The sequence below is a fragment of the Chamaea fasciata genome, unplaced genomic scaffold (assembly GCF_029207755.1).
Source record: "Chamaea fasciata isolate MVZ Bird 193981 ecotype frontalis unplaced genomic scaffold, bChaFas1.0.hap1 SCAF_2, whole genome shotgun sequence".
Classification (NCBI taxonomy): Eukaryota; Metazoa; Chordata; class Aves; order Passeriformes; family Sylviidae; genus Chamaea; species Chamaea fasciata.
The window spans coordinates 55,997,361-56,069,449 of NW_027094087.1; the positions used below are offsets into that span (position 1 = coordinate 55,997,361).

General features: G+C 40.6%; 1 protein-coding gene across 1 annotated transcript; it reads right to left on the reverse strand.

The window, feature by feature from the left end:
• Nucleotides 1-7,792: 7,792 nt before the first annotated feature.
• Nucleotides 7,793-30,584, reverse strand: TNFSF11 (TNF superfamily member 11). The gene is made up of 5 exons (XM_066177451.1): nucleotides 30,321-30,584; nucleotides 21,957-22,124; nucleotides 15,433-15,478; nucleotides 15,252-15,350; nucleotides 7,793-10,098 (listed from the first exon to the last, which is right to left on the reverse strand). The coding sequence occupies exons 1-5, from the start codon at nucleotides 30,537-30,539 to the stop codon at nucleotides 9,677-9,679; spliced, it is 954 nt and encodes a 317-aa protein (XP_066033548.1). The 5' UTR covers nucleotides 30,540-30,584; the 3' UTR covers nucleotides 7,793-9,676.
• Between the last annotated feature and the right edge of the window lie 41,505 nt (nucleotides 30,585-72,089).

The following is a 72,089-nucleotide window of genomic DNA, read 5'->3' on the forward strand; positions in this document are numbered from 1 at the left end:
CTCTTATGTGTCAAGCTGGCTTGGTTGATTTTTGGATAGCACTTCATCGCTGGGTCTTTTCCAGGAAATGGTAATTTACTTTTGAAACTCATACTCCCCCTCTTCACTAGTCAGAAAGTACGACCTAGTTTAAGTTACAGCTTGAAAATGTGACCTAGTTTCACAGGTAGCCTGCACCCACTGAACTCAGCATTGTAAAATCGGGGAATCTTTTCTTCATGCAAAGTGAGTTAGATTGTTGCTTTGAAGCATTGCTCCTTTCAATCTGCCCCTGATAACTTAACAATATTGCCCAATTTAGAAATGTCAGGACAAAAGAAAAAATTAGAGGCACTTAATATCTTAGATTTAGCCCCAATGATAAAAAAAGGTCTGAGGGATCTTCTGTGGATCCCTTCAAAGGACGGTTGTCTGAAAGCCAGTTAAAGACCACTTCACCACTGAACTGGGCAGCCTGTGGTTGAGAAGCTTGAGCACAAAGAGTGACTGGCTCTGCTGACATGGAAACAACCTGGGAGAAACGTGGTGTGGTGTGGGAAGGGCACAGATGCCAATTTTTTTCTTCTCACACAAACAATGTGTAATGAGGGAGAAAAAAGTTCCCTTGCTTTTCTGGTCTCTCTACTCCATGGCTGAAAATTTCAGCACCTCTAAACATTGAGCAAATACATTGTTTTATAAAGAGCCTGGACTTATTTGTGGCTTGATGTTAGCGCAGCAGTTGGCCTAATACCTCTGAGGCAGAGAGCACTGGCATGCTTTCTCTTTACATCTCTACCTGGATTAGGAGGAGTTGCTCAGATGAGGGCAGTTCTAACCATGTCCAAAACAGAGAAATAGGCACCCTTGAAAGCAAAGACAGATGGTAGAGTGGGTCTTCTACCTGGAAATGGTCTGGCAGCTTTTCTAAAAGCAGTATTTCTCTCAAATGCTGTGATTCTAGCAGAGCACATCACAGCTCTAGCAAAGGCATCAAAACCTTCCTGAGATTGTCCTAACCCCTGACAATCATTTGAAGAGATGTCCACGTGGTTTCCCATTATTTTTCCAAAATTTTCACTGTGTTAAATAAGGTTCTGCCTAAAACACTCTAAATACCTAAGAGGAGTGCTCATTGTCAAATCCAAACAGATGAACAAGAGGAATACTACCAGAGAGAAAAGTTTGTATTGTTTAACCAAGGGAGCACTGCTGTAATTAAAAAGATGGTTCCTCTACGTTGAAAGCTACACCTGATCACATCCATCATACCAGTGGCTTTGGAGTGATGAGCCAGACATCCAACAAACATCTCACTTCCATAGCAGAAGAAACACTGAAATATGCAGCACTGAGATTTAGGAGTGATGGAGAATTTGAGCCTTCAGAGGCATGTACTGAGTTAATTTTCCTGTTAAGAAAACTTTATGCCCTACAAACATGAGTATGGGGGAGCCATAGGGATGATTATGTGTCATCTCCTTTCCACATAAGTAGGAATGAGGCGAAAATGGTGTTGCAAGGGTTACTTGCATCACCTAAATCTAGGTCACATCATGAAATTCAAAGAAAACTTCTGAGTTTACCAATTCATTTTTAGCAACTACCACATTTCTGAGTACGCAGGAGTTGATAATATGAGAAATACCAGTATTTCCTTTAGGCTGGTCTTTTCTCACTTCAGCATCAGTACTGTGATGAACTTTTGGATAAAGGTTATATAATGTGAAACGAACACGTAGGAAGGGCTTTGGTCTAGCCCAAACTCGCCTGCCTGTTTGCATGGCTGAAGCAGCATGACACTCCCTGTCACCTTCAGTCCTATTTTATTCTCTGTGAGAAGACAACCAGCGTGTGCTGGTCTTGATGTTGAACCCAAACTACTGACTCCAAACAAAAGCCCACGATGAAAGACAGTCCATCGGTAACCATTGGCCAACATCAACTATAATTACTTTGAGAGGAGGAGCTGGTATTAAACCCATGGTACATTCTTGGTGTTGGTCCTTATTTTAGTGGCTCTTATAGTCTGTTATTTTTTCCTCCCTCTAATGGCCAAGAGGGAGAGGAGATCCTGCCCTGGCAGCGGGAACTTGCTCCAGCAGACTCTTTGGTAACCGGCCCATTCCCATTGTTGATTCAGACTGTCTCATGTTGGGAACAAACCCACATTCGTATACTTTTTCTTTTTCTGTAAGAACTTAAATTACTTTTCATTGAATGTGTCTCCAGCCCATAACGGTCATACAGGCCATCTGCGCTCCCGGGCATTTGGCTCGCAAGAGGAGCAGTGGATGCTGACTGGAGCCTCCTCTGCTGGCCTACTCTGAGTTTTGTCAGTATCATCAATACCTGGCAACACAAGTAGAACTGAAAAAAAGCCTCCTTACCACTAAGGCAGAACTTCTTCCTGGGTCTTATTTTACACAATGCAAGCGCCTTAGATTTGGAAGTGTGAAAATCTCTGGCAAGTCAGGTGTGTCATATTACCTCTCCCTCACTAGATTATAGCCTCAAAACTTGGCATGGAGCAACTAGAAGCCCTTGTGCCTATTCCTGGCCTGTTTCTGGCTGGGATGCTGACAAAAGATGATTGGTCATTCTGGACATTTGGTGAGCAAAGACATTTACACCACCTATTCATTTGTTGTAGATTTTGTCGGAGACATTTGGTATCATCCTTTCAACACAGGCACAAAAATGCCCAAACAAGTTAATAATCTTTATTCATGACAGACCTCACAAAAGGTACAAAAAGAAGGTATGCCACCAATGAGCAATTATTCTCAGGGCTGTGTTATCCTCAGTTACACGTGGGCTGTAGATGCTATATTTGAAATAGATGTAACAGAAGAAGTATTATTTGCATTGTTGCTTTGTATTAGTATTTACTGCACAGTGGCAAATATTAAATACATATGTAGATCATATATTAAAATAGTGACCATCTAGAAAAGGCTTAAAAAGAAACTGTCTCATATAAAACTATTTATGATAATAAATTGTTATTGATGTCAGCATGAAAACATCCACTGATTTAAAAGTGGGAAGCTCATCCCTTTCACTCCAGTGCAATATTAACCAGGATTAATAAAACTGAATGAATTGTAACAAGCAATTTATGTATTTTGGAGGAATTTTTCACATTCAGCAAGTCTCACAGCACAGCTGGGCCAATAGAGTTCTCAATTATCTTTTTTATGCGAGCTGCTTTGTTTCACAATCTCACACATCAGCAAAATTCTGCAAGTGTGCAGATGGCATATACCATAGGACAAGAGTGAAATTGAGGAAATTGGTGCAGATATTTTCAAATAAATCATGGAGCATTTCTACTTGGCTCATATTTTGGGGAAAAAAATGGTTTTTTAAATGTAATTTTAAGCCAAACTGAAAAAAAAAAAATAGCCAGATAACAAAGCATACATAGAATGAAGTGCTACAGGAAGCAGAATGCTGGACTGCAGTCCAACACATTTATGAGAGAAAAATAGTAATCATAATATTACTTTTTATATACACAATAAGACTAATGAGGTTTAAACAAAATTATCTCTTTTTACATCGTGGCATGATAGGTCTGTTAGATTTCAGAGAAAATGCAGATCCACATAAATAGTAATTCAATTATGTATTTACAAGTGACAGGTAAATTTACCTGTAGGTAATAGGTGATAAATTCAACAGCTGCTTTCAGGAAATGTTTACTATTTCCTGAAAGTTTATTATTAAAAATTCTTTGTGCTACCAGAGTATTCTCTAATTTTTTTATTCTCTATTGACAGTGATAGTTTAAAAAAAAAAAAAAAAAGGCAGGGGCTCAGTCCTGGACTTTTGCTGCTCACATGGGTTTATGTTAGCTCTCATGTTTGACCTGCTTGGGGGAGCCCTCTCTGACGAGCCCTGGGCCATGCAGCACATATGCTCAGTTTCATGTGATAAAAACAAAACTTAGTGGGTTGTAACTCGGTAGGATCTTCTGCTTAAGAGGGAAGCTGGCCTAAGCTGCAAGGCTGTCTGCCACTCAGTGCCTCGTAACTCCAGCCCTCTTCCAGTTAGCAGGACAGAAATAACTTAACTATCCATTTCCAGAACTGCAGATGTTTCCCCAGAGCAAAGATCTGGAGCCATGATGAGTGATAAAACATTACACCAGATGGACCTTGTTTTGTTTTAGATGTGTCACTGCATGTGATCCTGCACTGCAGAACAAGACCAAGACATTTAGTGACACTAACATTGCAAAAAGTTACAGGTCGAGAAGGGAACTGGTCAAACTTCTATCTAACACAGAAAACTTTGTATCTGCGAGATTTTACACAGAAAAAGAGTAGTCAATGTGCAAATGGTTGCTAACAAAAGCAGTGTCATTAGTTATTAGTTCCCAGAGGGCAGAATAAGCCCGTAGAGGTTACAATATTTGCTGTACATTGGTTCCCTGGGACACAAGCAGGGTGGAGAGCCCATGCTGGGGTCAGAGCATGCACAGCAGTAAACTGTGGACAAGCAAGGAAGGTCTGCTCCACTCTGCACTCATAGCCAACATCTCTGGTGAACTGATTTTATCTATGATGTCCATGGAAAGTTGTGATTGTGCCATCTGGTGTTCTTTTGTGACACAGTGAGGAAAAAAATTCCAAACACTACATTAACATCCCAATTAACAGTGAAGAGTAGGTTAAAATCCTTCAAATTGGTGGGATATGAAGAGAATTATGTACAAGAGAGTATCTGAAGTTCCCAAAAAGTTACCTGCCATGTGACCATGTTTCAGTGCCTCCAAAATCCATCACCTGTGGTGGAAGGGATAGGGGGAGGAGATCCTATTTGTAAATCTTCCCCTTTTAAGGAGCTGGGGTCCCCAAAGCCACCTATCAGGCATCCTTATTCACATCTGATAATACAGACAGGGACTGAGGGAGTTTGGAACGTACAGTATGAGAAAGCAGCTATTTCATGAAGATATAGCAGTACCTCGGTAGTCAAAGGAGGATTCTGGCATCCTCTACTAAAAGAACAACCAGGGATTTCTTGTGCAGTGAATGAATCAAGATCCAGAAGGCTGGGAAAATGAATCTATCATTTTGTGACTTGCAGCATGGAGGGAGCTGAAAGCAATTGGAGTTCCTGCTTGTCTTCTGTCACAGCCCACCATAAACTGATTGGCATTTGGTGACGTGCAGTCTGCGGAAAAGCAGTGTGGCACAAGAGAGCCGGCAGTAACAGCACATTGCTCAAGCACCAAACATATGGAAGGAAAATATGCCCTCCCTAAACTTCATAAAATGGATTGTGAACAGACAGCACTAAATCAAAGATACCCAAGCCCTCACCTCCACCCCAACACAAGTATTTCCTTGGAAACACAGCTAGAAACCCCAGCATATCTAGACTTAAGGCTAAAAAAAAGCAGAAAAAAAAATATTTAAAGTTGCCAAGAAGTTTTTGAAATCTGATTCAAACAACCTCAAGCTGACACAGGTTTCTCAGCTTTTCATGACTGAGCTTTGCTTTGGAGCTGGTCACAAATGGAGATGTTAGGCAAAGGTATGGGATCTACAGGATCAGACCCCGGTAAGCTAAAAAAAAAAAAATAAACAGTTGGCAAAGTCTGCAGGTTGTGAACCCAAATACAGCAACCATTGGACAAGACACCAATACAGAGTGGGAGAAAGAACAAGAAGTTGCCTGTGTATTTGTGCAAGAGCATGTTCTGGTTTAAGTGTGATTTTTTCCTGATCACCACAGTAAAATGCAACACACACACATCTATATTAAGTTCTGCTGCAGACTAATTTTTTAACAGCAGAATACAAACAGGGTTATTGTCTGGAGCCCTTCAAAGCTGGTACATCAAATCAAAGCGCAGCACAGACTGTTTAGTCTCGAACCTGCTGGTTCCTTATTCCCCAACTACTTCTGTTACTTTCCAGCTCAGTCCTTGCAGCGATGGCTAAAAAATCTTTTTGATAAGCAAAATTCTTGTTCTTTTCCATGCAAAGGCACAGCAAAGCTACCTGACAGTGGGCCAAAAAAGGGGAGAATATACCTAGATCTGACCCAAGGCTGTTGCTACCACCAGGAAAAGGAGCTGTAAGAGTGGGGTGAGCAGAACACACTGGCAGCTGGAAGGAGCCAGAGAAAAGGAAGTGGGATAGACAGAAAAAGAAACAGCCACTGGCTGGAGTGAGTTTGGGAAGGCGGGGGGAGGAGTACCCAGGTGCCAAAATATGCAATCATAACCCCATGTATAAAAATTAACTTAGCAAGAACATGGTAAGAATATACAGATGTTTACACGCACACAAATACCCTGAATCGCAAGTGAACTATTTCCAAGTAAGATTTTTTAAACTTCAATTTTCAGAAAATAATCACCCTCTATCCACAGACCAAAATTACTTTTTGAAGATTATAAAGTAAGAGTCACAGGTACTTTTCTTTGCCGAGAGCACACCCCCTTCTTCTCAAGGTAACTCTCTCCATTAATTGATTAGTCTGCTCTTTTCATTAATTGTGTTCTGATGAAACAATCAAATAAATGAAGCAGACACAAAGAAACAGACACTTCTGGAAAAGACTTGGTTTTAGGGAGGTCAGTGGTAGTGCAGGCAGGTTTTATCATCTTGGAATACGTGCCCAGGTTGCCTCATATGACACCACTGAAGCTTTTCAATCTGTGGCTGCTCTGATATAAAAAGCAAAGCCAAACTGTACCTGGACCCCTACATGAAGCTGCCTGCTTCCTTTCAAATGCGTAAAGGCTAAGAAGGGACCAAGGCCTGAGAGGTAGAATAACGAGATCTCTTAAGTGATTTCTATTTTGTAGAGGGCAGAGTGAAGGGCTTGGCTTCTAATTGTTACTCTGAGAGTAGCCTATAAAGCCCCATGAGGACACTATCACAACCCTCCCACCTAGTTCATCACACAACTGGATGACTTGCAGCCAAAAGAAGCTAAGGAAGAAAAAAACACAAAAACTACCCCAACTCTCAAACCATTTAGGCTTCAAAGTTGTCGCACAAGGGAAATTTAAAGCCTCCTATTGTGAAATGTAGATGTTTACAGCCCTCCTATTGAGAACATGCATGCTAAGCTGAGCCTCAGGAGCCCTCTTAGCTTTTGTGGCTTCGGACGCACAACCAGCCAACAAATCTGTGCTCAGGGGCTCAGCACATGCTACAGCTTCCTGTGACCTTCTCTAGAACACACTCACAGCCCACAGCCACTGTCATTCAGATGACCTTCAATGCTGGTGGCTTCCCTCATTCATATCATGCCATCTGTGGGCATCTGCTAAGGTCAGCTAAGTCTAACTTTACTTTCAAATCACTTGAACCCCCATGTCTAACACCCCAGAAGTTGGCTGAAACCCCCAGATCAGACACAGAATAGACATTTTTCTCCCAGCCTGCCACTGCACATCTTTATAGCAGAAAAAATTATTGTGACCTGTAGCTCCTGAAAATAAGAAAACCAAGAGCACCAGATTCCTCAGTCATTTCTAGGTTTGAACTGACAACTGTTTGATGTGAAACATAAATGGGAAGTCTTCATTCTCAGCTGAATTTCCAACACCTGAAGATCTAACCAGACTTGAAAGTCATGTATGTAGATCCAAAGTCAAATCAAAACTCCATAAAATTCATTGTAATTTTCTCAAAGTAGTTGATTTATGCCTCAGTTTCTTTCATGAGTTATACCATACCCAGCCTGCGCATTCTGAAATCTGAATAAAATTATCAAAGCTGCACAAGATATATGGGTACACAGGAAAATAAAGAAATCACAAAGTTGCTTTTTTTCTTAGAAATGTATTTTGTAAGAAAACAATATTAACATTAAAAAGAAATGTTTATTATACAGTATAAAATAATTGCTTGGATTCAACTCAGTTCCTTCAAATAAAAAAAAATTAAAAAGCCTGAGGATTTGTATGAAGCCCCAATTCCCACAGATTTGATTCCTACTGCAATAGTGGGCTTTCCCCACATCATCCATAGAGCACAAAAACTTCAAACCTCCCTCACCCCCTTACCCAACAAGCTGCTGTCCCCTGTCCAGATGTGCTCTAAATATCACCTCCCTGGCCCCTGTATCCACTCTCAGATTCCATCCACCCACCTCTCTTGGCCAAGCACTATACAAGCAACAACTCACGCTGCAGGAGTCTCCCCAGTTAATCCCTTGCCTAAAACGAACAGTGGCCAGCCACTGACAAATAATGTATAAATGGCTGAGTTGTTCTCAGCTGTCTGCCCTCATAAAACCTGCAAGAATATCTCTTAACTCTGCCATTCATTTGCCAAAGCTGGCAGAAGGGTGCAGAGTTTTAAAAGCTACAGTGGGAGACAAGAACAGGCAATGCAATAAGCTTCACTTTTTCAGGAAACGAAGCTAAAAAAGTTACTGTTCAATTGCAGAATTTAACACTGGCAGATTTTGTTGTAGGAAAATATGCCTGCTCAGTAACTATAAATACCCCTAAAACATATCTGGGGCTTACTATGTATTTTTTTTTATTTCATTTTTACATAATTCCAGTTTAATTACCCTCCAGGTTTGAAAGGCACCCAGTGACCAGCATTCTGGTGTAATTACTCATGGCATTGGTGTGATTTTGCCTCCCTTAATACTGACAATTTTAGAAGAAATTTATTAAGTTAAGAAGAACAAAGATATATATTACATTTGCTAATTGCAAACAACCTCTTATAGCTGCATTTTTTCCCATTGGGATTAAAAAGTGCACCAGTTTAACATGTCTGTACATAAAAACAGTTTAAAACATTAAATACACAAACAGAAAGAGATTTTAAATATTTTGTATCAAATACTATAGGACAATATAATTTACATTTTTTTTTACACAAAACATTACACCTGAAATATAACTTTACATATTACAGAATATAAAAATACATACTTTTGTTTAAAAAATGTCTTTGCAGGTTCTGGCACAATGTAATACTTAAAGGCACACCATAGTTTGGCAATCTACATTTGCAATTAACTGTGCAACAATAATAACATGACCTGTAATTAACTTTTTAGAACTGAAAGGCGAGATGATCTCCCTTTTTCCTGGAACGGCCCTTTTACTCAGGTAAAAGTTAGGTTGAACTGTTTAGCTGTTCTCCAACCCATGTCTACTATGGTCTGAGCTCTCCAACCCTAATCCAGCAAAGCAGAATCAGCCCCAACTCAACATATGAAATGCCACATCAAATGCAATGGGATTAGTCACACTTTCATAATCTTTGCTGTCTCAGGGTCAGAACACTCAACTCCAAGCAAAATGGAGCTTTAAATGCAAGCTGGGAGCCAAGTTCTGTCCTGCCCTATGTTTGCACCAAAACGAGTAAGGGTAATCAGGGCAGAACTTGGAAACAGAAGCTCAACAACATTAATTGAGCTATTTCAACTATACCAATGCAAAAGGCACAATGACTCTAGTGAGGCCAGTGGAGACAACTGAAGTAAAACTGCTTTAACACTAAATCAGGAGAACATTCGCCCTCATTCTGCCCTTCAATGTATTTGCAGGACTCCCGCTGGAGTCTGCATGGGACAAAACCGTGTCTTTAGAGATATTTGGCTTCTACAGATGTAATTGGGTTGCAGAAGATTTTCAGTTCTTCAAGTTGTTTTTGGACAACTAAAAACTCAAACAATATTCAGCACACTAAAGAAAGGTTCAATCTAAATCCCTAACTTTAAATGCTCCAAAATAAGTTGCTTCTTGTGAAGAATCCAGTAACAATGGGTTTGATACCTGTATACTTATCATTTCACCGGATTTTAATTTAAAAAAACCCCCTACATTTACAGAATAAAAATGAAATTCTGAATTCCCGGACCAGTATTTGGTGCTTCCTCCCTTCATCAACACATCAAAGCGCCTTATTTTAAGGTTTGTCTTAACCACATACACCATCAACTGAAGCCCTCTTTTAGTCAAGTTTCCTGAAGTTTCATGATGTCTAAAACAAATATTGGCATAAAGGTAGTAAAATCCATCTTGATTAACAACTAGTTTTCCATCATGGAACGTCATATTTGATAAGTTTGCCTGGCCTTTGTCATGATGCCAGGATGTGAGGTTCACTTTGCGAGTTCCTGGGGATAAAAAAAAAAAAAAAAAATTATTTATAAACATTTGACAAGCCCCAACATTTAGAAAGCAACCTCTAAGTTTTTAGAATCAATAGCAGCTAGAGTTCAATAAGTTAAAGTGAATATGAAACAATTATGATAAAAATTCCTAAGAAATTTCCTCTTTTCATCACACACTCCCATATTTTTCTTAGTATTTCTAACTGTGCCCTCGCAACAGAACACCTGCTGGACTATGGTAGAAAACAGTTGCTTGGCCTGTAGTTTGATTATGCTAAGAACCATGCAACAAGCTTTGCATAGACATTTCATTCCACCTAAAACCTTATTCAAGTAACAAACAGTTGAGAGTAACTTGAAAAACTTGTTAGAGGTAAAAACATGTAAATGTTGACAAGGAATAACTAAAATTCTAGAAAAAAAAAAAGCTGAATTGGTAATTCCCAAAAGAGAAACTTTCCATACTTTATGTTTGTGTGACTGCAGTGGTAGAAAGGTAAACATATTTTCATTTGACAACATCAAAAATGGGGAAAAGTCAGTACAAGTGCGCATCTTTAATACTACACACTAAGCTGTCTAGACTTTACGCAGCACTCCAAGTATTTATGACATAAACTTCCTGATAGGCACAAGCCACTAACATTCTATTATACAGGGTAATACCCAGGGCATAACACAAGAGATGGGAGGTGGCCAACTTGTCCTTCTAACCACTAGTAATTTTCAGCACACAAGACTGACTCCACTTGTTCCCTCCCACAGCAGTGGGCTCACCAGAGGACTTCACACCTCAGCATCTAAATGACTACCTGAAATACTCAGTACCTTATTCTCCCAACGTCAAACCAAAACAGTCCATCCTTAGCAAACTTTCCATGGCACACAGCAAGGCACAGTGCCCTCTCCTCCAAGCCCGTACAGAGGTGTGCCCCAGGACCCTGCCAGGTCTGTGCAGAAAGGAAGGGGAAGCAGGAACAAGGGAACTTGAGAGAGATGAGTCTTCCCTAACTGCCAAGGACAAGCAACTTCTCCATGTGAGAGGAACACATTAACAGCATCCCACAACAAAAGCCTTCTGTTGTTCTTCCACAAAGACTTAAGCAAAAGCACTGTCAAAGGCAGAACACAAGTAGCTGCTCCCCTCTGGGTCTAGTGCAACCAGGCAGGAATCATGAAAGCAAAACCAGACAGAGAAGCCATCTCCACTGCAGTGCCTCAAAAAAACCCATCGATTAACTGGAAGAGACACCAAGATCTTAAGTCCCTTAGCCTGCAATTATTCACCTGCAAAATACGCTGAGTTAGAAGTACCAGAGTGCACCTCTGAAGCACCGGGAATAGCTGAAGGAGTTGTAGAACTTTGTGTGCACAGCATTAAGTGTGGGAGAAATACTGCACCATGGAGACTAACTGCAAGATGGGCTAACTTCATGGGCTAACTTCAAGATTAGGAGCACAGGCAAGAAATCACTGCCTGGATTGAGCAGAGGCAGACTAGATACAGGACAGGAATGCAGCCCTAAAATGGAACAGAAAGGCATGCTGTGGTTGCCCAGTGGCACACTGGGTAGTTGCTAGGCAGATTTTATTTACCTGACAAGTCAACTTTTTAGTTACCAGTCAAGCTGCAATTTTGAAGAAATCCTTAGTGGGAAGATTTTCTGCTGAAGAACATAAAAGAGAGCAAATAAATGCCACAGTCACTTGTAATTGAGAGAGGGGCTCCGGATGAATTTTGATTACACTACTTGGATGTTCAGGGGAACAGGCCAAGAGATGATGGAAGATGACCCTCTCTGCTTTGAGCAAAGGATTGGTACAGGTAACTTCTGGAAGTCCCTTCCAAGCTAGATTATAATGCTATGATCACGTGTGCTGAGGTGGACAGGCATTTTGCCACAATTTAGAGCTCCAGAAGAGGCAAGCCACAGGCAGCAGCACAGCACAAAGATGCTCTGGTAGGAGCTATGCCATGCAACCTGTAATGGAAGGAGCAAGCAGGTTCTCAGCACTTCTGGTGGTAACACACCCAGATTTGAAGACATCAAAACAATCAGTACCCTGAAACACAGGAAGTGCAGGAAACTGGAGCATGTAAGTGCCAGATCTGCTGTCCAAGAATGTTATGTATCAGAAACTCTGACACATAACCCAAGCCATGGGATGGTCAAAAGTGCTGCAATTCAGTATTTTCTGTGAAAAAGTTTACTTTGGAACCATGAAAAAAACAGCACAAGGTAAGTCCTTTTGACAGAGAAGGAAGTGGCTGGGGGATAATGAGCATAATAATTGCCTTCCAGACAGGACAAAAAGCATTATTTAAGAATTCAAGATAATGCATGCTCTTTCTCAAAACTGAAGATAAACAAAAAAAAATGTCTTGGTTTTTTTGTGAGCTTGAACCAAGACTAATACAAATGAGTTAAATAAAATTAATTAGCAAGAAGGAAGATGATGCGAGGGGAACAGAGGAGAAAGGAGCTCTGTTCTGATAATTTGTTTGCATCCTAGTAGCTTTCAGGTATAAATAAAGCCTGAAAAAAGGACCAAAGTACTGTTTGCTCTGAAAAGTCTTTTGGAGGCAAAGGGCAGCTAAGTTGAACCTGCAGCTGTAAATAGCTCAGAATACTACAGCATTTCCTTAGACAGCTAAAGATATCAATTCACACCCCAAATGATATATTTAACGTTTATATTTATTTCTGTTTGTGATTTTCCCCTTTAAACTGTGACTAATTTCTGTAATCAACTTACAAACCAAAATTCACTGTTTTTATTTAAAACCTAGGTAGCATTTATAGTGAGCTCTGGTAAAAACCAAGCAGCAAGCATCCAGCTCTAACCTACGGCAGCAAACTTAAAAAATACACACAGCAAGCCAAACCACTACAGCTTCTGTGCCAAATGGTGGGTGGGGACACCAAGATCTGGGAAGGGTTATTTTCCCCCCTCCCTTGCACTATCCCCCCAGCTGCAAAAGTCCACTTGAGGCGTGACATTATTGCGAACCAGGTCAAAGCAAAATGTTCTCTCACAGACATTGCTCAGTGCCAGTTCATGAAGGGTGTTTAGTAGAAAACTGCTTAAAATCCTGCTTGACAGTGATGAAGACTTTTTTTCCTGGCACTGTTTATTCTGGATGAGTGTGATGATAATAAAGGATCTTAAAATACTAAGAACAGATCTGTCCATTCAGGGATGGCAGGAAAAAATGTAGATGGATTTCAGACATGCAGGGTAAAGAAGCAGGGGCAAAAAACAGCAATTGCCATTTGCAGTCAGAGAAAACAAGATGGAAAAGGAAAAACTCCTGGTGAGCCCTCAGGCAAATTTTTTCTTTCTTTATGCCTGTCACTAATCTCTATGCTACCCAGCCAAGTGGATACTGCATCATACCACTGAGCATGATATTAAAGTGCTCCACAACCAGCAGGTTCAGGGTTCCCACTATCCCTAAGGATGCAGCCCCTCACTGCTGCAATGCCCACAAGGGCTGCAGAAGCTGTGCTCATGATTAACTCCTGGCAATGCTCTTTCAAAAGAGGCAAAAGCCAGATCAGGAGGGAGTATATGCACAGCTCATCACATTGGTAAGGAGGTGATATGCAGCAAAAAAACCCCAATGTCTCACTGGCCATTACCCATAGATGTGCTCTGCCACACCCTTGAAGGTTAATGCAGCAATGCACAACTGTAAAAATTATCAGCTGCTGTAAATTACAGTTGTAAAATTATAGTTTACAGCAAAACATCCAGGTAAGCGGCAAATAAATTCTACACAGAAAAAGGTGGATTTCACAGACTGTGGGACTGACACACACACTCCACTTCTGCAGATAAGTGACCTGTTTCTATGACTAGCAAATTAACTGAAACCTTCCAAAGATATGCTGATATTCCAAAACTGCTAAGGCAAGTTTACTGATACTGAATCCTCTGTTATTGACCTATTGTAAAAGTAGGTCAAAGCCAAAATCTGACTAAAATAGAAGCTTGTCAGGAGGCATTTGAGCTAACAAGAAAGCTTGTGGAAGTTCTGCCATCCGACAAGCTGTTTAAGCTCTCTGCTATAAAGCTCTAGATTGTGGCAATGCCAAACACTTGAAAGAATCCTATCCCTCCAGGCAAGAAGCTGTACTGAAGTGCTTTGTCTTTAAATAGAGCAAGAGCAAGGTATTACTATGCAAGCTGCTAAAATCTCAGATTTCAAGTCTCAACACACCATTTCCCCTTTGGTTTGGTTATATAAAACAGAAAAGCAATGTGCATAGCTCAATTAACAATGAGTTCAGCCCTGCAGAATGTATAAATCTTCAGAGAAAGAAGACAGTGGTGATCAATACACCCCTTCTTAAGATCCTCTACCTAATAGCTTCTGAAAAAAAACTCTGGTTTACTTCTACCACACCAACTGTTGAGAGTACAGCATTGAGGATACAGTGAAAAATCTCAACTGACAGTGCCCCGGGGCAAAAACTAAAACTGTTCTAACATTATCTTAAAATTGTAGGAATGAATCTTTTCCTCTGGAAAGTGTTCCAAGGCAGACTCAATTCTTGTTCCCTGATATTGTACTAGCAAGAATACTCCCAAAGCCATCTGAATACTTGTGTGTAGAAAATAAGAGCTCTGGCAAGATAAAAGAACACCATCCTCTTACCACAGGGGCAGATAAAAGCCACAAGAACATTTTTTCCCCCTACTCAGTATCTCAGGCAATGTTTGTGCTGGTACATGCTTGTATGTATGCACGCATCTTCATGGCTGGTGTCCAGTGGGAGTGAAAAAGTCCTGATGGGCCCTACAGGCCAAAGGAAAATGGGAAACTTCAGAGGAGAGGGTTCAACGTAGATCTTCCTGCCTCACCTGAAGACAGCACAAAGGGGCAGGCCATGCCCCTCAAGAGGTTGATCATGAAATGTGGCAACTTGAAATGGAGGTCGTTCAGCACAAGGCTGATACAAAGGGAAGCCATCCACCTTTTAGCACTACCCCTGCTGCCTCTGAGATCCTTTAATGCATCCTATTTATTCTCACTATCAAAAGCCATTTCTGAAGTCCCAGTCTGTTGCTATTTTACTTATCTTCATATACTTCACAGTTTGATACATTTATACTGGTATTGGAAGTATTCACTAAAAAATTGAACTTACCAGATGGAATATTCTTATCATCAATAATGAGATGGGCAAATGGCTGCTTCTCAGGTTTGTTCCTCTTGTACAGCTCAAGTCCTAATGCCTCCATTGCAGCTAGAGATAAAAGAATTGCATTATCCCTAAAAGGCAAGTTTAGTGGAACTAAAATATTTCTTATTCATAAACCAATACCTACCTTTTTCTGGTCTTGGTGGCACTCTTCCCATAGCACGCTGGACTTCCTAAAATGAGAAGGAGATTTTGCTTTGATGTTTTCTTGGTTTTTTAACAATGTTTAGTTTGCACACTTACAATACTCTGTGCGTGTACCTGGGGACACTGTTCCACCTGCAGCACATTCAGATGTCTGGGATTTGAATCATGTAAATATGATAATATATATATAACAGGCACACACAATCAAATTACTTCTAGTAATTTGATAATTCTAATAAAGGTGGATAGAAATGATAGTATCTATGATTACTGAATTATTTACTGAAGTAGTGGTGACAGTAGTGACAGTAGTGGTGACATATTTAAAACCTTTTCTACTTACTGTCCTTGGAATATTTCCCTAAATATAATAGAACAATGATTGATAAGAAGGCATCACATCAAACAATGGAATTTATGAACTGATTTAATTACTTGAAGTCTAATGGCAAAGAAAGATGCATTTCTATACAGGAATTAGTGTGCAATCACTCTAACTAAACTAAGGACATCTAACCTGAATTTTGTTAGTGATGAGGTGAATGAAAACCTCCACACCTCACACTTGGCCACCAACAGGGAAAGCTACAAGGCTTTACAATCTAGGCTTACTTCTAACAAGGTATGCAGGAACTGAAGAATTAAGTATCATCCACACTGGACCAAAGGGACTGGGTGCCAGACCTGGAAAGTACGTCATTCTTCAAAGCTGCAGGTAAATTTTAGCATGAATGGAAAGTATGCTACCCAAACCCAGAAACAGCACAGAATGCAGGCATCAGGCACCACAAGAAGCTTTGCTTTTAATCATTCACACCTGTACTCCTCCCTGAGAAAAAGATATAACCAGCAGACTTCAAAAATCTAAGCAGCCTGCTCCTGTTACAAGCCTAGACTGAGTCTTAGTATTAAGCTCAGCCCTCAGCTCTGTCTCCCTTTTCCCCATAACTCTCCCATCTGTTTTCTAAAAAAACAGGAGTAATATGTTTGTTATTCTGAATACCTCATGCCATGGAGCTGTCAAGAAGATGTTTAGTAAAAGGAAATATTTTGCTGAAGATAGCAAGGCATGTCCTCTTTGAAACCTAAGAGTGGTGGTCCTTTGTTTCATCTTTATGCCACACTCACTGCTGTTCGCCTGATTCAATCCACGTATACAAAATACGTCTCAAATTTGGCCAGATCAGCAAAGTCTCACTGTGCTCTCAATCACTGGGGTGTTTCAGAATTTGAAATCCTGCTCTGAAAACACCTGAAGTCCTGCTTTTATGTAGTTTTGCAACCACAGTGAAATATGTGAAATATGACTTGGCTGGTGCATTTATTACTCTCACTTTCCCCTTTCAGTAGGTGCTTAAATGTTAAGCCAAAATGAAAAGCCACAGCAGTATGGAAGTTGTAGTATGACTATCAAAACACAGTACTTCAGCTGAGATATGCTGATTTCATAGATAAGAATCATGAAGATGCTTTTTGCTGTAGAGACGGGAAGAAACGCAGAAGAATCACAACTTCAAAAGCAGCAAAACTCACATTCAGTTCCCGCATTTACATTCACTTTGCCTCTCTGATCTTCCTACTTCAATCTCAGTTCTAGGAACATGAAAACTAAGTTCAATTCTAGGAGCTGCATGTCAGCATCAGCCACTAGTCACACTTGTGTAGGAAATAGGAAGATGAAAAGAGAATGCAAGTACCAGGTACTGCGAAAAACGGCACAAGCTTCTGAAGAGAACAGGATGTAAGGCAAGAAGAGCCTGGGAGATGGACCACACTCTCAGAGATTATTGCAGCACACCTATCCCAACCCTTTTTCTCTTGAAGGAGAGACATGTTTGTTTTCTTGCTTCCTTAGTGGAAACTTCTCAGATGTGGAGTTCGTTTTAATACCCTTTCCTCCAGGACGATGTGATAATGTCCTTGCCTGGAAAGCCTACTGAGCAGATCCAAAAAGAATCATGTACATTTCAATCTCCTATTATCTAGATTTGGTACTTAAAAAAAAAAAAAAAAATCTCATGGTTGATAATTGCTCTGCCCTTCAAAGCCCTGAAGTGGTTAACTGCTATTTTACTTTGAACTTAATATTTTTCTTAGGAGCATTCAGTTCTGCTTGTGCACATTTCCAAACATGCTCTAGCTTAAGCAGCTGAACACCTCACTTCCCAAGACCCAGCAGCCTGACTCAGCTCAACTTCCACACAGAATGGCTCTGGTCCTCATCAGATCAGTCTGATCTGCTCTCCTTGTAACTGGTGGTGGTGCTGTTCATCTGCAGCTTCTCCCTCAGTAAGCAGGACAGCTACCCAGGAAGACTGGGTCCACAATTCTCCTTGTATGGAGTCTATGACTAGCTCAGCTGGTTAGATCATGGCACTAATAACACCAGGGCTGGGGGTTTGAACCAATGTTTCATTGACTCTTCTCTGAGCTTATCATTAGATCAGAAGTGGCTAGATTGTGGCCAGAAAACAAAATCCTCCAGCAGTTCTTTAAGCTCTGGACTAGTGTCAAGCTCTTTACTTGATTCTGACCAGCCTCATGAAAGTTTGTAATTCTTTCTGTAATGTTGCCCCAGCTTCCAAAACGGAGATGAAGCACATTAACTAGTCCCTAGGAAACAAATAGAGAGTTGTAGGTTTCCTCATAATGAATAAGCAGTTAAAGGCCTCTTGATTTTTTTACTTGGTGTTCATACACTTCCACGGTGCTGATACACAACCTACCTTAGAAAAGCATTTAACTATGTATTTGCTTCTGACCCTGAAGGACATTTTTCAGTGGATGTTTGAAGGTAGTCTCTTAATGGGATTATAAAATCCGTGGTATTCTTACTTCAAGGAACTAAGAGCTGTGATTTCTCAAATCACCAAAGTATCAACTGTGCTTTTTAGCTCCCGAAATGTTCTTAGGTGTCTCACACTTACTCACAATGTAGAGGCTCATTAAGGAGGCAGAAATAGCTCAAGAGAACCCGTGACTAAGACACTGCTATAATGGCATGAAAACTGCTGACAAAACATTACCAGCAACTTTTTAAGACTGCCATCCACAGGACCGTGTGTGATACCAAGCTGTTCAGTTATTTTTAGCAGAACTGTACACAAAAAACACCCCACTCTTAATCTTATGACAGGCTGTACTTGGACACCTTTGTCATTTGCTCACTGCCCACCAAGTCAACTCTGCTGGCCTGCTTCCCACATTCCAACCTCTTCCATACACTCACTGTTTGAACAACAGACAAGGAGTTAGGCACAAAAATGAAAAACATGTCTTCCCTTCATCCAAAAAAATTAAGAGGCCACTAAGAAGTTCCAAAATTTTCTTATTTTAAAGCTAAAAGTCATGTTTCAAGTGCCTGGAAAGTTGGGAACTGCTCTCTACCTCATCCACAGCAGGTTGCAAAAATAACTGTTGCTCTTTATGTCCAATGCTGAGGATGCAGAGACAAGGCTACACCTGAAGACGTGACATTGGTGAAAGATTTTTGGTCTCCTTTAGTTTTTATCTAAATATCTCAGTATCTACTTTGAGCAGCTCTAATAGCCTTTTGAGACCAATGAGAACTCCTGAGCAGCCACTAGATGCTTCAGATGTGGTCTTAAAGCTTTTTCATGCACTTGATTCTTTTACTACCAAGTGCTTTAAGTACAGCTGATACCAGGAAGAAGAATCTGATTCTCTTGCCGGAAATTCAGCAAATTGAAGAATGCTAATCAGGAAGGAAGTGAAACAGAAAGTATATGAACCTATATTCATCAGACTGTGGTTTAGAGACCAGCAATAAAACCTCTGTCCAAATGAGTAGTCTACTGCTTGCAGGGGGAAAAAAAGGCACATAAAATTGTAGGATGGAAAGCTACAAAATTGTAGGTGAAATTTTAACAACTTACAGCAATCACTTGTGAAACCTTTACTTGGTCCATAACTATGTGCTCTTTAAATGTCTGCTAAGTATATAGATCTCCTGAAAAATGCTGCCCTAGGGGTCTAGCAAAGCACTCTGTTGCCATGTGGGAGAACAGCTTAGGCCTAGACTCCACAAGCAGCTCGAAGCTGGGAGCATTGCCAAGCAACGTTACTTATGGATTGACCCAAGATATGTTTGTAGTCCTTTCTACTTCAGGCTCATAACAGACTTCATAAGGACTGTGGTTAGAGCATCTGGACTGCCAAAAGCTTTTTAGAGTTACATGGAAAAAAAATTAAGCAAACAGACTGGCTAGGAAAGTATATTATTTGTCTGCTTGAAAGTTTATTTCCAATATTGAAAATACGCTCTCTACTTACTGAGCTGCTTCTTAAGCAGAATTTTTATAGCAGAATATGTTAAGGAATCAATCATTAGATTCTGATTAAAAGAAAAAAACTTTATTACTTTTTCAGGAGACAAGTACTTCTAGACTGGACCTTGCAGCCCTACTACACTCATTTTCATATGAGCACTTTCATTTTCAACATCAATCCCTGCTTTACATTTAAGCACACTGCCTACAGGTGCGCAAAGAAAACCGATGAGAACTGGCACAGGAAGCTGTAACCATAAACCTGAGCAAAAGAAATTTGTCTATTTTCATTTCCTGAACAGCTTGAATTGCAAAAGACAATATATTGAAAAATCAAAAAACATAAATGGTATTTTGAAGTGTTCCATTTTAGTCACTTAGCATGCTGCCAGTTTAAATAAGGATACTGGCTCTTAAAACACACGTAAGTTAGATTCTTTAGATTCTCCTTAAGGAAAGTGAAAAAAGCACATTCAACAGGAAACCTCCTTTAAGTCACATTAGCTGGATCCACACACAAGGGAGTTGCACAGCTGCAAGTTACAGCTGCATCTCCACTCTGCAGGGTGACTGAAAGGCAAAATTCACAGATGATGATAAAGTATAATTCTGCCTTGACACTGTTACTTTCACTTCTCTGATGTACCAAAAAGATGCAAAAAGTCTAAGGTCACCACCTTCCTATCTAATTTTTTCTCTGTCATTGATACAAGATGACAAAGCATCCAGACCACTACTGCAGCTGCTAAATAAACACCATTGCATTCAAAGGAAATTCAGAGTCTAATTACTTTGGCAAGGGGAATTTTATTGTTCTCAAACTGATGGTGATCAGCCAAAAAAGTTATCCCTACTCACTACTTATCCTGGCCACGGACATTGCAGCATTTAACCTCCATCCAGACTGGCAGGATATAAAGCTTCGGCTAAAGCCAGTGCCTTTGTTGAGTAACCAGTAGCAAATGCCCAGAACACAGGGCCCCCCATTGACTTACTGTAACAAGCTCCTTACTCTGTGATGAGTAAATGAACAGCCCAGCACACAGCACACATGTAGGCTGCAGCATGAGAGGCTCTATAAAATGCAGGACATAACTAATCCTACAGACATAACCCTTTGTTTCCCCCTTAAGCTCTTGAAGGATGTGGCTAGCAAAAGGGACAAGACATGGACTCCTATGTCTCTGTGTTTTGTTCACAAAAAGATCTGTCACTCAAGAGTTCTCTGTCAAAAGCCAACATCACATCAGCACAATTCAAATGCTGTAAATTTAATTCAAGTACAGTTCATGCTAAAGCATATGTGAGTTTAGCTCAAATCTAACATAGTACCCTTAATGAAAAACTATGCCAGTCCTGAGGCAGTAAAGTTGTAATAGGCCTGATAAGCCAGGAAAACCAAATACCATAGCAGACATTCATCTGTTACACAGCCCATAATTAGCACTAAACACTATCATGAACACAAGAAGATCAAAGGCAGTGACTGTAGTAAAAGGGGATTGTGGCATATTTCCAGCTTGCCTAGGTTTCTTCATTAGGGCTGACTTCTTTTGTCATTTGTGTTTGGGAACAAGCTGTCATTCTCAACTCCAGGGCAAAGACCACCCAGTTATCACGCTATGGCAAAGCAGGTCTTCTGCCAGTGTGAGAATGGTCTGCACAGAACACAGAACTGGCAAAGTGAGCCAAATTCAAAGCAGGAACTGATGCTCATTTTGAACTTCAGACAGAGTAGGAAACAAGAGCAAATGCTATCTCCTTTTCCTTCAGGCACTATTTTGCTTGCTGATGATCCTGACTTACGAGAATCTTGTCTGGAAGATTCCTTCGAAAAGAATGTAGAACTGATGCTTGTTATGAGCATCCAAAGTGTTGGAAAACCTATACAAATATTAGCATAAATAACTACTGTTCAGGCCCATCTAAATGTCAGAATGGCTAATCACCTAACTTCAATCAGTTTTCTTAGTACAACTTCAAATCTTCCTTTCTTAAAAAAAAATAAAATAAATAAAATGTGCTTGAATACAGAATTGGTTAGCCACTACCAGATTCATCAGCAAATACAATACCATTCTGGATAAAACTTCAGGTGTTATTCAAACACCAGGAAATAATTTATAGAACTTACCTCTGAATACAGATTTAGGAAAAATTGCTTTAATTTCAATAAGACCATGAAATAAACAAACACACTGTGTGTGCCACTTACCCTCTGCACAGCCCTTTGGAGAGCCTGTTTCACACCTCTACAGGATTCAGGCATTAACTTGGCTTCTTGACTTTCAAAGGAGGCATCATGCAAATCGGTACTTTCTTGGTGTCCAAAAAGTGTTCTAACACAGTGTGCATGTTCTTTTGAAATTCTAGTAGGGTCCATCTGAAACAAAAACATAAGCACAACCACAGTTCTAAGTGTTAGAGGCACTTTTCAAACATCTGAAAGTTTGGCCCCTGGCTAAGTTTGTTCATTATAAACAGTGTAGAGAGAAAAAGTTCCCAACATCAGGTTTATTTCATTGAACAAACATGTGAAATAGGAGAATGAATTATCTTCTGGTACTGCCTATTTCATTAGCTTAGACTAGATATGTGACTTTCAAAAGTTAAAGATAAATCCCATTCTTATTGTAAAGTCAGGAATTTTGAATTCTATATTTCAACCACTCAGGGCAATATTGCAGTTATTTTAGCAGGAAACATACACAGTTATCCTACCTCCAAAGCTGTTTTTTGTAAGATGACACATGAATGTCAAGTACAGAAACTTGGGGAAAGTATGTATGTGTGTGTGCAGCACATCATTTTCAAGAGGAAAAACAGAAGTTATCTCTGAAACCATTTTATCACTGAAATTGTATCACTGAAGCTGTCAGTTGGCTATCACTGAAACTGTGATATGTATGGATGTGCTCATTGTGATAGAGTTTATTTTCTTTATAGTAGCTGATACAGAGCTGTGTTTTGGATTTGCGACCAACACAGCATTCCCAACACAGGGATGTGTTTGTTAAACTGAGCAGGGCTGACACTGAGTCAGGGCCCTTTCTCTGTCTCACCCCACTGCACCAGAGAGGGCTGGGGGTGTACAAGGAGCTGAGAGGGGACACAGCCTGGACAGCTGACCAGAACTGGCCAAAGGGATATCCCAGACCATATGGCATCATTCTCAGCATATAAATCTGGGGGAAGAAGGAGGAAAGGGGAGACATTCGGAATGATGGCATTTGTCCTCCCAAGTCACTTTATATGTGGTGGAGTCCTGCTGTCCTACAGACAGCTGAACATCTGCCTTCATATTCTGCTTCATTTGTGTGTGCAGCTTTTTCTTTACCTTTTAAACTTTCTTTATCTCAACCCACAAGTTCTCACTTTTACTCTTCCAATTCCCTCCATAATCCCATCAGGGAGTGAGCAGCTGTCTGAGACTTGGTTGCCAGCTGGGATTAAGCCATGACAGTGGCAAGAGATACTGCTGTGTGGAACAGTCACCAAGACAGCAAAAGTCAAAGACCAAAAGATTATTAAACTGCACCACAAGACACCTCTGCATTATTGGACAAGGAAGGTAAGTTTAGACAATCTGCAAGACATTTTTAGCAATCAGTCTTTGGAACTGAATCAAGTATATTTTTAAATCCTGCATCTTATCACTTAGACAAACTGGAAGATAATCTAAGGATTAGGACTGTACCTTGACAGAATTTTATTGCACAAAACCTATTTAAACCATTTCACCTCTATTTTTTTTTTTTAATACTCCAAATCCTTTACACTGAAGACATTTAAAACTATCTTTTGGAGATGGCCTAAGACTCTCAGAAATTGTTCTCAACTTGCATTTATTCTGCTTTACTCCAGGCTTGAATAAGGGTTCATGCATCCAAACTCTTGCCTAGGTTCTCTAACTGTAGTAGCTGGCCTATTAAAGAACATTTACTTCTATCTTTCTTTAGTTGGAAGAAACACTTTTACCTGAGAATTACTAAAGGTTATTTGCAATTGCAATGCAGGAATACCAAGACATTATGGACAGTGCCTAGTGTTCAGGTTCCTTTAACACGAAGCTGAACAAAACGGCATATCAAAAGGAAGTTTTTCACAATACAAAACAGCCGGAGTGAATCAAATATATCATTTGTTCATAGCAACATAAACTCCCTAACCCCCAAAAAAGAAATTAGTTAACTTAAAATCGTAAGATTAGGATTACAGAGCTGAATTAAAATCTACACCACCCAGGCAGCCACCCAATAGTAACACACAGCAGAGAAACATTTGTTGCATAGACAGCAGTACCAAATGCTGCCTCCTCCATCATCATCCTTCTGCTCAAGTCCCCAGATGGAAAGCTCTTTGCCCAATTCATTCAGACCAGTGTCAGATCCTGTAGCCTGGTTTAGCTGTCTCAGTCATCCCTGCAGATTTGGAATTAAATAAGTCATAGAAGGCCCACCCAAAGATCATAAGATGCCACAGCTTTGAGCAGAGGGGTAGTGATGAATTACAGAATGGCTTGGAGGCAGTAATATCTTCCTGTAATGACCTGACACAGTTGAACCCCAAAGAAAATCTATGTATAGCCATTGCAGCTCTACGAATTAAGTGCTAAAAACCTACACTAATGCCTTCTGAAGTCAGCTAGTGCAGCACCGCTTCATTAACTGCGTAAGGAGATCTAAACCAGCACCCCACTGCTCTCACTCCCTTCACCATGGAATTGAATTCCTGGATTTCAGTCCCCTCTTCTAAATCAGTAACAAGGGAGGAACTTTTGCTGGCCTAATTTCCTTTAAAATTAGTTCCCCCAAACCAAGTCACTCCAGATATCAGCATCAGAGACAGCATAAGGACAGGCATAAGAACAAAATATCAGGAAGGCAGCTCTAGCTTTAACTGACTGTAAACCTGCACTCTTAAGGCATCTCTCACACCATGTTCCACTTGTATTCAGAACTTAGAAAATCAACTGTAAATTAAAATAATAATAATAAAAAAGAAGCACAAAGCAGCTGTTCACCAACAGCTGCTAAAAGGCCATTAATGCAAAATGATGTGGGTTGGAAGGTACCTTTGGACATTTCTAGTCCAGCCCCCCACTTGAAGCAGGGCCAACTTGTAACTAAGGTCTTTTCGTGACAAGCTTTGGGGAATGTCCATCAATGAAGACTTTCAGCTTCTCTAGGCAAACTGTCCTAAAACTTCACTACTTCCAGTGTGTAAAAAAAACCTTGGTTTTTATATCCAGCTACAGCTCCCCTTGCTGCAATTTATGACTGTGCCTCTTGTTTTTGCTGCATGCTACTGAAGAGCCTGACTGTCTTTAGATAGCTAAAAACAGGATTAGCTTCCCTCACCTTAGTCTGTTCTTTGTCAAAGAATCCAGTTCTCCTTTCTTTTATACATTTTGATACCTACCTGTCACAGTGGTTTTCTGCTGGACACCTTCCAGTTTGTTGATACACTTCTGCCAGTAAGGGACCCAATATAGGACCCATTACTTCAAATGTAGCCTCTCATGCTGGGATTGTTAGACCTGATGGAACTGATGTCTCTAACAGGATCTGAATATCTGAGTCTTCTCCCCTCTACTCAAATCACAGGATAGAACATAGAAAGCTACAGGAAATAACTGCTAATAAGTACTAATTTTTATCAGTAATTCTATTAGACAGAGACTACTATCCCAGTTTTAGAATAATTAAAACACATCTTCTGAAAAACAAGCAAGAAAACCAGGTTTTACAACATAAAGATCACGAAATTTGTAAAGGCCTGAGTGTCCAGCATGACAAATCATGCCAGCATAGACTCACTGCTATCAGCAATCATTCAAATGTTTCACACAATACTGTATCACAGCAGGAAGAGCAGCTTGCACAGAATCACTTGCTCAGATTACAGTTTATCTGCACAAGGCTTAAGACAGCAAACCAGCATCTATGTACCTACAGGTAAAAGGCTGAAGGCTTAATGGAAACACTGCAGCTGATGGTTTCAGCAACTTGGAGCTGCACAGCCCACCCTGACAAAACCTGCAAGTCTCCAGAGTTACTGTTTGATAAGGTGAAACTGATTTTGGGACTGGCTAACCCACCTGATTTCCCTCACCTTTTTCAAAGAATACCTTTAAGAATAGTCTTCACCACAGTGAGCTGTGAAAATCAGCTCACTTGCCTGAAAAGGCATTCTCAGAAATCCTGCACCTCACATCTTCACAAAGAACAAGCACTGAACTGCCATGGCTGTAAACAAGTACTACCAAGCACTGAGATCAAAACTGGGGAAGTAGTGATACACAGAAAAACTTCCAAGGACATGTTTTGAGAAGAACTTCTAAAGAATGAGAAAATTATGATGAAATACCAGAAGCAGCTTGATAGCTTGCAGGGCAGGGCACCCTCAGAAAAAAGTCCTAAAGATTTAGTATTTGTAAGAAACACCAAGATACGAACAAAAATAAAGGAGAAAGCTTTATAAAGTGTGAAGTAACCTAAATATCCCAGAGGAATTAAAATAAAGAGAGGAGTGTATAACTTAATTTTTAATATCCGTTTTGCCAGACCTTGCAATCAGATCAGACTGTTCAGTGCCCCCTGGTTTTCAGCATCTCTCATCATTCTAGCTGTGTTTCAGGACTCCATTCACCTATTTCAGGGCAGCCAAAATGAACTCCAGCATCATGGGTGAGACTAAATGAGCTTACAGAATTAAGAACCAATTTTCTGATGTAAAAAAGACTCAGTTTAGTTTTAAAAGACACAATACATTCTACCCACCTTTACTATTAAATTTTGCATCAATTATGCACTGATACAATATTGCATTAAATACTTACTTGTTACAATACATGTTTAACATCTACACTTGTACTTATTTTCAAACTCAAACCACTTTCCAGACTATCAAATATCACTCAGCACTCCATGACCTTTCTTACACACCAAGAAGGGGCTCTTCCAGGCTTCTGAAAGATGCTAATGACCCTCAGCAAGCTGTTTTTTCTGTTAGCCACAATGCTCACAAAACTTCAGATGAAGTCTGAAAGGTAATCATTTGAAAACATACCACAATGAAAGTCAGAATTCCACATCAGCATGAAATGACAATAAAAACTGGGCTTCCAAGTCACCATTTATCCAAGTGTGAACTCTTCAGTCTGGGAGAATACTTAAGATTTGTACAGACTTTTTTTTTTTAAGGGGAAAAGTGCACACTCTTGGAGATCTAGCCTAAACTGTGGGCATGAGACACCCAGCCACCACATTTCAATTTGAGCACTTTCTATTTGCTTCACTGCCCTCCAGCTCAGTCAGTGTTAAATCAGATTCCTACTCTTTAGAGATCTAAGGGCACTAAGGAAATGGGCCAGAAAGAAAAGATTAAAAGCTAAGCTTTTGGAGACGACACCTCCACATTTATCCATCATAGTTAAAGAAAATATTCTCTCACCTTGTGCTGTGCATTAGTCTCTATTGAGTGATGATCACCAGCTGTTCTGAGTACCTTAACTAAATTTTCATGGCATTTTTACAGATAATGAGAAAATATTCCTCAAAGTACAGGCAAAATAAATGCTTAAGTACCAATACATTTTTTATTGTTTTATTTTGTGGATTCAGTACACTGCACAGGATGGACCAAAAAGCAAGGATAAAACATGCTAGTGTCTTTACATTTCAGTACCCCGTTATGAGAATACTGATAAAATTCAAACTTACTGCTTTTTTTTCCTTTCTTTTTCGACATACTAGCTCATTGTCTCACTTGCATGGCACTGCATTATTTCTTGGCCACAAACGTGTTTACCCGTGAAAACCTAGTGTCAGTCTTCGTTATGTGTCTTGTGAAATTCCAAATGCTCAAGCCACAAAATAAACAAAATAAGGAAAAACCAAAACCTCAACTATTGTCTCAGCTTATAGTGTGCCATGATCCAGCCCAAATGATTTTATGCGAATACAGACAAAATGTAAGTGGTAAAACTGAGTCAGAGTTTACTCAGACTCACAGATAAGGTTTTAAAGAGCTTCTAAGATATAATTTAATATCAGCCTATACAGTCAAGTCTTTCTAATTCACATTTGCTTGGTTTACCAAGCAAACAATTCAAATCTTTTCATGCACAGCTTCTACTACTAACATTCATTTTTTAACAAAATTAATTAAAAATAATTAAGTTCTGTTATTAAAGTACAAACTTAGCTGAAATTTACACTGAAAAGGCCACATTGAAATAGCTTAATAAAATCAAATTTCACAGAAATCTTTTCAAAAGAAAGAGGTCTCATCATGACCCATTTAAATAACATAAACCTCTAAGAGTGTGAAATAAGAATTAACTGCTGCAGGACCTATTATGTTTTTCCATCTATCTTATTTCACAATTAGAGATGGTCAAGAAATATGAATTATCATATCTTCACTATAAGAACTATCACTTCTTATAGTGAATTATGTACTTAGTTCAAGAGTACACTTGTTTTTCTATTTTCCATTGATTACATTTTCTTCATTAAAATTCTTACAGGCAATGACTTCAGTCAAGCCTACATTGAGTTATATCACCTCTTCCAGATGTTTTGGAAATTCAAATTTACAAAAGGCTCCATTCAATAGCACTACTCCAAATCTACAGGAACAAGAAACTAGGAAGAGGATTAAGCTGTCAAATCCAGTTACACCTGAACCATGCCATTTTTTAAATCAAGGGAGCAGAAGAAAAATAGCCATTTTAGCTCTTTTTACCCTAGGTTGGGCACATAAGAAACCCTGACATGTACCTATCAGAAGGAGTCTTTAATAAGGGGGTATACTTTGATTAGTTGCTTTGATTGCAACAGCTCTCAGCCCCCCCAATGAATGTATAGCTGTGTATCTCTGAGCTGTGTTTTGACAAGAATGTCTTTTCAGGGTCATGAACATCTGGAGTGAAAAACATTCCCCTGTCACAAGTTGAAGTAGGCATTCATTTATTTCACTGTCAAGCAAACTAGTAGCTTTAAGCTACCTTACAATGAGTCCCAGAAATTAGATGTCACTCTTCTGAAATATACAAGTTATGATTAACTAAGTGCTGTATTGCTGTTACATTTTGTTTTAGGAAAAATGGAAAACACAAAGGCATTGTCAGTAAGAAAATACGAAATAGTCTGCATAATAAATTATCAGCAGTGCTACTGTATATTTGACAGCCATTCACTTGATTAAGTGGGTATACACTTGTGCAACACCTGTTTTCAGAGTGCACTTTGTTAACAAATCCAGCCTGCTACCTCAAGATCAAGTGCCTCTACCTAGAAAGTAAACCAAAAGAAACAAGTTTCCAGACTCTAACGACTTCAAACGAAAAGTACACACAACAGAAGTACCACTTCCAGGACGGCAGTCAGAGCCACATTAATAGAACTAACTAGCATCCGACAGTAAAGCCAAGCAGAAATCTAACACCTAGCCCTGAGAACCAAGTAGCTGGCAGCTCCCCACTTCCTCCGAGAGGGCTCAGCCTTGCAGAGCAAGAGATGCAGCAGCGAGGGAATCCAGGCAGCCGAGCCATTTCCAAGAAGCAGGCTCCTCTTCTCTCTGAAAGCCCAACCGCTCATCGCCTTATCTGCCCTCGCAGCGACACCTCCCCGCGCTCCTCTCGGCACGCACCGCTGCCTCTTCTGAGCCAGCCCGCACACTTGAGGCCTGGCAGGTGAGGGGAGGCTCTCTCCCAGAAATCCCCAGAATCCCAAAGAAAACTCCTGAGCTGCAGCAGGCACCTCTGGCCGATGTCCATGAGCACACAGACCCCGCTCCTCTGCAGTGCCCCTGCGCAGCCTGAGTGACAAACCATCACCAGTGGGGCTGCATGATGACCTTTCCTGTCCTTAAAGCCATTTTCTCCTGCTCGTGAAACATTTATGGCACCCAAAGACCTCAGCCACGTCACAGAATCACAGATTATACGGAGATGGAAGGGACCCTCAAGGATCATCGAGTCCGACTCTTGACCCCACCCAGCACCAACTCCAAAATCAAGCCATGTGCCTGAGAGTACTGTCCAAACAGTTCTAGGACTCTGTCAGGCTTGATGCTGTGACCACTTCCCTGGGAAATCTGCCTCCAAGCACCCTCTGGGTGAAGAACCCTTCCCTAACAGCCAACTGCACACTTCTCCCCAGTGGAAAACTGAAAGCCGATCATTAAAAACCCAAGCCCTGCACGACTTCAGGTGAAGGATCACGACTAACCTGTTTCCCGAGTCCGGGAACCTCTCCCGTCCGAGCCCGCCGCGATGCCCTGTATCCCAAAAAGCACCCGATGCCCGGAGCGCTACCTGGAACGCCTCGTACTGAGCAGGTCCAGTGAACAGGGGACAGCATAAGTTGAGCAGGGCACTGGGAGCCCCTTGGCCCGGCCCTCTCAGAACTGGATGAGCTTCAGAGACAGAGAAGTGTGTTCTAAAACTTTTTAGTTCGTTCTTTTTCTTTAATGAATCGCCTCGATCGCACCTACAGGAGGGCCTCTTCCGCAGGGTGCGAGGCGGCCGCACTTGCCACAGCGGGAAGCGCCCGCGCCAGACCCCGCTTACCTGAGCTCGGAAGTAGAGGAAGAGGGCGACGCTGCAGACCACCTGCCCCAGCCCCAGGAGGACGAGGGCGGCCAGGAGGGAGCGGGATGCGGCCGGCGGGTGCGGGTGCGCGGGCGGCGGGGGCGGCGGCGGTGCCGGGGCGCTCTCGTGGGCGGCGCCGCTGCCCAGCTCCTCGGAGCCGCGCAAGTACTTGGTGTAGTCTCGGCTGGCGCGACGCATCGCAGCTCCGCTCCGCTCCGACGGCTCCACACGCGGCTCCGCCGAGCTCCCCAACGGCGACAAACAACCCCGCCGCTCCGGCCGAGCACTTCTTATAAACGGGGCGGCCAATCAGCCCCGGGCGGCGCGCCCCTGCCGCCCTCCTCCTCCTCCTCCTCCTGCCTCCCGCCCGCCGCCGCCGCCACACACATCACCGCCGCCCCCTCCTCGCCTCGCCTCCCCGAGCACAGACCGGCCCCCGCCAGCCCGGGCCGGGCCGGGTCGGATCGGGCCCGCCCCTGCCCCCGGTGCCCCGGCCCCCGCCGCCGGGCAGGTCGCCTGGGGCTGGCGGTCGGCGCTGCTCCGCCCCGCGCAGCGGAGCGCTGCGCTTCCGCGCCACCGGGGGCGAGCACCGCGGGGGCAGCCCTGCTGTTCTGCCGCCTCCTGCCCCATCCTCACCCTTGCCCCACTCAGGTTTGTGCTCTACCCAGGCGGCCCCGTCAGCCGAGGTTCCCTGAGCCCCTGGTTGCATCTGCAGCCCCTTTCTCCTAAGTTCCCGGTACACATCCCCTGGCCCCTTTGGTGGGTCCAAGCCGTCAGGGGGCCAAGGGCCCGTCAACCCCTCCCTGTCTCACTCGCTCCTCACTCAAGCCAGGCTAAAATGAGCACAAATGCTGTTTACTTGCACTGTCCAAAGAAGCAACACAGTTCACAATCGTGTTAAGGTAATGGGTTAAAAACATGACAGGGGTGTGCTGATACCTGGCTGCCTGTGAAACCAGCTCAGAGCCTCCTCAGCCCCCACATGCAGCCAGCCTGCTACCTTCACATTTCTGAACCCTTGGTTAGGAGCATCTTCTGGTCTTCCCCATGTCTCAGTTTACATTCAATACCAAAACCTTTTCCTCATAAAGTCATGCTGCAGTTTGTAGGCATTTTCTTTCTCGTGGTCCTCTCAGAGTCCTATTTAGGCCAGATATTAAAGTGAGTTGAAGTCCTGCTGAGGCTTTGAGGAACTTGGGAGAATGACACAGAAAAACCATCTTGTAGATCATTTTGTCTGTAGAAAAAAGTCTGCATTTCAACTCAAATACACAATATCCTGTTTAGGTCTCACTAATCTAAGAAACTGAGAAAATGTTATCTTCTGGAGAGGTTGACAGAACCAGAGCTCCATAACCATGAGCTCCAACGAAGTAAAGGAAACAGGAACTCACCAAACCACCATGCAACAAATCTCTATCAAAAGAAACTGATGTTTAGCACTGAACCCAAATAGTGCCATGGCAATTCCTTCACCAACTAGACAACACCTGAGAAATGATGACGAGAGGACCTGCTTCTCAACATCACCCACCACAAAGTCATTGGGAGGTATGCCCCAACCTTGAATATCTACCACTATTTCTTCTTTCTAAATGCTTACTTTTATTCTCGGAAACGTTGGGAGCATTGTGGTTTGTAGTCCAGTTGGAGGGAGTGTTCCTGTAAACGTGTCTCAACTTTTCTAGAACAAAAGAAAAAAGACAAAATAGCCAGTAAATCATCTGTAAAATAACCATTAAAATAATCTCAGAGTGAGCTGCACCCTCCTAAATCAATTTTACATTGGTCTACAAAAACAATTCTTTCAGAAAGATTTTTTTTTAAACGTATGAATGGGGTTTTTTAAGGGTCTACGTAGTTTTTAAAATCCAGTCACCAATTAGTTAAAGGAGAAGTTAGGATAGTACCAGTGATGGTAGCACATGATTTTTTATGTTTTCCTGTGAGAAGGAACTCAAGAAAGACCTCTGCTTTTTTCACCCTAGAGTTCAAATTTCTTCCTAATGAAGATGGGAAAAAAATCGTGTCAGATCTTGCCACCTTAAGGTTCTCTTCTAAATTCTTGCAGAAGGAAATGGAAGGAGACTTTCAGTGAAGAGCTATGAGGATCTGCAGACACCATCTTTAAATACTTTGTCACCTATGGAAACAACTTTCTCCGGACAAACATGCTTCCACCAAGATCACTGCTTCATTAACTATCTTTTCTACTGGCACCATCTTTAGTATTGCCATTGTATGCTACACCAGGGAACCATTACCACTGATCCTTTTGCCTAGGTGTCTTATATGTGCCAGTCTCTTGACATTGAATAATGAAGCCCATCTGTTTCATGTTCATCCACAACCGTTTCACCCTCACAAAATCTCAGATGCAACTACAAGCACCCATGTGCTTGTATCCAAGGGCCAGGACATCAGGCTCGTCAGGAATTGCCCCCCATAAAACACGAACCTTCCCACCAAACCAACCTGGGTTCCCTAGGGTAGGCTAGGGGTACATAAATGACATCTGTACTGAAAACTTAGATTCCCTCATTGATTTCTACCACAAATTCAGCAACCAGAGTTGCCCATCAAACTCTTTGGAAAACTTACATCAGCATCAACTTTCTAGACACCAAGGTCAACATAAAAAATAGCAACCGTCAAAATACCATATGCAGAAAATCCACAGACCAACACACCTCCTTCCACAAACCATCAGCTATCCAAAACACACTAGAAAAACTGATATAGCCCACAGACATCACCTCATTTGCTCTGAGGAAAGCACTCATGACACGCCCTCACAAAGCTACAGATGATGCTCATCCAACACTGACACTCCACTAGGGTCGCATATTTGAAGAAGCCACCTAAGCCTTTTCCAAACTTACTACAATACAGAGAGGAAATCCCCTACTGGGTATCATATACCACAATATGCAAGAAATGTATACTGGAAAATGTTAACGAGTTTTAGCTTATATTGGAAGAAAATCATACCTTGAAATTATTTTTCCTAGAAACACCCATCCTTCCCTTCAAACCACACTCATTATCATTAGCTCCATCACTGAAAGCAAATTTTGGCAGACCAGTGTGTGCTGGCTAGAGCCAGAAAGCTCAGGAAAATCATACCCAAATATCGCCACAGCCCTCATGATAAACACCTGATCCAGCAGAACCACCGAAAGATACAGATCCTACACATGAGCATTCTGAAGTGCCATAAGCAGGACAAAATGTATTCACTGCTCTTAGGGAGCTCTGTGGGTGAAACCAAACATCCACCACAGGACATCTAATTAAGAAAGAACAGCGACACCCACTTACCATTTGGAAAATTACATTCCCAGAACAACTACTCCATCTCTAACCTTGCAGTCCTGACACTACAAGACCAGAGATGGGCCAGGGAATCAAAATGTGCAAGTCTATCAGATATCAGATTTCATAGCAGATGAATTTGACAAAGACTTCTGAGTTTCCCTATTTCTCAAGTCTTGCTGATCTTTGATTACTGTTTGCTCTGATCATTCTGTTTCTGTCACCACTTTTACTCTTATTTGGTTCAGGATCACCCTCTGCTTCCAAAAGAGAAAACACTTTTCTCTCAGTGTCTGGCTGATTAAGATAATCAAATGGAATTCAAAGCAACGAGCTACAATTGCTTTCATATTTCTCTATACTTTGGACTCAAAGAGTAGTTCATCTGCATGAAAATTAATCTGCTTTATCTAGTATCTCATTTACACAATTGTCCCTGTGGGCCTAATAAAAGTACTTTCTTCTTAAAACATGTGATTCTTTGGGTTGTGTGAGGACTAATGACATACACAAAAAGTCCTGGCTCTGTAATATGACCTCTTGGCCCCTGAGCAGACACAGCTCTTTGCTATTGTCTACAAAATACTTGTGTTGCAAGAGACGATCACAAATATAGTACCTGTTGTGATAAGACTGCGTAGCTGCTAGGATTTTTTTTCATCATTTTGCTTTGAAGCAAAACAGGAAATTGTGTTTACATAAAAAGGCTGTGTTGAAAGTAGTTCTCATTGCAAGGCCGATTCTCATTGCAAAGTTGAAAGTTTTGAAAAATCTGAAAATGTCAAAGAGCAACAAGCCTGCAGGTCAAAGTAAAACGTTATGGGGGGAAATTTAGGCTTTTTAATTTTAGTTTGTTCTCTTTCAAAACACAGAGAATCACAAAAAGTTCTTGTCCTGACCCACACTTCAAACAATACAGTGTTTTCTACATCAAGAGAAATTATGCAGCTAAAATATTCCATTTTGGTAAAGCAGTTAAACAAGTATTATATTCTTACACTGGAAAGATTTTTTTTTTTCCTGTGTACATATGTTTGTAACTAAAGTTCTTGGTATTACTGTTGGATGGAATTTTGTCAGTCAGTGGCAGTGAAATTATTTCATTAGACAAAGGTTGTTTTTGACCTGACACAAATGTTTAATTGAGCTTTATCAATTTTGAGCATGTTTTGGACAGTAAGGGTTCCAAGGAACAGCACAGACCCTTTAGGGGATGTAAAGACAATCCTGTACTGAAAGTCTGAGCTACTCAGTGTGCATAGGGATGTTTTGGTGAAAGTACTGAGAATAGGAAGAAATTCCGTGTATGTTGGGAGGGAACTTCTACAACTTCCAAAATTGTAATGAAATGAACTTTACCTTTTTCTTTTACACTTCTCAACATGCTATACAGTGGTTAATATAAGTAAATATGTAAGTGTAAAGAGAAGGATGGTAAAATATGACCAATAACAAAGAATGCCCTAGTGAAAATTTAGGCTTTTATTTAAAATACTATTCTAGAAAAGTCTGGGAAACAGCATTTGAAACACTGGATATAATTACTATATTTTAAAAGAATGGAAAAATGCATTAAGATGTCATTTAAGTTTTCCAGCAAATTGCCATTCTGCTTCTTTCTGGTCTAGGGGGTATGACAAAGGTCAAAACAATGAAACTGATTTTGAAATATCAACAGAAATAATTAGTATGTTAGTCTTTTATATTTATGTAAAAACACTTAAATTAAGATAATAGAAGTAACTTCATCCCTGCTCAAGAAAAATTAACTGAAAGGAAATTGTAGGAACATTCTTATGCTTTTTTAGAGCTGGAGACAGCAACAGGGTATAGGGAAAAATAGTGGGAGAAGAGTTCATATCTCTCTAGGTTTGGTAAAACCAAAATAATCCATGCTCTTGTCAGTAGTTAAAGTCCTCAGAGTCATCAAAAAGCTCGGAGAAATTGGTGAATATATTTTTCGGGACTTCAATATGTTTTGGATCAGGTTTCTCCAGTAAGAATGCTTGAGGCCACCTTATATGGATTTGCACAATTTATTTTGTTTTGTATTGGTTTAACACATTAGGATTGCAGCAGCTCAAGACCTCTTTTGCAGAAGAGATACTTTCTGGATATTTTTAAAGCCAGATATGCTGAAGCATTTTTTAATATAGAAGATTTCTTAAGTGTCACTTGACTGTCATGGCACATTTCTTTGTGGTGTCTCAGTGTCAAGTATCCCAGTCCATGTCCAAGTTACAGGTGACATGCAGACCTGTAAATCTCCTGAGATGGAGTCAAAAGTCCGGTGAGAATACATCCCAGTGATTATAATCCATGCAAGACGCATAGGCAGTGAAGCCCTTTGGTCAGAAGAGTTTGATATTAGACAAGGTCACTCAGGTCAAACTATACATTAGAAGTGCTTCAATTTTATTTTCCAGATAAAACAAATCAAAATATCATACAATACAATAAGCTGAATGTATTAAAGTATTTCAGAAACAGTATTTTTCATTAAGTGATGCTGTCAGAATTAGATAAACACTTTCTATTTTATTTCACTGAGCTGCCTTTCCTTCTCCATGGTTTTATGTTGAAATACACACAGCCCTTAATTTTTATTAAGACCAGCTGCCTGAATTTAAATATTTCAGTTTACATTGCAGCTAGGAACTGTATAACTTTATAACTGTATAACTTTACCTCCTTCTGGCTGTCTTCCAGGCTGCTACTACACATCTACTGCTTTCAGTACTACCTAGCAATGGTGGAATTGCTCAAATTCTTATTGCCGCTAGTACTGAGCAGATTGAGTTAGGGCATATTCAGTTGAAAACAAATCATTTGTTGACAGCAGCTGTGCCGCAGGACAGCTTTCTCACACAGGGGGATAAGAGCAGGACTGAGTCAGATGGAGATTCATCTACTCACACTGGCCTGTGTGGGTGGCAGCTGCTGTAGAGTAGGAGTAGCCATGTCCAGCTGTGGAAAGCAGTGTGGCTAGCCCAAGCCCTGCTCTTTGGAAACCAGACTGCAGTTGCCTGGAGCCTGTGCTTCACAGGGACGGTTTTGTTAATCAAGTGGAGTCTGGAGCTCCAGCCACCACGCTGGAATTTCTGGATCTGAGACTCTTGAATTGGCTGGTTCAGGCAAAAAAAAAAAAAAAAAAGAAAAAAAAAAAAAAAGAAAAGAAAAAAAAAAAAAAAAAAAAAAAAAAACACACAAAAAACAAAACACCTCCCAACCCAGGATTATGCACTAGGACCAGCAGTTCTGCATCCACAGTGACAGGGAGCAGAACAGTTTAACAGTTTCATGCTTATTCAATACCCAGACGCTTGCTGCCCAAGAAACCCAAAATCAGTAGTGAGTAAACCCAGCTAAGACAAGAGAATAATGTTCTGATTTCAGAAGGAGGAGTGGCCAACAGTTTATGCCCAGGAAAGAAATAAAAGAATAAGGCAAGCATATAATTAGACTTCCCAGTACACTCCAGCAGCTTGTGGCTCAGAGCTGCCTTAAGTCAGTGGTGGTATTTTTTTGTGTTTAAGTTTGTGCCTGAAGCTTCTGATGGTGTGTGGACACGTGATGGAGCCTTGGTGGGAGCTGAGTCTTGGATGGGGCAGGCTCAAGAAGATGTGACACAAAAAGAGAAGGCATAACACAGTAGTGATCACAACAAGGAATATGAGTCAGGAACTGTCAGACATGCCCAGAGTGCTTGTGGCTCACGAGAGGGGACAGAGAGTACCAGATGATGTAGCCAAGATCCTTTAGAGGGGATATTGAACAAAGGAGACCTGGAAACATGAAGTACTGGATGAAGACCCATGGGAAAAGAGCAAGATTAAACACTTGGAGGTCAACACAAATAAAACCTCCTTAAAATTTAACTTATCATAGAAAGGCTTGGGTTGGAAAGGCCCTTTAAGATCATCTAGTACTAAGTACAAAGTGATATTGGAAAGGAAGTTGATTGAGATACGTTAAGTGTCCACTTGATATAGACAAATCTTCCTCTTACAAAAGGGATATGCCATTCCAGGCTATATGGGAGGACAAAAGAGGATCTCCTTTTGGAAGAGGAAAGGCAATGCCTCTACCCTTCCCATTAAAGTTTTGACAGTGCTCTCATCAAATCCCATCAAATTTCACCAACTACTTTATTCCACTCGTCTTGTTGGCAGTGGTCATGTCTGTAGGTGCTCTCTGGGCTTGGCACAGAGCAGCCGTTGAGGAGGAGATGCTGGGCCCTCCCACAGTCACTCCACAGGATGTGGGAGACTTGCCTTCACATTTCTTTTTTTCCAGTGGGAGTCAAGCCCACAAATATTCCAGGATCCCTAGGAGGAAATCCTAACCACATATCTGTGTGCTGGCTGAAGAATTCACTCTCCCAATTTGCACAGTTATAGGGATTTTGAAGAGGAAGGAAATGGGAAAAAGAATAATGTGGCGGAGGGAGGTGGTGTATAGGTGTGTTCCCATGGAAAACAATGTTTGCCATAGAGATAATATCTATCTATCTGGAACATCTGTCTTCATCTCACACTTCCTCTTTTCTCCACGTATTTCAGTGGTTAAAGCATGGGGCAAGAGCATCTGGTTTCAATTCTGCCTCCATGAAGGCATAGAAGCATGTCCCACATCCCCAAAAAGAAGTAGAATCATCCGTTCTTCTGATGCCGTAGCAAATGCATTTGCGTAAGCCCACCTGCCAGAACTGTTCTACATTGCTTGGAATGATTAGAAGGAAAACAAATAGGGATTTTCCTACTTAGTAGGATGCTCAATGCAGAAAGGAGATGGCGTGAATTGGGGAAAGATTTCATGTAAATTATGATGTCATGTTGACTGTATATCCTGAAAGCAGGGGTGCAGGTCTGAGGAGTTTTGCACTCAGCACTGGGTCTTGTGAGTTTCATTCCAAGTACCTGCTATGGAGGACTGACTGCAGACCCAGCTCAGGACGGTGTCCCAATGCTTTGGTAAGGACAGCATGAAGTCTGGTGTCACAGTGGCCAACATGCCAGCCCCAGAGTGCTGCAGATGATCAAAGCCTGCACGGTAGCTGAAGTAACCTGCTGAAACACACATTCACTAATTTTTTCCTCCTTTATCACCTCATTTGATCCTGCAGCCAGTACCACTTAACAATTCAAATAAAGACTGTGGTAGAAGCTGCCCAGGAGCATTATAAAGCAGAGGCAGGTTTCAGTCTGAGGCCACCTAACATAGTATAGCCTCTGTAGCATAGTCAATTGCAAAGAAATGCACTTATACTTGCTGTCTTTTTTTTTGTATTGTTCAGTTACCAGTAGGGTTGTAGTGCTAAAACTTGTATAAAGCCTTCAACAAATGCATCAGAACTGCACAGAATCAGCAGTGATTTCTGGAAATATTCAAGTAGAAAGCAGCGACTCCCTCAGCATCGCTTGGAGCCTGAAGAAATAGAGTAGTTTCTTCATGAATAACGACCTACAGACAATTACAACATATTCTACTTCATCATACAAAAGCACAATAAAAGAATGAACTGAAACAGGGAACAATGCTGTTTATTCTGCCACATTTTTGAAGATCTCAGTCCTAATTACATATCATAAAATACTTTGATGCCTCATATAAAAGCAAAGTGTTAAAATAATACTTTGCTTGTTGAGAACTTCCTACTAATTATAGTTTGAAATGTTTGCATTTGCTTTATTTCCTCAAAGGCAATTATCAGCAAGCTCGTGAAGTTGGGTGAGACTCCAAATACAGTGCTCTTGTTCCAGATCTATTTACACAAGGGGATAGGACTAAGCCCTGGTGAAAGCCCACAATCTGTCCCAATGTGGTACCCACACTGAAGAAAAATTTCGAACAGGAAGCAGGACAAAGAAGTGCTATCAGAATATCAGAGGAGTGAAAAGCCTTCAGTCAAGGCTAAAGGGGTATAACTGCTTGTCACAAAAACATTAGATATATGAAAGTAGAAAAGGGTCTTATTTAAGGCAAAGGTCTACAGACAAACAAATCAATATAAATTGTCAATGATTATTAAACAGGATTCAGAGGAAGGCTTTCACAGAATCATAGAATACTTCAGGTTTGAAGAGACCATTAAGATCATCGTGTCCAACCATTAACGTAACACTGCCAATTCCACCACTAAGCCTTGTCCCTAAGCACTACACATACTTGTCTTTTAATCCCTGCAGGATTGGTGATTGCAGTACTTTCCTGAGCAGCTTGTTCCAATACTTGACAATCCTTTTATTGAAGAAATTTTTCCTAATATCTAACCTAAACCTCTCATCTTGCAGCAATTGGAGTCCATTTCCTCTTGTCCTATTGCTGGTTGGTTGAGAGAAGAGGCCATCTCCCACCTCACTACACTCTCAGGCAGTTGTAGAGAGTGATAAGGTCCCCCTGAGGCCCCTTTTCTCCAGAGTAAACTCCAGCTCCCTCAGCTGCTCCTCATAAGACTTGTGCTCCAGACCCTTCACCAGATTCATAGCTCCTTTTTTACTCATGTAAGAAGTAGTGTTCTGGAATTAAACTATCAGTTAGAGTAAATGGAGCAAGGAGTTTCTCCAGAAACCTCACTAGACAGACTTTACTTTATCTGTGAAAGGAGTTATTTAAGTGTTTTATAACTCTTGCAATAGCAGTTATCTATCTTGAAAAGTCTTTTCTAGTCCTCCTCCTGTGGTGACTTCTGCTTCTGGAAATCAAGAACTTTTGAATACAGAGAAGATAATCCTATGCTTGTGCAAGATGCGTGTGAAGCACAGAGGAATTGAGCCTTGAAGCACAGAGGAATTAAGTGGTTTCCACCTTAGATCTATAAAATGAGGCTATTTCTCATGCAGTTTTAAAATCATAATAGTGAATAGTTTTATGGGAGAAAGGCTCAGTATCTAGGTATTGTTATCAACATGAATAGAGAGGTATAGACAATGAAACTGGAATATAAGATTTCAATTTTAAGCTCTGTGCAGCTTTCTTCTCTTGGAGACCGGTACCTATTGCGCCTGTAATTAGCAGGAAACTGAATCCCACAAAGCAAAGGGAAAGTTTCAAACTCTTGCAATAAAATACATGCCACTGTAGAAAAACCTCCATGCTAGCAATTTTACAAATTGGGAAGTGAATCTGGAAAGGAGCATATGTTCTGCTCCATATTAATGCTCTGGCATTGCAGCCAACATGCACTGCAAGTCCTTGAACTGTTTAGGCAGGTGATGGTTTTATCTTCCTGTTTTATGGAGCAATGCCTTTCCCAGGCAACAAGTCAATGGATTTTTCTTATTTTTGCTCTCCAGACATCTTGTAATTAAAAAAAAAAAAAAAAAAAAAAAAAAAAAAAAAAAAAAACCACCACCAAAACAACACTTGCCCCAAGGTTCATTTCTAGCTACAAGACTCATCATTAATTAAATGGCAGTTTTTCTATCCCATCCACACACTTTTGGACAGCAGAGTTCAAAAAGTTCATGAACTGGTTCCCCACAGTTATCTTGAACATGAACTCACTGTTTAGTCAATGGCTTAGAAAAACAAGGCTGGACAGCTGGTCTCTGTGCTACTTACCACAGTCTCAGGGCAGGGACAGAGGAAATTTAAAGAATATCTCCAAATACAGTCTGCCAGATTATTCAAATCTACAATGCATCCACATAGACGTTAAGTATTATTTGCTCTGGAATTTAATGTACACTGTAATATGCTCCCTGTTTTATGGAGTGTGAAGGCTGACATTTGAAATTAGTGCTGTTTCATAGTCTGGTATCTGGTTGCTACATCTGGCTGTGTCATGTAGTCTGGGGAAGTGCTCTACCACAAGGACTTGAGCCACAGAAGATGGTGAGACAGATGAAGCTAGATAATCTTTTTTATGTCCTTGAGGGTCAGTGTTTCAACACCAAGAAGAACTAAGACAAATAAACAGAAACAGGACTCACTATAATTAATGGCTCCAGAACACAATAAATCCAAACAGCTTCTTATTTTCGATCTGTAGTCACTTCAGACTAATACGAAAATTCAGAAGGTAAAGAAGATCTTTAACTGTTGAATTGAAACTCTTAACTGTTGAATTGGAACTTTCTTACAGAACCGCTTTCAAACTAAATATGCACACAAACAGAACACTCCCCCCACCTAAGGTCTCTGGATGTATGCATGTCTGTGCCAGTATGTCATTTGAGAGGCTTCTTCCTTTCCCAGTGTTTCCTAATCCTAAAAAAACACCATGTCCTCACGTTGTAACTGTGCAAGAGCATTTAAAAAATGTTGCCGCGTGGACATAGGTATCAAATACAATTTGTTCCTCTCAGTTTTTCATGTATTCTCTGGTGATCCACATCAATTTTCACTTTAAAGTCCTTAAATATTAGGCTTGAAGCAGTGATGGCTGCAAAGATTATTTTCAGCACAGATTACCAGGTTCACACACACTTCACCGTTGCTGTGTAATATAACAAGTTTTGCCTTATGGAAACTAAAGATTCCTAAACATGATCTATTAGTACTATCCCTGGCCCAAATACATGCACACACACACACACACACACACACACACACACACACACACACACAGAGACATATATAAAAACTGCAGTCTGGACTCAGCAATCACTTTCATCTTCACACTGAAGTCAATGAAATATTTCCATTTGGAGTCAGAGACTTCCTCCTTCTCTTTTATACCCCACCTCCAGCACCCCAAGGCATCATCTGTCCTCCTCTTTGGCTTTGGCACTGGAGAAAGAAAGGAGGAAAAGCGGGGAAGGGGTAGGAGGGACAAAGTGAAATTCTTAAGAAAGGCTGTGTTTCTTGTGCAAGCTTCATGTTCTGATGCCTGTTCAAATGAAGTCTGCAATTCTGCACATTACTAAACATATACTGCATGATTTGAAGAAAAACCTCTGGTTAAACATCATTCCTTGAGGGTGGTTCTTCACCAATGTCTTCTTTACAGCTGATTTTGAAGCAGTTGATCTCATTTTATTATAGACATTCAGGCAGTATCTCTTTATGAGATGTGCTAAATCCACACACACACAAGTTTTGGGGTTTTTTAAATTTATTTTGAATAGCTGCACTCATGTGGACTGTCAGTGTGCCAGCCCTTGTTGCAAATAGCATGCTGTCCTTCTGTGCCCTGGGCCTCCTGGTTGGTCTGGGAAATGCAGTGTGCTAGGAGTTTCTGGCCTCCTTTGGGGTTAGGTATGATGGTCTCCATTGTGCGTAAGCAAGTGGTTTCAATCCTTAATTGCAATGGGGAAGTGGTCAGACAACATACAGTCGTGGCAGGATAATGTCAAAATGTCTTGGAAGAAGACCAGAAAATAGCAAATACGTTGCATATGAAGTGAATATGTATTTCTAACATAACATGGAAAATGTGTAACATATAGGAAAGCAAAATGCAAATATGTTTTTGATGGTTTTTCTTTGAAACTGGTGTATTATGTCATGCTATTCCCTTATTCCTCTTTCCAGAAATTAAAGAAGTGGTCTAAACATTTTTTTCTTACATCACAAATCCAAAAGCTTATTATGAAAAAATGGATGTGTGTTTTGACTATAATTATGAAATGAAAGTGAGCTGTTGGTCATCAGTAGTGAAGCATGAAATTGTAGGATTTTGCTTTGTTTTATCTAGGAGAGCGATTGCTTCATCACAGATGAACACTAATACCTCACACTAAATAGCTCACCTCTTCCAAAGAGACAGGAAATCTTTCACAATATCATTTTGGTAACTTACTGCATCATTCTGAGATATGTTTTACTTTACTCACTTTACAGAGGATTAAACAGAGACATGGAAAACTTAGCAGCTCTGAGTCTCTCTATAATTCAACATGACAGCAGGGAATTACTTCCAGGAATTGTGTTTCCAGTGCTTTCTTACAATCACTTTAGTGCTAGCCAGGATGAAAAGCCATCTGATGCTCCCAGTCTTGTCTGTGAAGCTGATTATCTGAATAAACACCAATTATCATGTACATCCCTGAAGGGAAAAAAAAAAAAGCAGCCAACCCAACCAAAATCAAAACAAAACCAAAAACCAAACCCAAACAACAAATAAGGAACAACCCCTCATCTGAGATTTTCAAAGTGAGCTATTTGGCCTTCCAGCTCTACTGCTACTTTCAGACAAATCTGCACATCACTTACGTTCAGACACTCCTGTGCTTTACCCAGGTGTTTTAACAGGTGTGGATGCATTCTCCCACCTGCTGACCCTACTTTGTATCCATGGTCTGTTTGCATCACAGACATGAAGGTGGCAGGACATTGTGTATATAAGGTAGGAGTCTTCTTACACCTGCTTTTCTGCTCTTCACAAAGTGAAGCTCATACACATACATGAAAATGTACGTGAAAATCAGACCTTCATGAACAGCACCTCTGGTTTTAGGTCGTAGACTTTCCTCTCTGTGTAACAAACCTTCCCTCTTGTTCATTAAAGGTAGAAGCCTATGTCTGATTTTATATGAGAACCACAGAAATAAAAGTGACACCTACTTGGTCCCAGTCCAAAATAAAATATCACTTGAAAAATATTAATTTAAGACTCCTTTTGACAGTAGAAATTACTCCTTTATTTTCTTAGTATATATGCACAAAAAACCAGTGTAAAGGTTGTAGCTTAATTCAGCAAGAAATGTTTTAACTTAGATCACCTCAGAGGTAGTGATGATAATTCTTACAGAGCAGGTCATGGTCTCATCTTAAATATTAACTATCTTCAGAAATAGGAGAGTTGGCACCAGATGCTCATGGCACTGTGGATTCATCTTGCTGTACCAGAAGAGAAGCATGTAAACATTCAGCTTGTCCAGGGCATGTTTTGCTGTAAATCCACCTTGATTCTAGGGGATGTGTGTGGATATTTACAGCAAGAAGTATTTATAGCACCCTGTGTTGCTACCTGTTGCCCACTCAGCTATGACAACATGAACAGCATATCTTGATATACCCAGCATTATTCCAGGTACCCCAAGAGAAGCTAAAACCTGAAAATGACCTTTTTGTAGTCAGTCTGGTTGTGGGTAGAACATTCTTCCACACAAGGCAACACCCCAAGACACTATAAAACCTGGCATGTGTGTAAATGTCTACTCCAGGGCTGGCTTGGATCTATTTCCCAGTTTCTATATGCACCTAAAGTTTATAGTTCACGTGAAGTTCACGGGCTTGTTTGAAGCTCAGTCACCATCATGTGGGGAGAAGGGAAATGTCCATTTAATTTGGCCCTTTGTCTGCCAGTCCAAATGCCTTTGCTGATATTGAGGAGGTTGCACTCAGAGGCTCTGTTCAGTCTGACCAGAGAATGGCAAGTGGATGAATTGGAACTGCAACTGCTGTTTTGTCTACATAAAGAAAAAAAAAAAAAAAAAAGAGAGAAGAGAAGAGAAGAGAAGAGAAGAGAAGAGAAGAGAAGAGAAGAGAAGAGAAGAGAAGAGAAGAGAAGAGAAGAGAAGAGAAGAGAAGAGAAGAGAAGAGAAGAGAAGAGAAGAGGAAGGGGTTTATTACTTCAGTTATATTTCTGAATTAAAAACACAGTACTTTTAATGCAGTATTTTTAATATTTAAAAATCATTCTTCTAGAAAAAAAATCCAAAACAACATGTGTATATTGTGGGGGGAGGAAAGAACTGTTCTACTGAGGACACACTTTTCATTGTTTATAACACTTCTCACCTAGGATTGACCAAATATCGCACATAAAAATATCTTGGGGAAATATCACTGCCATTTTTCAATATATTGAATGGTTTCAGATGGCTAGAGAAAACTGCTAAGATGTTTTCAACCCAAGATGACATTCAGAACTCTGAAGCATAAGTGAAAAGTGAAAATTGGTTTGTGCAGTTTCCATTTGCTCTTTTCACTTTCTTGCAATACACTGTTTTCAGCATTAGACCTCAATACCTGGGGAGTTATTATCACAAAACAAGCACAGGTCTCCATTCTCGTAAGAGTGTTGCTCACTCTAAAACTGTGAAAACTGTGTTAAATTTAAGTTTCGGGTGTGGTTTTTAGAAGTTGCGTTGTACAGTCTGTATGGTAGTCATTATTGTTTGAATTCGGGGGAGTAAAAGGTGGATTAAGCTTAAAATTAACCTGAAAGTAGTTCTGCCACATACAGTCAACACACTACCAAAAAATAAAAAAAAAAAAAAGAAACCAACCACCAACAAACAAGATGGAGTGGGCCATTCATTTCCTCTGATACATTTAAAATTAGCGCCATTTATCATAGAAATTAACTAAATCAGTTTTTTACTAGCATAGAATATCTACCTGCCAATATGAAGAATATCCATCTGCCAAAATGAGGAAATATTACTTTCCCAAACCCCAAGTAGTAACCAAATTTAAAATGCTGAAAAGAAACCCAGAAGGAACCAAGTAAAGACAGCAGCGCCGCTGCTTCATTTTTGTCGTTCTCTGTAACTCAGTTTCCTCTTCTGTAATAAATTGCTAAACCTCTTACAAGATGAAGCTTATTTTCATCATTAACCTTGTCCAGTAAAAGCGAAAGCAAATTGGCAGATGCAGGTTAGTCTGTTCCCACAGTAACAGGTAATCTACTTAGGAGGTGAATTTGCATAGTATCGATGAGCCTGCGGGCCAGCACGTCTCTCAGTACAGCTGCAGGAGTCAGCTTAAAGACAACTGAAAGCAGGGGGGAATTGAGTGGAGGAAAATTCCCATTCTCCAAGCACAAGGCAGAAGGCAAGGAAGGGGCGGTGGGAAGACAGCTGATTACCTAAAATGCCCAAACATAGCTTTCTTTCTAGATATCACCCTAAGTTTGCTGGTTTAAAAAGCTGCATGAGAAATCAGCTTTGTCTACAGCACCATAGAGATATAAATATTTGAAGTCTAGGCTGCAATTTTCTGGCTCTCAGTGTGAAGTCAATGCCAAGGCAGGTACCTGCAGTAGGAGTCTGGGTGTTGTTAACACCTTTCTCTTTCTTGAATATGAGGTCATAGTTTGGCCATCTTGGGTAACAGCCTAAATCATACCTCTTGAGCTCATAACCTATGGTCACTGCTTCTGCCTTGGTATGGGCAGCTATACTAAGAAATCTGAATGTGAGCCAGACTCACCAACATCAGCTTTGTAATCCAGTTTTAGATATGTTGCAATGATTATCAAAGAATTCAAGAGAACAGAAGAGAGAGAGGTCAAGAGAGAAAAAGTAAACAGGATCATTGAGATTCTTGCACAAAACAGCATCCTTGTGACTTAATACCAAATTTTGGAGTGCATTTGGGCTTGTTTCCTCACCTAGGGAGATGCCGAAGGTGGTTCCGCCTATCTCTAGTCTCACTCAATGCTCTTTGTTATAACACTCACATCTAATTTAAGTTTTTATCAGTCAGTAGATATTTATCATTGTCCAGGTTGAAACTGTTGATGTTGGATATGACAAGGATAAGTTTAAAAAAAAAATCAAAACCATTTATTTTGGACATGGTTAGTGAGCTATCAGCTGACAGACTGATTTTGCACTACAGATGTTTCAGTATCTGGCTTTAAAGGGTTTTTCCCTGCAATTATCTTACACTACCCACAAAAGCAGTTTTTTCCTTAGTTCAAATGGCAGAAGCCCATGTACTAGATTGAAATGTTCCAGTCCTTCAAATTCGCATTGCACAATGATGCTGAGCACTGGGACTTCTATCCTTTCATTTTCTGTCTTTAAAGATCTAGGAGGGAGACACACAAATCTGTTAAGAACACAAAAAAGATAGCAAAGGAATTTAGGAAATGTGGTGGGCATATATACACTATAGTGTGTTTTGTATATGTCAGAATCATACACAAATTTCATCTCTAGAGTATTTTGTTGTTATTTATTTTCTGGCAAGCCTTTTTTGGAGATATAAATATTTTTGGGCAAGGCATCAAAAGACACAGTGTTGTACAGAACTAGCCAAACTCTCTCTCTAGAGTCTCAAACAATTCCAGACCAGTTCTCACAATGAAAATGTGTTGTGTGACCCCATGGAAGTGGGCAGAAATGTACCTCCACAATTTTTTTTCAGTCCTCTCGGTCTCAAATGTGCACCCAGCCTATTTCAGAGTGAGAGGGGAGATCTCTGAATATCTCCTAGCTATGGCTCCTAGAGGTCCTTTCCCTTTCCCTTTCCCTTTCCTTTTCCCTTTCCCTTTCCCTTTCCCTTTCCCTTTCCCTTTCCCTTTCCCTTTCCCTTTCCCTTTCCCTTTCCCTTTCCCTTTCCTTGCCTTCTCTTGCCACTCATTCTTTTAATGTTTTTTCTACTACATTTTGCCAAAACCAAAGAGAAAGATAGGCTATTTTCCTAAACTGCAATTTTTGTCTTGGTATATATTGTCCCCAAATGTTTTAAGATCTCAGGGAAAGAGATTAATGGCAAAGGAGAATATGTGTTCCCGTGGCTGGAGGGATAGGGTAAAAGATAGAGCAGGGAAAGGAAGACAAGGTTGAGAATGAGAAACAGTGATGACATTTGTTTTCTCAGATGGAAAACCGTTGTCCTTTGAGAATACATAGCATATTTATCTTTTAAGGGAGGAAAAAGAATTCCCACTAGATGGACTGGAAATTTGACAAAGGTCTGAGAAATAGGATCTTCTCAGAAGATCTTTGTCTGTAGGTGGGTAAAGTCATAATAGCTCTGTTTTTCTTGGTTTTCTTTACATGAGAAAAACTGAGTAAGAATGCCTTACTATGCATAATTGTAAGGATATTCATTTCTTGGAGTTCTTTTTACATTGCATCTCTGTCAATTGAAAGGTCAATTTGGTTATTTTTCCCTCTCTCACGTCCTATACTGAGGACAAAAAAAACAACACCAAAACATGTAGACAGGTCTTTCAGATTTCAATGAAAATAACAGCTGTTACCCATAAAAGCAGCTTCCACCCAGAGCAAGGATGACATTGCCACGGTGACTGAGATTTTCCTCCTAACAGGCAGAGCTTTATCTCAGGCAGGGCCAGGCACTGCTTTGCTTAGCAGAAGCAACTGTTGTGATTTCATTATTGAACAGCCTTTGCTTTGGGACTGAAAGGAAACCTTTGATCTGATTGCATCTGCCAAGTTATCATGTAGATGATGGAGCATATTGACTGCAAAAATTTCTAGGCTCAGCATTTGTTTGTTTGTTTGGCGTGGCACATGCAGAAACTTTGGTTTCATATTGTTTTGGTCAGATGTAGGTTTTACATTCCCTTCTTATTGCCTGATCAGTGCACTGGGAAGACCACCAATCTTTTGGGTGGGCTCTACAACAGTCTCTTATTTCCCAATTTATTTAAATTCAGGGTATGAAATCATTGCAACAAAACCACAAAAGCCATGGAGTTTACAGACAAACTAAAGCCTCTTCTCCAGTGACTTAGATGCAATTATAGTATAATACTAAGCAAGCAAATATTGTTTAGCAAGGAGTCAGTTTCTCTCCTAAATCAGTGAATAGCTAGGAGGACAGTTACTTCATATGTGTTCCTAACAGCAGGCCAAGCATGGAGGCAGTACAACAGTGAGTGAAATTCAGCAGATAAGCTGGATAAAATCATGGTTAGTTAGTCCATTAATGTGTGTCCCATAGACCAGATGTGAAGGCCATAAAATGCTGTGGGGTGGAGAAGCTGACAATGTGCTCATCCATAGCATGGGACTGTGAGATAGGTGGGACTCAGTTGTGCGTTCATGGGGCCTGGAGTACTTTTGACAGCTCTAGCACCCCTTACACTAAGCCATTCCTGCTGGAAAATATATTTGATAAGAACATTTCAGCTGGAGGTTGGAAAGGACACGTGCTGTATTTCCCAATGACACTCAGTAAAAGAGTCTGTAGGTTGAGAGTAGTGAATTGCATAAGAGCCATAAGAGGTACAGAGTTTTAATAACTAACTGGGGGTAGACCTCTCTATAAAAAAAATCTAGCTCTAGATGGAGATGCCTGACATGCTTGAAACTGTGTTCAAGGTTGTTAGAACCAAAGTATTGCTACATCAAGGTGGCAACAGACAACCCAAGTGCAGTCATGAGTAAGGACATTTATCTGTGTAAAAAGGCAGCAACACCTTTGAATTTTTCTCCAGCTGCTGGCTTTCAGGCGGCCTTCAGCAGTGTCCCAGCCTGACAGTGCACATTTGGGTCCTGGGTTGCACAGTGCTGTTACTTCTGTTTGCAGGCAGGGCATCTCCCAGCAGAATAGCATTTCAGTTCCTGAACAGCTTTCACTAATTGAGCTCTGCACATTAAGTGTGTGGTATTAAGGGATAATGTTGTGGCTTTTTACATTGTCTGCAAGTATGCAGAGTGCAGTGCATTACCAGGGCTTCTCAAGAGACCTGTTAACTACTTTTTAATATTTCAACCTCTGACATGGGTGTTAATGTGGTGTTATAATTGGAAAAGTCTCTCTCCCTTACTCAGCAGTTTCACTCCATGTGTGTGTTCCAAGACTTTCTTGCTGACTTTATTGACACACATAATAAGTTTATTGCTTCTCCTCTTGCTCTATACTGTTATTGCCAAGTCCCAGGCATGCAATCTTCAGTCTTGATGGAAATACATAAACTAGAAAAGCATAAAGTCTGACTTCTTTTATCCAGACCTGGGGTTGCAAAGTTGTTAGGTAGAAAAATGAGAGGAGAGGGGGGGAGTGCATAATTTCAATACCAAAAAGAGTGGATCCAGCCCAGAACTCCTGTCAATACAGTTGGACAGAGTACTGTTTCTTGGTCTATCTCTGGCCATGGAGACTATTTGTTTCCCAGCAGTATAATATCAGGCTATCTCTTAGTTATTTAAAATTAGATTTGCCTGGTATTTTATTTTTTCCAGGTTTGTCCACAAAAGCCTGAACCAGAGTTCATAGAAACAGAATCACAAAATATTTTGAGTTAGAAGGCACCCCTAAGGATCAACAAGCCCAACTCCCTGCTGGTAGTTAGGACTACCTAAAACTAAACCATACGGCTCAGACCATCATCCAGACACTTTCTGACCTCTGAAAGGCTCCGTGTTGAGACCACTTCCCTGGAGAGCCTGTTACAGGGACTGAACATCCTCTCAGTGAAGAGTTATTCCTTGCAATTTGTCCATACTGATTTCTGCTGAAGCATGGCCAAAAGTAGCAAGTTGGGCATTTGGTGATGATGCTCTGAACATTTAGGTTTAGGAGGAGCAGCGTTGCCGTGAATAAATTGACTTTTTAAGAAGGGAAAGAATGGAAGAGTAGCTGTGAATAGTTAGGATCAGTGGGAGAAGTGGAGATTTCCTACCACCGTACAGAGAACAGTAACTTGAAAAGGATGGGTTCAGTAAAAAGAAGCTCATTTGATATAAAATGTTAGCACATCCCTAGACAAGGAACTTGCTACTGAATCACATTTCCCTGCATTCATTAAGATCTTCTTTATTTTCCTCTTTTTATGCTCCTTTTTAGGATTCCCACAGACTGACTTCAACATCAGCTATAGTCTTTCAGCAGAGTCGGGAAAATTGAGTCTGGGCATTTGGAAGTTGATAGTAAAGCTAAACCTAGGTCAGTGTCATGACAGTTCAGCCACCCCAAGGTAAAGAAGGACTGGTACAGAAGGGGCAGAGGAAGGGGAAGTCTTGCAAAGCCATGTTTGTGGTTTGTGCTACTGCTTAGAAGAAACAAGCCATAAAATAATGACTTGTAGGGAGTTTCTTACCAGCAGAAGTTGCCACACAACCATTCCAGGTCCGCATATAGTTACATCAGCTTCCTGAACTGACATGCCACTGTTCACACTCAGTGGTACCAGCACTGGAAATGGGTGGGAAAGGACATTCAAGGGCAGGGGAAGGGAAGGTGGACCACATCATCTTCATCTCACGTGAGCTTCAGCTTTAACACAACCACAGTGTAAGAGCTGTGGCTGTGGGAGAGGGCTTATGGCGAGGCACCACATCACCATCTCCAAGTGCATCATCTGGCCATGAATCGAGTCTGATGACTGTCATACCTGAATAGCCACTCCTGGGGCAAGGTGCAATTTTTAAACAATTAATTTTGTGCCACACTTACCTGCAATGGTAAGAACCACAAATTACTCTCTAGGTTTCGTTTCCTCTGTGTGGCCATGGATTTTCCAGACAAGCTCAGCACTTTTCCGAGCAGCCCAATCAAGCAGTACTAAAGCCCCACAACAGGGACTGACATTGTGCACTCCTTCAAATTCAGCTTCCGTTTATCCCAGCAGTGATTTGTTGTTTCTATACAGTGAGTGGGTCCTCAGGTTCACTTTGTCCATGCAAAAATGAGCCTCATAATCCCTCCATATGAGCAGACCAGCACTGCAGCAAGAGCCATGGTGGCACGGCCTCTCATGTTCAAACACTGCCAACATCCCCAAGCAGCTTGTGGGAGAGAGCCACATTCCCTTCCCAGTGCAAGGTTTTGACAAGGATAAAAGGAAATACTCAGATGTCCTGTGGGAATGAGGGTGATCTCAGATGTGAAGGAGTGAAGTGTTAATCTGTCATTGCATTTTCTTAATGAGGAACCACATTAACTGTGTCATTTGGTATTATTTATTGGAGGGCTGGGGCACTATGTTACATTCATTCAGCTCTGATCGGGTGCATAGTGAACATTCTGTGCAACTGCACACCTTGCCATAAGGAATAAATCTGCTGGAAAAATACTGTGATTGATTAAGGGTGGTCTTGTTAACTAGAGACCTTCCCAAATGGTAACATCTGCTTTAACAAACCATGAGAAATAGAAGTACCAGCAAAAACAATAATACCAAACTCACAGTAGCAGGTGCTGACTTTGGAACAGTTGTCTTTACATTTTTAGAATCTGCTACTACTTTGCCAATGTTCTATAAGTATGCCAGGTGACTCAATTCTCCTTTTTTGTTGTTTATTTTTGGCAAAGTGAAGTAACATGATAATTTTGAATAAATCTGAGTAAAACAAGAAATATGCTGTGAGGAAAATGTATTTAATAGAACTTAAGAAAAAGGTGAAGGTGTGGTAGGTGTTCTAAACAACATAAACATATTTTTGTTACAGGTGCTATTTTTATTTTAACCATTTTTGCTAGCACAGCAAAAATAAAAAGGACAAACAAATATTTTCATTTTATTCCAGATGCACCATTTGTCTGCTCCAGCATAAAAAAAAAAAGAATTATTTTAATCACTCAAAGATGCAAGGTTTTGGATCTCAATGCAGCTCTAAGGGTATCCGTCTACTCCTGGTTCCAAACCATTGTGCAGCAAAGGGGAACAGCACGTCTGGCCTCTTTCTGCACCTGTGAAGAGCTGGGATTTACTGCAAAGCCAGGTAGCACAGAAGTTAAATAATTTTAATACTCTGCCAGTATGCTGGCTCGACATCTGCCCAAAGTCTACTCTGGCACCAAGAAGAGGCTGCTACAGTCAGAGGGAGCATTTCCACCCTGCAAGGATGGGGCTGAGGGCAGCAAACTCTGCCTGCAAGAAGGTCTGGCTACCATGTCTGCCTGAAGGTTGAAGGTGGTGGCTTGCTGCCAGGAGGAAAAGGCTGGGAAAAGCTGATAACTTTGGGGAAGGTAGCTCACTGTCAAGTGGAGAACACCACAAAATGTGCTGCCAGCTGCAGCCCGTTGCCGGTAGGGGACTGTAGTGAAGGGAGGGATGATACTGAAGAAGGGCGTTTTCTCATTTCCCAGGACTTTTCCAGTTAAGGGAAATCACCATTTGGTAGCTAGATGTTTTGTGTCTCTGGAGGTATCCTGGGGGCCCAGGAATACCTTATCCTCTGTCCTTCCACACACACTTGGGCATGCTCACTCAGGGAAATCAGGTGCCTCTTGGGACTTTGTCATATGGTTTTGCCCCCCTTTTCCCCCCTGGCACCAGGTAGAGTACCTGTAGCCACTATATACTGAGTTTGTGGTTTGTGGTCTTTTTCCCCCAAAACCATGGTCCCATTCTTTTCAGGAGACCCTGCTGTGGTCCTTTGATGGCTTCACACTGATGCTGATGAAAGCATCAGATGTGCCAACTGCCTGACTCAGCTTGTGGGTGTGCCTACAAGAAAGGGACTGGCCTACACTTCCTGGTCGTGGGCACACCACAGGCAGGGGATGAGGCACGGTGGGACAGTTTTATGGGGCAGCAGAGTTTCAGCCAGGCTGAACCTGTGTCCTTTCAGCAGCACAGAGACAGCCAGGAGGTTTGTTAGCTCCTCTGTTCCTTTTCCTGCCACTGAGTGTAACCTAAGAAGTGGGAAAGTGAAGCTGAGCATTGGTCTTTGGGTAGAAGCCTGGGTGTCCAGGAGCCTGGACTGAGTTTTGTTTTCTCAACAGTTGGTTATCTACATCTATGAAATGCTGCTCTGAACAGGGAGAAGTCATATTCTCTATTTTTAGATATTTAACTTGGCATGCTCTGAACGGCTCTCAAGCTAAATAATGAAGATGTTTTCAAATAGAGATATTGTGCACTCACTGGGAAAATTCATTAAGAAAAAAAAAAGTCTCTTTAAAAATGCCATAATACAATACTGCACTGCAATGGTCCAGAAAATCCTTGCATTTAGTGTATTACCAAAGAAGCAGGAGAAGCACAGGCAGGCTAAGCCTGTCTGTTATCTTACATACTGCTTGGAAAAAGGAAAAAAAAAAAATCCCACAGTTTGGTTATCTGTAATCTTGGAAGCTCTGAGCCTCAGGCATAGACAAGAACTATATATATACACATAACAAATTGGGACAATTTCAGGTGTCATTTTCATTTTCTCTCACTGTTTGGAAGATTAGCTTGCTAAGCTAAACACTTCTGTATGTCTGGGTAACAAAGCAAGATTTGGCTGTTCTTCAGGGTTGTGGATATTCACTGTGGATTTTACACACACAGTCTTGTGCTCTTTACGGGGAAATTGTCTTAGTGTGTGGGATGGGCAGAAGGGGTTAAGAAACCACTGATCTTGTGTGTGATATTTTTTCTATATTTCATTTTCGCTGTACAGCAAAATAGTTATTTTGCTTTCACTTGTTAATGAACTGAGCAGTGCCATCTTGTGGGGATTTTTAGCAAGTGAAAATATTCTTGCAAACCTGCAAAGGGCAGAAATAAACACTATCCGTTAATATCTTGCCAATGGATGACTTTCCGCCTCTGTTACATCTGTAGTCTTTGGCTGTATTAACCTAAAAATGCAATTCATAAATCTATATTAAAAGTGTAACATAATTTGAAAAACTGATTTGTATCTCTTCCCACATTGTTTTGGGGGGTTTTTTTTGGACTGGAGATTTACCAGTATCATGGGAACTTTGCAACCAGGAGCCTCGGTATTTCTCCGCACATTTCTGAGACCACTTTCACAGACAATGAACTCAAAATCCAGTAATTGTATTTAGAGTTTATTGACTCGTGGACTCATAGTGGATGGCTGATTCTGTGCAGATATCCTGGATCCAAACCTGTCAGCTCTTTCTGACAGGTATTAATTGAAGATTCATTCTTTGAATTCTCTTTTAGGCAACAGCTGTGAGACAGTGTCGTTTGAAACACTCTAAGGTGAAACCAGGAGCCTGAGATATTTCAGTCTCAAGACTGCTTGGCAGGGTTCTCCAACACACACAGAGATGCTAATACAGCCTCCCTTTATGAAAATCATTGAGTAAATTTAAAGAAAGAATTTCTCCTGGTGTCTAATCTAATGAACTACTTTTTACACAGGCAGATAGTGATGGGACAAGGGAGAACAGTTTTAAAAGAAGGGAGAAGTAATTTAGATTAGATATTGAGTTTTTTTTTTTTTTCCAGAGAGTGGTGAGGTACTGTCACAGGTTGTCCAGAGAAGTTGTGGATGTCCCATCCCTGGAAGTGTTTCAAGGCAGGTTGGATGGGATCCTGAGAAACCTGGTGTGGTGGAAGGTGTCCCTGCCCATGGCAGGGAAGTTGGAAGCAAATGGTCTTTAAGGTCCCCTCCAACCCAAACCATTCTGTGATTCTATGAGTTTAGAGAAACACTACAGGGAGAATTTTCAGTGTAAGAGGATCAAAGTATACTTACACAGTGATGCTAGAGAAGTCAAAATACCTAAACAGAGGTCAAGAAAATGAACCATACACACTCATTAAAGTTTCTTTTCTCCAAAAGGCATTGACAACCCCAGTATATCTACATCAATGTAGGCAAAAGTATGGCAAGAATGCGTATTGGTGAGAACCCACTTCTGCATATCATAATTTAAAAAAAAAAAAAAAAAAAAAAGGATAAGGATAATTCAGTTACATACTACAGAGATTGCTGAGAGCAATCAAAAATGGGGAGGCAAAGCCATCTCTGACTGGTGCTTCAGGTGATGTCTAGACTACAACTAGGCACCAAAGCCATTGGCTCAAAAACCTGGTCATTGCCAACAGCCTAGAATAACAATGATGTTGTTCAAGACAATAATATTTCTTGCCTCCTGCCAGGAATAAAGTGTGTGTCATTTGATGGTAAGGGACTTTTCCTCTGACTCAATGCCTGAGGTAAAATCTTGAGTGACCAAGGTCCCCCGCTTACAATCCCTCAGTCCAAGAACAGTGCCTTCACACCTGTCTTCTGCGGTTTTCTGGGCTGTGCTTGGGCTTGTGGTGAATGCTACCAATCCCAAACCAGCTCTATGGACCATCTCCAAAGAGAAGACCCCCAGACTAGAGCCCAAAGATGGAAAGTTGAAGGGAGATTTGCGTGTCCACCAAGCAATCCTACTCCCAAAGCCTTTGGGGAACAGAAGATAGATGTGGCTGCATGGTTGAGGTACATGCATATATTATTTTTTAAGTATAGCTATATAGGTGTGTGCATACATATCACATATACATATACATATACATCATATACATATACATGTATGTGTATATATATGTAAGTATATTTTGGAAGTAAATCAGCCCTGAAGAAATTGATGCAGGGCTTTGTCAGTACCAGAGGCCCTATAGTACAAATGTACAATGCACATGGGCTTTCACTGCAATGAGAATGTGTGCAACAGCCCACTATGAGGGCATCCATGGGACTGTCTACTCTGGGATGTGCTCACTAAACATGTTCTTGGAAGCAGCCTAAAAAAACCACACTGACATGACCACAGGAGGGCTGCTTCTCCTCCACTTGCCCTCCAGTTCTTCCCACTGCCCCAGAAATCCCCCACGACTGGTGAAAACAATTTGCACTATGAACATGCTGCATGTACGTGGCATTTAGGTATCATTGGCTATACATCCATCAGTCAATCCTGGTTCTTTTGAAAGCCTTATTTCTTTATCTGCAGAACACGCTTAATAATAAAAAGCTTTGGGTTTTGTTTATTTTTTTCTTTTTCAAAAACATGGAAAGCCACAGCTCAGAAGTCCTTCATGTAACAGATAAAAGCTATTAGCAGTGTCTTCATGGCTCTGGTCGATAAAGTGGAAATAAATTGCTTAGCTAGAAAGGATTATGAATAGTTTTATTAAAATTTTCAAAGTGCTTTTGAGGCTCTAACATGGACAGTGGAAGCAAATATTGTATAAGCATGCTGTTATTAAATGACTGCTCATCTCTGGGAAATGGCATGGGAGCGGTTTTTCCATATTTGTCGTGACTCAGTAATTCCAGGTAAAGCACACGTGTTTCACAAGTTAAAAAAAGAGAGAACTCTTAACTGTCAGCTCTGTCAACACGTCTGGGGAGTCAAAAGCCAAGCCATGTTTTTCCTGGCTTGCTGATTAACACCACTAGCAGCAATGTTACGGGGGAAATGCTCCTTGCCATTGCTTTCCATCGTATTCCACAGGATTTCACCTGAGGATGTGAGTTTTCTGCCTGTAGGTTTTCAGGCCTGTAGGCTGAGACACTGTCAGTCATTGCTTATTTAACAGTGCTTCTGACAGACAATGAATCCAAAAGCCTTCAACTCTCCCTCCTCGTTCAGTTCTGGCTCAGCAGAGTTTCTACATGTAAAACTGTCAAACATTTCTTTTGATTAATAAAGGCAGCATTGACTAAATTCACATTGAGGATAAGTACATTGGGTGAGAAACACTGTTTTCACACGGTCAATCTGAAGAATGCAATTTGAGGTACTAAATTATACAATTATTTTTTGTCAAAATGCTGAAAATTATTCATCTTGTCCCTGCCATAACAACCCACCAAAATGTCAGTTCTTTTTCAGTGCAGCTTCTAACCAGTAATATTTAACACAGGTAATTATGCCTCTTCAAATGCAAAGTAGTCAAGTTTTGTAAAACATGATGCATGAAGCAGTTTTACCACCTGTTTTTCTGAGCCTGAACTCCTGAGGTAGACTGATACACTGTGATCCTCATGCAGGACTCTGGTGGTTTCATGAAAAGCATTGGGAGGCAAAAACATTGTTGTATTGTATTTCTACCGTGTTTGGATGGTGGCCCGTGTGGGCTCCAACACCCCCAGAAGCAAACTGAAGCTGGCCTTGTGGCCACTGACACTGCTCTGACTGAGTATGGCTTATGGAAAAGTTCCATTTAGTTTTACACTTGCAATAACATTGTGCCTTGTGTGTTGTTTTTTTGTTAGCTGAAAAGCATATGTTTTGGCTTTTCCCATCAACGTAGGAGAGAGGGCTTGTATTTTAAGTCATGGGACAGAAAAGGAATAACAAAGTCAAGGCTTTCTTTCCAAGCTGCTGCTCCTACGCAACATTTTTACAAGCTTTTTTTCTAATTTGCATAATCACATTTGCTATTTTTTACTCACTTCTAATTATCATCACTCAATTTTTGCACAGAATTAACAGCTTGTGAGGACATTTTCATAACGCAGAAGCAAATTTTCTCTATGAGGGTATGCAATTATTCAATTCTAGCCAAAAAGTGCTGACATGCGTAAATTGCATCAAACATATTACCCTCTTCACTGGTCCATAGAAAATCTAATAAAATCAAGAGGCACAGAAAACTCTTCTCTAGTGTTCTGACATTGGAAGACTGGGTTTCATAATTTATATGGATTTATTAAAGCTAGTTGATTACCTATGAATTGATTACATTTAACTTGTGTCCGATTTTACATTAGTGGCCAACAGCTATCACTCTTCAGACCTTGCCAGCTGATGCACAAAAAGCAGAAATTTGCTCTGATGAGATCAGCTGTGAAGCAGAAACCTACTCAAACTAGTAAAGGTTTAAAGACCTGGCACTGGGTATAAATGCCATTTTGTTACATACTGGACTTAAGGTAATGTCTATCCAATAAGTATTAAAACCACCAAAAATGTACCTTTTTTTTCTAATACCAACATCACAGTTTTTGAAAATATAATCAATCTAAAATTGAATGGTTGCAGATTTTACTAGCAGACCCATCAGCTACTCATCTCTCATTACACCAATTTCTACTATGATTGTAAAAGCAACCTCCTCCATGATGCTGAAACATAAATAATTCTTGGCAAAATGATAACAAAACCCACAAGATGTCTAATAGATCTAATTCTGGAAGAATACTTATTTGACAGTTAAATAAACTGTTGATGTGATGGGAAGGACTTTTAAGCATGAACTGACTAGCATGATTGCATTTCATTTAGTTAATGAGAACCAAAATTGTAAAAAATTCCCCTAAACCAGTGCTGGTGTATTAAGACATGCTACGACCCAGCCTGCCATTTGAAACTACTCTAGCTCGATCTTCTGAATGTCTCCAGAGGTACCTTCTTCTTCTTGGTGACTGCAGAGAGAATTTTAAAACCCAGTTAGGAGAGAATGTTTCATCGAGCAAGTCAAATTTAGGTTCCCTGCTAAGCTGGGCTGAATAGATCCCATGTAAATATATGAATTGAACATTTGAAATAAAGCTGTTTACTTATGTAAATTTACTCTGGGTGCTGTGCTGAGTGAACATGCCCACCTACAGGCTGGCTCTGGTGACTCTTGTAGCGTGTGAGAGATCCTCGGTATTTCTTAGAGATTGAAGCCCCTGCCAGATGACACCCTGAGCTGGGGGACTGTCCCCATCTCAAAGCTGACAGTTTCATAACATCCGTTTTCATAGTGTGGATTTACACCTGAGGAGAAGAAGGTTATATTTCAGAATGGGAACACTGCATTGGTGAACTTTGCCTTTTATTTTGTAGGATGGGAGATTCACCCATTCCGATTATTGCAGGCAGGGCAACAATTAATGAGCCATGGGGACAGTCCAGCTCACAGCAGGAAGCCTGGCTGGGTCTGGCTGCCTCTGGGAGCACAGGAGCATGGGCCCACCATGCTCAGCCCCACAAGGGGACTTGGTGCCCACTGTGCAGGCTAATCAGTTCAGAAATCCTGAACTGGCCTTCTCCTAAATTACCACTGAAGAGATTGATGGTGTTGAAGGCGTCATCACATTCAACAAAGCAGACACTGGAATACTGATACTGGAAAAGACAGAGTGTTTCTTTTACCTAGCAGTAAGGAACTTGTTTTGGAGAAACCATCCATTTGCAGAACAATTTGCACTTAAAGTTTTATCCCCAGTGTGTATCCTGGATTTTTGTTCACAGGCTGCATGTAGATAATACCTCTCTCTTAGTGACACACCATACTACACGCAGAAGAGTCAGACACAGCGGTGATAATCTTGTGGACAATCCCTTGTTTCTCTTGGAAATGTTTCAGGGATGAAGTAACAGTAACCACACTGAAAAAAAGTCAAACAAACAGTGCAGTATTATGGCAACTGATTACATCTTGTTCAAAAAAACATAAAGGGTCCTGCTCTATCTTTTTTTTTTCTTTTCTTTTCTTTTAACTTGAACATATGTTTTTCCCAATCCCTGTCCTTCCTCCAGCACCACTTCTCCAAAATCATCCTGCTGGGATTCATGTATGAAGCAAAATAGCTGAATTAACTGTTCAATACTGTTCCCAGATGAGATCAAAACTGTAGGATACACACTGGTGTCAATGCTGCTAGTCAAGTAGTGCATTTGACTGTGAAATTGAAGATGGCCCTGGGGATTCCTACTGTGGTCACACAGATGAGTAGGGTAAATTTCAGTATACAATACATAACATTCAGAGCAGGATGATCACAAAGGTGGTAGTTAAGGCAAATTAATGGTCAGCCAAATAAACAAAAAAGATTATCATAACCATGCAATGATCACGCAATGATCACTTATAACTCCTGTAACTTCACAGATTGTTCCAATTCCTAAACAAAGCACTTTAGGGTATCCTGAAATTTAAATTGTATCAATAATGAAATCATTCTTGGAAATAGCCACACAGATATTAAGTCAAGGCTAGCTACCATGCTCTACCACAAATTATCTGGCCTTAAGTACACATTTGCTTCTGAACTCCTGGAACCTATACACAAATGTATAAATAAGCATTTACCCTACAATTGGTCTGGGAAAGGAAAAGCTCTGATTTAGAATACAATATGAAAGATGCACTTCTGGAAGCTACATTTCTTTAAAGTTGGGATAGTCCTGGTTAAATGCTTCCTCTAATTGCAAGGCAGTATGGCATGAATCAAGAATCCATTTTTTTAATATAGCAAATCCAACCAGAATGCAGATAGAGTTAACTGTGCTGGAAACCATAATAAAAACATCTGGGATGACTGACTGTGAAACACCAGTGTCACGAGCTGGCACTCAATTACACGACATATTGATTGTGCTAAGCTTCATTTTCTGGAAGGGGTGAAGGTACAGTTTTATCGCAGGAGTACTGCCTAAACTCCAGCTAGTGTGTGCATAGATCTTGGTATCTGAGTCTAGACTGAGAAGCAGACACAGCCTCCTACCCAGACTGGCTGAAAATAGGAGTTATTTATTTGAGCCACTGCCACATGGATGAACACCACCCACTTCTCCCCATCTTGGTAGTGTTTGGGCATCACCAGATCAAGCCACAGCTCGTGTCCTTCCTATCATGAAGCATAATGAAAAGGAAGGGGAAAGGGAAAGGGAAAGGGAAAGGGAAAGGGAAAGGGAAAGGGAAAGGGAAAGGGAAAGGGAAAGGGAAAGGGAAAGGGAAAGGGAAAGGGAAAGGGAAAGGGAAAGGGAAAGGGAAGGGGAAAGAAAGAAGAGGCAAGATAGAACAAGAAACAGAAGATAAAAACTAGAAATTGCTACACTTCTAGTTAACCACTTCTGAATGTAGCCAACATTTAAAAAATAATAAATTATTTGAATACAATCTGTCATCCATGTTTAAATCAAATTTCACTTAGAGCAGCAGATTTCTGTATTTCTAATATTTTTCTACAGGGCTGCCCACTAAACCAAGGGCTGCTTTCCAGCAGACCCCTCACTCTGCCACAAATTGCACAACAACACAAGCAAACATAAATAATGCATATGGAAATACATGGCATATTTAAAACCTGCAATCAAAGAGAGCCCAGTGGGGAGCAAAGAACAATGCTACAGGCTTTAAGGCACTTATATAGCATGGACCCTTTGCCCCCGAATACAATCTGCCTGATACATGCTGGAAAACCTCACCGGGCCAGCCCTTCATTCCTGATTGCCCTCGGCAAAGATCCAGGTTTAACCATGCTGGCTTCAGCCAGATAGATTATTGAGGGAATGAGGGAAGATGGATAAATTCACTGGTCTGAAGGCCAAAAACATCTGCTGGAGTCATGGAGTTGTTGGTTGGCTGAGTGCACATAAAGGGAGCCCCGCTGGGAGTCAGTACCCAGCTCTTCTGAGTTCTGAGGGCTGTCCTTGGAGACCTCAGCGTTTTGCTACCTAGGGGCAGCAGAATGTCAAACCAACCAAGAAATCTTGCAGCCTATTAGCACAGCACGAGACATCCAAAATGCTCTTTTATCAATATCAAATAGATAATAAAATTGGGAGGGATTTTTTTTTTTTAAGAAATCCTTGAGTCTGCACACAGCCCAAAGGCTGAGCTCACTCCACTAAATTAAAGGCTTCAGATACACAAAGATTTGTAGTGCATTTGTATGAGGACATCTGAAATGTGGCACCAAAGTGATGGGCAGCTGCACAGGTGCTGAAGACAGTTAACATGTAGCAGCTTTTCTTTTGGAGTAACAGGACCCAAATAGAATTAATATTGAGATTAAACAGGAGGATTTTTTCTCTATTAGGAAATTTTCAGAGGAAGTTTCTTATCCCTGATACTTGTTAGGTATTTAATGGGGTGGTGTCTGGCAACAGTGTTATGTCGGATTCATGCGTGTGATTTGCTTCCCCAGTTTTTGGAATTAATGGGTGTTACTGAAATTACCCACTAATCCACAACACTCTGGATTAAATAAATCTTAGAAACACCTTAATCTTCATTCCTAGATAGGATTAATCTTAAAAATCCGTATGTTAAATAAGTAAATTAATATTCCAAATTGTGACCCTGCACCAGACTTTACAACCAAATGTTGCCACTCTGATGACTAAGGAGTTGCAATAAGTGTTGTCCTTGTGGTATAAATACAATTTCCTAGCAGTCTGCTGCGTCTGAGTCATCCCAAACTCTAAAGGAATAAAAAGTCTCTGCCTTCAGTTTTTGCTTCTCATATCTGAGCAGGAGGCACAGAACGTTTTAAAGACCGTTCCCTGGTTTAAAGCCCATTGAAATCAGTAGGAGCCTTTCTGCTGAATTACTTAGTTTTGGATCAGAGCCACCACTCTTTAATACATTAAACAGTGAAGCTTAAAAGTTGCCTCCTTCCATTACTCATCTCAAAGTATGGAGATGTTTTGTAACAGTTATCTTAATAATTGGAGATTGCAAATCCCATTAACCTAGTCACTGTGGGAAATACATATATAGATACAAGGTAAGAGCCTGATCCTCTACAAATATTAACTCATTTTTAGCTGAAGGTTATGCCTTTGGCACTCATACAGATGTTGCAGGTGGGAGTTAAGGCAGGAATTAAATGTGCATTTTAGATGTGCATGCTAGAATCTTTTGAAGAGTAACAACACTCTGTAGCATGACAAATTTGGTGCTATACATTAAGACTGCTATTGCCTGCCAGTTACATCCTTTGCCAGTCAGTTTCTTAGTTATAGATTACAAGCCATAGAAATGCCAAACCTATTTTTCCTAGGGTTTGCACTTCACTGGCTGTGAAGCATTGGAAAATCTGCATCATATCTTGTGATTCAAACTGAAGCCCCTTAGCAAAGAGACTGAAAAGCAGGAGCTCAGAGGTTTGGACTGTCATCAAAGACACACTTTCTCTCTGCACCTGAATTTCTACTTCTGTAGAAATGGAACCTCTTGTGAGTATGACAGAAATAAAAGTTGTGTTAAATGTTCTGTGAGGTGTCTCAAATGTTCTTTGCAGAAAATAATTTCTGATTAATAGATAAAACTTTATTTTATGTGTTAGATTAAAGGTCAGACTGGATTAGAATGGGACTTTTGTTCATAGACATGTTCTCATCAAAACTTCACCCTCATGCTATGACATAGGCAGCAAGACTGATTTGCCCAGACTTTTAGAAGAATGGGAATGAATACTTATTACCCATTCATTCAATGGGGGAGGGAGAAGATAGGAGATATAATCTGTCCTTTGCAAATTTACTGTGTGGTTAACAAAATGTGGAGGAAACAATCCACTAAAACTATTTCAGTGAAGTGCTGGCTAAATATTTATAAACTGAAATACTAATTCCACAGCATTTTTTAAGTTACTATCCATCCTAGTTCTGTAAAGTGTCTCCTAAGAATTATAGTGTTGAATCCTGAAATATTTATTGAAGCAACACTATGTTTTCTCTGGTAACAACTCAGTAATGACTTCAGCATATAATTCGTATTATTTAAGTCATATGCAGCATCCATATTTTAAGCAGTATGTCAGCTCCTTTAAATTGTATCAACACTGTGTTGTATAAGCTTGTGGCAGGAATAGAAGCAGTTTTTGTTTGAAGCTACTATTTAAATTTTCACCAGAAAAAAGAGAAGGTAGTAATTTATCCATGGAAATAAGATGTTTCTGAATATTACAAAATAACCATTATTTATGGTTAACTGTATCCAGAACCTTTTCTAAACTTGATGTGAACTTCTACAGTCCTTCTAAAGAATGTTTTTAGTCAATCCTGTATGACATCTATAGCCATAATCTGGGGAAAGTAGAGTAACTGGATACCAGTGTTTAGTATCAGTAGGATCTACTCTGTCTCTTGCTATTTATCTCTTGTGTTTATAATGCCCAAGTAGCCATTGAGTACAATAAGGACACTGATTCCATTCTAGAGAAATGAGCCTTTTAAATTGCAATGCTGAACTTCTGAGCTTACAGGCAGACAGATAAAAATCAAATGAATATTTTAGAAGAGCTTTATCATATTGTGATTACAATGTGATGTAAGAAACTCTATGCAAGTCAAAAACATGAAAAAGTTACTATCATTATTGCTTTTTCTTTAGTTGAAGGAAAATAGTCTGGATTTTTTTTCTATCAAAAGCAAAGTAAAATTCTTATTTAGCTCAGGATGAGAATCTGAGCACAAATTAACTGATTTTCAGGTCTATGAAGACTTGTGGTGGCACCACTCATGACATTCACATCTGCCAATAGGAGTAGACATTATTTTCACTGTGTTCATATGTGTTGTTTTCCTGGGCCTATCTTAAAAAAATAAATAAATCCAGATGCTTTTGAGAGTTAAAAGTCAAAGATATGAAGAAAGATAATATTCCTGAAAAAAAACCTTACACAACCCAGGGTGGTTACATCAGGCTTTCATTTTTAACATGGCCATGATTTCATCACTCTGTGGTTGGCTAGACAGATCACTAACATTTTTGGTAATTAACACTCTTTTTTGTCACTTTGTGGAATTGTTTGCAAATCTATATTTACATAATTGCTTCTCCAAACTGCAACAGAATCTGGCACAGGCATGCGTCACGGAACAAGCTGGTTTTAGACCCACTCATTGTCTGACCTCTCTGATTGTAACACATACAAGGTTTTACCTTCTTCATCCTAATTACCTGGCCCATGTTATGTTGAGGTCTTTTACAAGCTTGAAAAGAAGTAGCCTCTGTTTTCTGGTAACCAATCTTCAACTTTAGAACTGTCACAGACATTGCAAAAGCGATTTCATTTTGAGCTGCAAAATAACATTCATACAGATATTTATCTTGTTTATCTGTCTTCTGTAGTCACTCATAAGAGTAAACCTGTATGTGAACTATGTAATGTCAATGGACCAAGCCAACAGCTCCAGTCCTGGTTCTGCTGCAATCTGCCTGTGTGGCATTAAATCAAGGATCAAGGCATGACTGGAGTGCTCAATTTCACTCTTATTCAAACAGTGGCTGCATTTTTATTCAAAGAGATACCCTCAGCAGTGAGGCAGCCCATATTTATGGCATTGAGCTTCAGCCCTTTCGTGGCCTGGAGACAAGTGCTGTGAAGCTCTGGACTCCATGGTGAGAGCACCAACACAGAAAATACATCCTTTGGAAAATCAGAGTTATCTTGTCCCAGAAATTGACTTTAGAGTCTCCTGTTATGGATGTGAGCTTTTCATGTTTCCAGTCTACAATCTGTTGTGAATGTTGAAATCCTGTCCTTCTTACAGTCCTAATGCTTTCTGTAAGGCAGCTACAGAAAGAAAATTTCAGGCTGTGCCTATTCCTTTCTATGTGAGCAGAATGTTAAACTGTGAGAGAACAAGAACACCAGGGAATTAAAAAAAAAAAATAAATAAAAATAAATTAAAAAAAAGCATTGTAAGAAGGAAAAAAACTCAGGCTTTTAGTCTTTCTATTGGTAACAACTATACAGCAGCAAATTTAACCCACCTTTTTGAGCTCTCATTGATGGGACTGTCATGTTTCAAATCATATTTCAGTCTTTTACAAAGTCTGGCACTCTGTCCACCACACAAACAGAGGATGGATTAATCCCAATAGCAGACTGTTAAATTTTGTGTTCTCCTTCTTTTCACAGCTGCTTGCCATGGGAGTACCTTTACTTAAGGCACTTCTTAAAGCTTGGAAAGAAAAACTCCAAATTCTCCGGGCAAAGCAGGATGTTTACAGGTGTTCCTATGCCTTAACACCTCATCACCCCTTCCACACCCCTCTTACATGGCTTTTTATGGCACTGCTGGCACATCTGAAATGATCACAAATTATCAGACTCTTTTCTCTGCTCCTCCCACCATGTGAAAAATCATATAGGATGCAACTGGCCGTATGGCAGACCAGGAAGCATAGAAGTAGTTGCCACATTGACATTCAACATTTCCTCCATCGCCAGCTGCAGGGTCCTGGATGAAAGGCTGTTGAGGGGGGAAATTCCACATCTGCTTATTTGTTCAATGTGTTAATTTATGTCAGATGTTCTGAGAGGTTTCTTAAACCACTTAAGCAAGGGTTATCCTGTTTCTCAATATCCGACTGGTACTGATGCAGATGTATCAGGAAAGTATTTTAAAACAACAAACTTAGTAAAGAGTTGTGATTCAGTATAAATTAAAGAGGAACCTTTCTTTGGAGCTTTATAATTCCTCTCCTGTCTTTCTCTCCTGATTTATCTGGGAGAGAAAGACAGTAAAGGTCAAGGAAAGAGACTTCTATTTTGAGGGGCATGAATCAGCCATTCAAGGAGCCTCTAATAAATGTGCAGCAGGTAAAATAAAATTCTACCTTCCTCCTTGCAGTTGGTCACACTAAATTCCTGGCTTTACAGATGAATACATAGCCACTTCATATGGAAAACTGGAAATTAAAAAGAAAAAAAAACAAAACAAAACAAAACAAAACAAACAAACAAACAAACAAACAAAAAAAAAAAACCACAAAAGAAGCCAACAGAAGACTAAATAGAAGAAACAGGATTAGAGGGTATTTCTAAAGTGAATTATCACTAAAGGCTCAGGTCTGTTGCCCACACACAGGTATTTAGAAGCACTTGATGTTCCCTGTAGAGCCCTGCCTGGACTCCATCTCCTGGCCAGCAGCTCCCTCATAGTCTTTGTGTCCTACCCCTAAGTACACCTTGGATGTCTCAGACACCACATAGCATCTATGTTTAGGCAGCCTAATCCCTAAACCACAAATGTTTGATATTCAGGTCCAGACTGTAGACACATAAATATACTTTCTAAATGTGGGTGTCTTTGTGTGATCCAGCTCCCATTATAGCAGGTGGAGACCAGTCCATAGGGCCAGAGGAGTCTGGAGAGCTGTTCTGCTCTCCCTAAAACAGACACCTGTGTCTGGCTGGTTGAGCAGCCCCCCTGACTCTGAGGATGGGGCTGACTTTACCCAAAGCTCACTTTACCCAACCAGCAGCTTGTGCATGGCTGGGAGATCAGTGCTTAGACCTAGGAAGTGTTCACAGCTAAGAACTAAATCCTGCCCTGAAAACCCAATCATCTTCTGTGAGAAGCTCTTGGTGAGAAGGAAGGTTCCAAGCTGAAACCTTTATTCCACACAGTCTCATGCTTTTCTGAATTTCAGTGGCATCAGCTGTGAGGAATTCAGCCCATGAAGAGGTCTCTGCAAGTATTGCCTGACAGATTATACCTGGTGGGCTTTGCAATATGCCACAGAAATAGAGGTAGAGGGGCTGTGGTGACATGAGATGCCCATTAATACATCCTCCAGTAAACAACCCTCAAGTCAAACGTGCAAGGCCAGCAGAGAGGAAGCACCCTGGACAACAGGGTGCTACAACAGCTCCAGGGGTCTTGGCTTCAGCTGCCATTCAGAGGATTGCAGATCTGGCAAGGGCTGTTGAAAGTATCCTTTTAATCCACATAGAAAGAAAAGCTGCTAAAAGCTGTTGTCCACTCGATGGATCTGTTCTCCAGGGTTATTCAAAGGTATCACTGCTTTTCTTGGCATTCCATTGATCTAGTGGAATGCAGCATACCTGCAGGGTCCCTGTGAAAAGGTGTATTAGCTCTATTAACACCACCAAGAAAACCCATGGGAAAGATGCAACAAGTTACAAAAGCAAGTCATTACTGTGTTTTGCATATAACAGGCCTTCCACAGGACCAGATAAGATTTCTCTTTGTTAATCTCCTACTACTCTATGCCTAAAAGGGTCATTTTTAAAGATTTGAGATACATTTAAAAACCCCAGAAAATTAAGGGCTAACCCATGACCCAAAGTCAAAAATATTTGCCACTACCTGAAAGCTAATTCATAACAATCACTCATGCTTCCATTTTCAGAACAAGTACTCCAAGGAGCAGCAAGAGGCATTGACAGCAACAGAACAAGACAAAAAGGGGGAAAGAAAAAGAAAACATTTCCTGTTGTCCACCTCCTGCAGTACAGAGCAATGGCTTGCGGTATTGGGTGCTGAAAGATAGTGTCTACCATTAAATGTGCAAAGAGAAGAAACATGGTAAGTAGCTGGGGAGAATGGGGATTTTTTCCTTCTTTCACTTACTAGTTCACGTGATTCATATGTCTGTGTAGTGTGAATACCAATATTAAATACCTGCATATCAACAATAAAATAAACAATTTCTGAAAAGTTTCTGCAAGCCCTCTGAAATTCAACATGACAATATCCAGGAAACAAACAAACAAACAGGAGAGGAAGGAAAGTGTTTCATTTTCTCCCAATCTACAAATGTTATTGATTTCTTAGCTACCCAGTCTTGTGTATTCTTTACTGTGACAGACTTTTGTCTTGTGAATACCTTCCACTATTTTGATAAACTCAATAAAATTTTCATCTACTCTGACAATATTCCTAACACCTATTTACTTATCTTGTTTTCTTTTTTTTTATTATTATTTTTTTTTATTAATAATGTAGCTCTAAATTGAAGGTTTATAAACTTTTTTTTTAATGGGGAAAGGAAATTTTGGGGAGTCTCTACTGCATTTGAAAATGCCTTCAAAATATACCTCACATTTGAGAACACAACACCCAAAGGAGAATAAAGTACAAGTCTGGTCTTGCATAGGGCCCAGGGGAGTGACTCATGTGCTTTAAGTTGATCCATATTCTGTGTTTGGCTGGTTACTGAAGCATCCAATTTTCAGAATGAAGCCCCCCCTGAAAATAGGTGGATGACAGTACATGATATTGAATCCATATTTATTAATTATTTTGATACTACACTTCTTTTAAAATAATGTTTCCAGAACTGGCTGTTTCAGTATTTATTCTGAATACCACATGCAATGTTCAGCCAGGCAGACACTGAGGCATCAGTATTAAACTGAAAATATGAATGTCCGCTCCATGTATTTCCTTTCCTTTGTTTCACATCTTAGGCACATGCTTACTCAATGTTCACTGTGGATTTCTGACATATCTTTCCAAAGTCCCAAAAAACTACTTGGTGTGACTATGCTGTTGAATACAGGCTTCCTTCCCATCAGTAGGGAGGCCTCTAACTCTTCCTAGGAAATACCAGTAACCATGACAATTAAATAATTATTTTGGTTATGCTTAATTCTACAAGAAAAAAACAGAGAGTGTGCAGATAAAACTTTTTAAGGAAAGAGGATCTGAGTGGTCTCAGCAAAGTTTGCACCTTGTTTAAATATATATCTTTTTACATTAAAAAGTAGTCATTCAAAGCACCTCGGCTAACAGTTTGCTGCCTGGTTTGAGGCAGTTTAACCTTAAGGTGTGGCAAGCTCTGGAAACTTAGTGACTCACTGAATAATAACCAGCTACAACATAAAACATCAGCCTACACACAATTTTCCAACCTCATTCTGTAAATCTTTTACTTGAAAAGAAAAATAAAACAATTATCTCATTTAGTCTGTTTTTAATCTTTATGGCAAAAAGTAATATACTTAAGGAATATTATTCTTTCTTGAAAACATACTAAGATACTAAAGAAAATCACAAACAAGGCCTTGGAAACTTCTTTGAAGTTTTACTCTCCATTTCTTCATTTTAACTTTATTTTAAAGTGATATAATATTCAAGTAACTACAGCACAGAAAAATAAACTTGTAATATCTGTGGCATTATTATTATTGGCAAAAAGAGCAAGAATGGGGCACATAGATATTTAGAATAATAATACAAGAAAAGCCCACAGAAAATACATATTTTCTTTATTCTTCCATACAGGATAAGTGTTATGTTACCTCCTACCACCCCCATGTGAATAAAATTTGTTTGCAGAAATATTCCAGATTACTCCAGACACATGAACAAATGAAGAATGCTGCTAGCTCTCAAGGCTTCACCTCACTAAATTCCCTTTTTCCAATGGGAAATCAACATTTCTGAGAAGTGAGAAGGAGGAAGAGACAAGGGAAAGGCAGAAAATCTCACCCAAAACTGTAGTTAAGATGTGGCTGGATGCACATCTGGATCGGAGAACTGCAACGTGCTCCTAGAGTCTCTGTTCAGGATTTAGTGTCTACATACATGGGCACATAAATCCATACAGCCTCGAGTGAGAATGGAGTAAGGTCGCCCCCAGACACAAATATTATCCATTTACTAGAATGCAGTTGGGTTAACAGTGACATTCAGGATAGGATCTTCTCTCCTGGAGCTGCTCCAAATGCTTTGCCAAGAAAAATAAGGTTGTTCAAAGGTAAGAGAAGATGGGTCTGGTGGGAAATATCTCCACAGCTGATAGACTGTGGGGGGTTGACCCTGGTTGGATGCCAGGTGCCCACTAAAGCTGCTCCATCGCTCCCTTCTTCAGCTGGACAGGGGAGAGAAAACCTAACAAATATAACACTCATGGGTCATGGTAAGGGCGGGGGAGATCAGTAACCAGTTACCATCATGGGCAAAACAGACTCATCTTAGGAAAATCAATTGAATTTATTACCAACCAAATCAGAGGAAGAAAATGAGAAATAAAAGCCAATAATAAAATACCTCGCCCCCACCTCTCCCTTCTTCCCAGGCTCAACTTCACATGCAAATACCCCCCCTCCTCTTGCCCCACAGCAAAGGGATATGGGGAATGGGAGTTTGGTCATTTCATCACATGTTTTCTCTGCTACTCTTTCTTCCTTAAAGGGGTGGACTCCTCTGCCCCTCCTCCAGCATGGATCCCTCCCACAGGAGATAGCACGCCAAAAACTTCTCTAGTGCACATCCTTCTCCTGTGCTCTAGTTGTGCATGAACTGTTTCAGCATGGACCCCTCCCATGGGGTACAGTGAGGGTCCCCCATAGGATCACAAGTCCTCCCAGCAAACAAGCCCCAGTGTGGGGTCCTTTCTCCATAGGGCCACAGTCCTTACAGATTTCTCTTCCAGCATGGACTTCCCATGAGTTCACAGCTTCCCCCATGCATCCTGCTCTGGTGTAGGGTTCTCCATGGGCTGCAGATGGATCTCTGCTCCCCCTGGGACCCCCATGGGCTGCACCAGAGGCTGCAGGGGAATCTCAGCTCCAGTGCCTGGAGCAGCTCCTTCTCCTCCTTATTCACTGATCTGTGCGTGTCTGCAGCGCTGTTTCTCCCACAGACTCTCATTCCTGTTCCCAGCTG

Excerpts from the sequence above, each read along its gene's own strand:
- TNFSF11 (XM_066177451.1), bottom strand. The coding sequence starts at position 30,539 with ATGCGTCGCGCCAGCCGAGACTACACCAAGTACTTGCGCGGCTCCGAG. Across the intron at positions 22,125-30,320 it reads TCCTCTACTTCCGAGCTCAG|ATGGACCCTACTAGAATTTC; the intron begins GTAAGCGGGGTC and ends TTTTTGTTTCAG. Across the intron at positions 15,351-15,432 it reads GCCACCAAGACCAGAAAAAG|CTGCAATGGAGGCATTAGGA; the intron begins GTAGGTATTGGT and ends TTTTATCTCTAG.